Source organism: Carex rostrata, chromosome 22 (genome assembly GCF_964058835.1).
Source record: "Carex rostrata chromosome 22, lpCarRost1.2, whole genome shotgun sequence".
Lineage (NCBI taxonomy): Eukaryota > Viridiplantae > Streptophyta > Magnoliopsida > Poales > Cyperaceae > Carex > Carex rostrata.
The window spans coordinates 6168207-6240295 of record NC_135939.1 but is presented as its reverse complement, the minus strand read 5'-3'; the positions used below and the strand labels follow the sequence as shown (position 1 = coordinate 6240295).

Sequence of the window (72089 nt, the reverse complement as noted above, 5' to 3'; positions counted from 1 at the left end):
AAGTTAACCGGTTAATTTATAAATGTGCAGGACACGTTGTATAAATTACCGAAACAACAACCGCAAGAAAAATATATATAATTGTTCAGAATAATTATACGAATATTATTTGTATTCGGGCCGAGGGCATTCGGGTCTTTTCAGATTCGTCTTATCCGCATGACATGTCATCGATCCTATCCAGATGACACGTCATCGATACCGAAACAAACAACCGAAGAAAAATATATATAATTGTTCAGAATAATTATACGAATATTATTTGTATTCGGGCCGAGGGCATTCGGGTCTTTTCAGATTCGATCCTATCCGCATGACATGTCATCGATCCTATCCAGATGACACGTCATCGATCTTATCCACATGACATGTCATCCTTATCCATTCAATGGCATATCTTGTAAATAGGCATATGTTGAGGGGTATTTCGGTCTTTTGCGAACCTCCTCAAAAGCCTATAAATAGAGGGTTGCATGTAGAGAGAAAAATTGCTAATTCACTTGTATTGTTTCGTGCAGAATCGAATCGGTATTTTCTCTCTTTCTCGGTTTCTCTCCCAAATAGTGTTTCGGTTGAGAAAAGAAAGTTATACGTAGTTGACGTATAATCTTACGGGTTGTTGTGGAGTATATTTACAGGATCGATGAATAGTGTTTTACCGAATTTTGCGGCATGTTAGTTTTGCATATTGATGAAACCTAGCAACCGAAAATTCGTGTTTACGGGTTTTCATCTTTTCCCCGTAAATAGTGTTTTTGCAGAATTCCGCGGTTTACGGTATTTCTGGCAGAAGAAATAAACCGCTCTCCGGTTAGTCCTGGTGGATAACCGATAGAGGCATCAGACGTCTGATGCTCCGCTCCGAGTCGATTCCTTCCCTGGTGAGGCTCTACTCGCTCGGTCTGCATTCCAACTGTGATTTGGAAACAAGGTATAAATATGTTATATTAATCTATTTAATTTGTAAGTAGATTAAAGTTTTAGAAATCAATCATGGAGTAGATCTGTAAAAAAGATTAAATTGGGTTTTGATGTCAAAGGAATACTGAAGGTGGACCGCCTTGGAAAGTTTCCTGACATACCCCGTTTAATCCTGAGCTTAAGTTGGCCGTAGAAATTTTTGTTCTACGGTCATTCCGTACCTTAAGCCTAAAAGCGGTTTTTGGTTAGCACGCCGTAAACCCCAACAATTAATTCGTTCTGAAACAAATCAAATCAGATCGGTTCGAATCTTATTCAAATCAAACTCAAAATGAGTATAATTCAATTTGATTTGATTCGTTTGCAGCCCTAATTCTACGTACGTCGTGTCAATTAGGAGAAGACTTAACCCATAATTATCATCTAATTAAATTCCATTAGCATGTCGGATAGAATTAATTTAATTGTTCACACCAGCACTTAAACTTGTGAATACTTCATATTTTAAATGTTTTGAATTTTACTATCCGAAAATACTTTTATTGCTTATAAATTTTGCTGGTGTGAACAAATAAAAAAACAAGAACAACAACAAATTGATTAAAAAAAAATTCAATTTTTTTTTGCTAGGCTTTCAGAACACATACAATAACAAATTGATTCTGTTCTTAAATTTTTCTAGATAGACCGGTGTAAATTACCCTGCACCTTATCACCTTATTCCTCGTAAATATATATATAGAATTGGGTTACGGTGAGTTACGAAGTAAAGCGACTATTTTACTTCACGCTCATATTTTGTGATTTTAAAGTTCAAAATGTCGATCCGAACCGCCTCAACATGATCTCCATATTGAAATGTGCTTGGAGACCAAATTTTACATTTTTTGGATATTTTTTACTATTTATTAAGCCACTTTGAAAATCGCCGATCCAGCGGTCCAAATTTTTTTACTGTTTTTACAGTTCACCCGGATTTTCAGATTTTCAAAGTGGCTTAATAAATAGTAAAAAAATTCCAAAAAATGTAAAATTTAGTTTCCAAGCATATTTTAATATAGATTAAACATCTAATTAACGGTTTGGATCGGCTATTTGAACTTTGAAAATGAAGATATTGCGTGAAGTAAAAACGTGTTTTACTTCGCAACTCACCGTAGCCTTACTATATATATATATATAGATGAGCTACGGTGAGTTGCGAAGTAAAGCGACAATTTTACTTCACACTCATATTTTGCGATTTTAAAGTTCAAAACGTCGATCCGAACTGTTCATCTTGTTCTCCATATTGAAATGTGCTTGGAGACCAATACATTTTTTAGAATTTTTTTACTATTTATTAAACCACTTTGAAAATCGCAGATCCAGTGGTCCAGAAATTTTTACTGTTTTACTGTTCACACGAATTTTCAGATTTTCAAAGTGGCTTAATAAATAGTAAAAAAATTCTAAAAAATGTAAAATTTGGTCTCCAAGCACATTTCAATATGGAGATCACATTTAACGGTTCGGATCGACGTTTTGAACTTTGAAAATGAAGATATTGCTTAAAGTTGAAATATCGTAATATTTTACATGTGCATAGATAAAATGATGTAGATCATATCCAATGGTTTTATTTTGACTTTTAAGTTTCAAATTTTTAGTTATTAAAGTTTAAAAAAATAGAGGCATGATGGAGGCATTTGAACCCTCCTCTCTGAACAAAAGGTTGCAAGATAATTGGTCCAGTACATGAGCTCAAAAAATAAAATATATATATCTCCTTCACCTGCTTGTGATACTTTTTGATGATAATAATATATAAAAATATTATCACTGTGTACAATTTACCGACCCTATTATAACTGTGTACAATTTCAGCATTTTTTACTTTCTTTTCCGTTTTGCCCTTTTGGGCCTTCATTGCCTCCAGGCAATTATTTCTTTTCTTATGTCTTCACAGGGTTTCTTCTCAGAAACCCAACCACTGTAACCGATTATGGTTAATGTAAATGAGGGCTAGACCCCATTTAATTTCTCAAAAAAAAAACGTGCATGCTTTTTAAAAAATTTGTAGTTTTTTTTTCCGTCAAAACACATCATTCACGGTTTTTAAAGTAAAACCGTGTATGAAAATACTAATCCTACACATTTTATTATTATTAAAAACCGTGTATAACTCATATTTTTTTGGCTGGTTTTTTTCGCCAAAACACATCATACAAGGTTTTTTAAAAAAAAAAATCATCTCAGAAGCTGCGAAGTCGTGAGGGGGAATCGAACACTCGACATTTGGGTAACCAACAGTCTTAGGATTTTTTTCTAACCAATTGCATCATACACGGTTTCTAAAATAAAACCGTGTATGAAAACATTAATCCTACATGATTTTGTTATTATTAAAAACCATGTTTAATTCATTTTTTTTAAATCCAATGAAACTCTAGATCTGAATTCAAATTAAATACTAGATCTGAATACCCAAAACACTAAAGTAGATTTAGAAAAACCATAAATTTAAACACAACACAACACATACCAAAACCACTACATTTACCAATATAAATAACAATTAGAATTGCATTCACATATTATTAGTTACATGAATAACATTCTAACTAAAATAAATCAATAATAACAAGAAAAACCCTAAAATAAATAATTACCTGAACATTGCCTAAGAAAAACGTAGGGTAAAGGACAAAAAAAAAATATGAAAATTAGAAAAAACCCTAGATTACCTCGCGAGTTTTTTTTTTTTGAAAAGTGGTTATAAGTTGAAATTGGACACTCGAGCGCTGAGCTATGCTCGTTGGAATTTTCTTTGTCGAGATCGCCTTCTTAGTGGAGATATCGCCACTCTTACCTTATCCCTTGCCCTAGCCTTGCTTGTTTAGAAGATATGTCTGAGAGACATACATGTCCAGAAAAATAGATGCTTTAGAAATGAGAGATATGACTTAGAAAAAATAGATAAAGATGTATTATAACATGAAGCATGGATCGATGATGTGGTAAAGTTTGTATTTCTTGCATCACACACGGATTATGCAGTAAAACCGTGTATAATTTTTGAAGCATTCATATACGTCCGTCTGAAAATGCGCTCCAACTTTCATACATAGTTTTTAATAATGAACTGTGTACAATTGGGTCCAATTATACACGGTTTATTAATAAAGATCTGTGTTTGAATATTGTAGCACATTTATGCAAAGTTCATTATTAATAAACGATGTATGAATGTTGGAGAAATTTTTCGGAATAGTGTTTTCTTTATTTGGACACATATTTAATGGGAACTTTGAGCTAGCAAACATATATAATATGTCTTGTATGAGTTGCATTTTTGTAGTAGTGATACAAGGATATAGAGATTCCTTAAGGCCCGAATATAGATTAAGACTTCGAACAAAAGAGGTTAAATAAGGAATTTTTAATTATTACTAAGGAATCCGCGTTACGAAGGGATTAAGCGATTGAGGGAGCTAAAAGATGTGAAATGAAGCTTAAGGAGGCTTAATCCTCTATTATCGAACAGTTCCGCAGGCTTAGTGTAGTGACATGTGTTCTCATATTTACACGGTTATGTGAATGTTCAATTTTTGAAAATAGCATTTAATTAAAAGATGTTGAGTGTATTTGAAACCCTTTAATATAAAAAATTAATGAGCACATTTTTAGAAATTTATTTAAAATAATATAAGGAAATATATTGCTTAAGAATTTTATTCTAGTTCAGTTTCTTTAGACATCTTTAAAAAACCAAATTAATTATTCAGTTTTTTTTTTAAATAAAATGAAAGGCATGATTTTTTGTGACAGGACATGCAAGATGGGATGATACACCAAAGGAATGACAACATTAACCTGAAAATCTAGCCATCTAATTATTTAATGGGATGATACACTAGATCAAAGACTGATTCTTGTTTCCTTCTATAACATAGAAATACTACCACCATCCATTTATTTTTCAATATTATTTTCAATAATTTTATAAATAATTTTTTTTATCAATAATTTGAGAAAAAAAACTGAAAAGACTCATGAAAAGATGTTGCTATCTTCACGGTCTCAAATCTGGACGTCAAGCATATAAAATCGAACATCCAATCAAAACCCATCTGAAAGAGGAAGTAACCAATGGTTAGAATTGACATATCAAATCAATGAAATGCACTTGGGGGCACGTGTCATCTTATTAATGGACAAGAGATTTGTTTCCGTGAACCATCAATTCATGAGGGTATGCAATATATACCATATATCCAATAGGAGTCTAAAAGAATGGAGATTAATTATCTACATATGACCTGTCGTGCATAGGCATTATTGGAATGCATGATCTCTACATATAGGCTTTTCTCTCGCTTGTTTCTCTCTACACTTTCAAGTTTCAGCCAATGTGGGTCTGGATCTCTTTTTCTGCATGCTTCAATTTTGTTTCATGCACTAAACTCAAGGGCATGGTCATGATTTTTAGTCGGAGTGTGTAATTTTTTTTGCTTGGTTCATGTTATTTCTCACGTTTTATTTTAATACTTGAGTTTTCAATTTTAAGTTATGAATTGTACCCTCCTCTATTATCATTATTATTATAAGGAAATTGGAAAACAATAATTAAATCGAATTAATTCCACATTTTCGAGATGTTACAACTAGATATACAAGCCTCTAATTAACCATGCATTCAGTATGCTAACCATTTAAAATTTCTTCTATACATCCAATAATTGTATTCTACAACTGCATGTGGAATGATCTCTAACTTTTGTTCGTAATCATCATAATTTGTATTCTTCTATATATATCTATTGAATAATTATTTCAATCCCCACACTCCAGTACCCGCATTGTACCCCCATCTCTTAAACAGATTTTAGCATCCTATAAACTAACTTAACTAACTAGTTTAATTAAATTTATTCACAACACTGTGATCTTCCAAGTTTAATTAAATTCATGGGTATAAATACTTGGAAGATAATAAATTAATACTTGCAAATTAAGATATTAAAACTTGCATGTCTAACTTGATATAACTATATAGAGGGACCACTCAAACTACATGGGAGAAGAATCATACACATTTTTAGAGGTGGATTTTTTTTCAATATCTTCTACATTTCTCACGTTCTATGAGAAATTTTGCGAATCTAAAACCATGAACGTATTCTACGCAATTTTATCTTTCAAATGAGATCCATAATGACGTACTTTCGGATTCATCGCCACACAAGTATTTACACCTCATTGTGCAAGTATTTATACCTCATTGTGCAAGTATTTATACCTATACTTGTCAGTATTTTATCCCTAATCGTGGACCCCGCATCTCCGCATCACATTTCCCTAATCGTCCCTGCGTCAACCTTTCTCTAACAAAAATAGTTGACTACATAGGTATAAATACTTCCGTGCATAGGTATAAATACTTGTAATACTTGATATTAATATTTTTAAATGTCAGCAGTGTCATATGTGAAAAATACTGGTATAAATACTTGTGTGATGACGAGCTCGAAAGTATGTCATCATGGATCTCATTTGAAAGATAAAATTGCGTAGGAGACGTTCGTGGTTTTAGATTTACAAAATTCCTTATAGATCATGAGAAATGTGAATGAGATTGAACAAATAAAATCGGGGGGATAATGGGGGGATGAGAGTGCGGGTACTCATATCATGTCCCATATCTATTACTATAGAAATGTCGTAATCATCGAATTAACATCATATATATATACTAGTATCATACCCGTGCATTGCAACAGGGACATATTATAAGAAACAAATATATCAATGAAAATAAAAATTATCTAAAAATTAAAACACATGTTAATAGAAAATTTATATGATTATGTATTTTTAATTAACTTTAATCGTGATGTCTGATAACAATTTGATGATGTGATGATTTTTTATTTTTAAGTACCAATGATATCAAATAATAACTCGATTCGAATCTAATATCAAATATCATACAACAATTCAATATCAACATATAATATGATATCAAAAAACATAAATAAAAAGTGTTATCGTGTGTATGTATAGGATATATACACACACACATATTATAAGAAAAATATATATTCACACACACGTTCCAATTTATATTCTTCTTTGTTTCCAATTTAGAACACACACACACACATTGATATATTCTATATCGGAAATATATTCTAAATTGCCCACACTAATATGTATAGAAACAAAGAAAGAGAAATAAGGAAATAAAAAAAATGATTTCCATTGTGATCCGTATAGAAACAAAGAAGTAAGGAAACAATAAATAAGAAAATGAAAGGTGGAGTCTTCTCAATTGAAGAGGAGAAATATGAAAACAAAAACAAAGAAACAGATAAATATATCGCTAAATTTCAGAATTTATTCAATTTTAATTGTAACGTATCGTGTGGCAGCATATATGGTGGGTTTGTTTTTAACTAAATTTAGATTTCTATACATAAAACAGATGCATTTAATTAAAAGAAGAAAAAATATGTAATTGGAGAGCTGTATATATATATATATATATATATATATATATATATAGACACACTAGTATCATTCCCGTGCGTTGCAACGGAATATATTATAAGAGAAAAAAAACCTCATACAAAATGACATATTTTAATGAAAAATAGACTAATAAAAAATAATTATTCAACAATAAAAGAATATGCCAATGTATTCTCATACAAATAAAAGGTGCAAGAGATGCATGTAGATATTTGAATTCTGAAGAGGAGAAACAAGAAAACAAAGAAAAAAATCGCTAAAAGCCAGATAACTTGTTATCAAATATCATGATATGTATAGAAAAAAAAAATTGATAATATTTCTAGATTTTTCATGGCAATAGCTATAGAAACATAGAAGAGAAATAAGGAAAAATAATTATATCGCTAAATTGGAGAGGAAGAAAATAAGGAATGAATGAAATAAGGAAACATATTATATTGCTAAATTTCAGAGTTTATTTAATTTTAATTGTAATGCATCATGTTGCGGTACGTGTGGCGGGTATATTTTTAGTTAAATTTAGATTTCTACACATTATTCAGATGCATTTAATCAAAAAAGACAGATTATGTAATTGAATGGTTGAGATTAAATATGAAATTACAACTTTCAATCGTAACCGTTGGCGGATCGGACACCCAACGTGCTTAATAATAGAATGGATATATATATATATATATATATATATATATATATATAGAGAGAGAGAGAGAGAGAGAGAGAGAGAGAGAGGGGGGGGGTTGGCTATTCTACTTCCATAAGCATATGTGGGCATATGCTTATAATTCGTTTTTACATTTTCAATGTCCAAATGGTCGATCTGAAGCGTTTAACATGTTCTCCATGTTAATATGTGCTTGGAGACCAAATTTTATATTTTTTGAATTTTTTTTTTTACTATTTTTCAGAATTTTTCAAAACAATGATAAAAAATATTAAAAATAATAATAAAAAGATATGAAAAACCCTGTTTTGAAAAATTCTAAAAAAATAGTAAAAATAATTCAAAAAATGTAAAATTTGGTCTCCAAACACATATTAATATGGAGAACACGTTGAGAGCTTCAGTTCAACCATTTGAACATTGAAAACCCAAAAACGAGTTATAAGCATATGCTCTTATATGCTTATGAAAGTAGAATAGCTAAACCCTCCCCTCTCTCTATATATATAAAGTAATTAGTATTCTTCCTCCATTTGATTTATTTGAACCTTCATGGATAGTTAGCTCTATAATATTGTTTACTTGCAATTTTATTGAACAAGCTTCAAAAACCAATGTTCTATTTACTTGTATATATATTCAACAAGATTTCATCATATAACGCGAATAGATAAAATGAACATTTTGATTGATGCTAATTAATATTGCATAATATACTCGTGGCATTTTTTTTAAGAGAATCAAGATACTCAGTGACGTAATCATGACACGTTCAAGCATCACATGCTATGTCTTCACGTAAATCATGTTATTCTATGTTCATCATATAATTAAGATACTCTGTTCAAGCATCACATGCTATGTCTTTTGATCGAAACTCATGGCATTTTTTTAAGAGAATGTGGGAGTAATTTTTTTGTTGTCCGTATATGGCTTTCACACCTTGTCATGCATATATAACTTAAAAGCTGTGTTGTGGACACTACATGACCACACAGTTACATGGTCTGAAAAGCTAATGTCACACAGTTACATGATCATGACAACGAGCATCGCGTATGAATATGGGAGATATTTTGTATACTGTTACCAAACCATGTTAATATATATATTACTAATATACACGGTTAATAAAACCCAACCGTGTCAGATCTCAAAAAGAAAGATGCTGAAAATGGTAGTTTTTACACAGTTAAAGTAACCGTGTACAATAACTTGGGTAATATACAAGGTTTCTACAAATCATCAGTGTATTATTTTCTGAACCATACACAGTATGTTATTTAAAACCGTGTATGATTTGTATGTTTTTTTTAAACGATTTATAATGTACTAGCACTCATATTTGTTAGCCACTAAACATACAATTTATATTATACATCCATCATTTAATAAATATTCAACATCACAACATACAACATCAATCATATTCATTCAACATTCAACAAATAAAAACAATTATTATACATATGCATATGCATATGCATATACATATGCATATACATATACATATACATATACAGAGTGTGACTAATATGCATTCGGTAGTACTTCGACCTGTCGAAGTGCTACCGATCCAAATTTCAAATTTTAAAATCCAAAAAGTCGATATGAACCGTTAGATGTGATCTCTATATTGAAATGTGCTTGGAGACCAAATTTTACATTTTTCTGAATTTTTTTACTCTTTATTAAGCCACTTTGAAAATTGCTGATCCAACGGTGGCTTAACAAAACAGTAAAATTAGAAGCCACCGTTGGATCAGTAATTTTCAAAGTGGCTTAATATATAGTAAAAAAAAAATTCAAAAAATATAAAATTTGGCCTCCAAGCACATTTCAATATAGAGATCACATCTAACGATTCATATCAACTTTTTGGATTTTAAAATTTGGACCGGTAACACTTCGTCCGAAGTGCTACCAAATGCATATTAGTCACACTCTACATATACATATACACCTTACATTAACATGTTTTATATGGAATAAGTTTGTATGAAATGGGTCACAAACTGATTTTCTGAAAATTAAATTATTTTTAAACTCAAGCTTAAGGCAGTATAAAGATGGACATGTGACAGTGAACTTACATTGTTGTTTAAACTCTTTTGCAGATCACAACTTAACAAAAAAAATATGTAAGAGATTAAACAATAATGCATTGTCACGTACTAATTTTCATACACTATCAAAAACTTGAAATCAAAACATGATTTAATTTTTATAACACATTTTAACTTTCAAAACCAGTTTGCGACATAATTTTTGAAACTTATTCTTTAGTTATGTTTTACTTCACACGTTACGAAAACATGTTATTGCAACGTGCAAAATAAAACATAACTAAAGAAAATTGTTTCAAAAATTATGTCACAAACAGGGGGGTTTTTTTTGGGGCAAAAAAACACGACTTTTTTTGGAGTTATGCTCACTAAATATTTTTGATAAAAAAAAGGTACGTATTGTGATAGTTGTGGCCGATGATATGATTATGATGATATGTTTCCTTCTTCCTCCTTCCTCCTCCCTCCCCTTATCTCCTTTTTCCTATTTCCACTGTTGTGGATCCCTGTGAGGTGACTGTCCTAGTCTGGTCGACTCAGTTACTAGTCTGGTTTGATTCAGTGCCTCCTGGGTTGAGTGGTGATTGTTCAGGTTTGATTGATTCCGTTCTCTGTCCAGTTTGATTCAGTGCTTCCTCGGCTGAAGTGGTGATTGTTCTAGTCCGGTTGATTTAGTTCCTGGTCCAGTCTGATTCAGTGCCTCTCGGGTACGCTTTCTTCTATACAGGGTTGACACTGTGTAGTTACACTCGCTCTACTGCTACGTTTGCATATCAAGAGAAGAGAATGAACATGCCTATTGACTTGCTAACATGGCGCGAACTGAACATTTTGCAACTACTAATTTTATGTTTCCTCTTTTCTTTAATTTTTAGCAGTGAGAGATTTTACAAGTAATTCAATGTATATTATATTATCTTTGTGTAATAAGAATGCCTACGTTGTAACATGCTTGTAATTTACTATGATGTTTAATGAAATCATCTAAGGGCTTACGACAAAAAAAAAAAAAAAAAATCTACAAGCTGACACACATATGTGATGAGATGACGTGTTGCTTATTAGCATTTGTCACACATACGTGTTCTAAGGACAAAGCTAGCGTGTGTTGTGCTCATCAAAAAGATTTAGTGAGCATAACTCCAAAAAATTATCGGATTGGTTTCAAATGATGATGAATTCAAACGATTAAAACCAATTTAATTCGTGAGTGATGCATATACATGCAAAATTAAAAAAGTTTTGGATTATTTTAATACAAAGTCAAGCGGTAAAATGAATTTTTACAAGTTATTTTATATGTCATGCATGCATTCAATTTTTTTTTACCCCTTGATTTTGTATTATATGAATTCAAAAATTTCAAAATATTACATGTGCATGTATTACTCGTGAAGTAGATAAGTTTGGATTTGTAATTTGAAACCAATTCAATAGATTTTGAAGATATATTCACCAAATTCTCTTGGTGAGCACAACACACGCTAGTTTCACATGCATAGAAGAAGTGTACTCATATGCATATTCGAGTTCAAATTCGACTAAATGAAAATTTTGCTCTAATTTTTGTATTAATAATTCTACATGCTTGCTCGTACCTGATCGTGTTGTTGCATGTCCTCGTGTCTTGTTAAATGTCATGTTAATACATGTCATGGGACAATATCTACGAGGGTATTCGCGAGAGTATCGTTGCGGATACTCCTATCGATAATACTGACATACTTAGTAAAATAATACCGACATACTTAGTAAAAATACCTTTTTCTTGGTATACCTTCACAGATAGTTTCTTTTTATCTTCGCAGATAATGTTTCATTCTTGTAGATGCCGTGTTAATTTACCATGCATGTCCCATTTGTGCACATGACACACACAAACTCATGTGTCATGTTCATGTCGTGCCGAATGTATATGTATCGTGTTGGTGTCATTCATTATTTTGAGGGACGGAATCGGGGTACCTTTAGCTAACAGGGCTCTATATATATATATATATAGAGAGAGAGAGAGAGATAGTGCATGCGGTTATACAAAACGAACAAATTAATGAATTGATTATATATAAAAGGGTAGCGTTGCAGATGGCATTAGCAATTAATTACCAGTGTTAACGTCGACTACTGAGTACTGAGTCATTACTACAGAGACACAGTAGGTGTCAATCGTTCTGAAGTAGATTGGGGACTGGGGCTATTCAAATCCACCACACAGAACATGACACGTATCACATCGTACCCTTTTATCAAGCTCGATCTATAATTACTTGTACTTCTCTCCATCTCTCACTTTCACAGAGACAATGCTATTATTTTTTTTGACTTGGAGACAATGCTATTGCTGTTGTTATTGCTCACCAGTCACCACTACAAGATACTTTGCCCACCTTTTAATCCCACCTCCGGGGTCCGGCCTCTGCCCATTCTCACTGTCACTCGCCCTGACCTATATATATGTATTAGTATGTAATGAGTCAGTAAGACTTATATGGAGGTTTATTTCTATTATGTATAAAATTATAGTTGTCATAATATATAAATTATGAACCAGAGGCGGATGTAAGAAGCATTAATAGAGGTCAATTAACTCTCATTTTTTGTTGTTGTTGTATTAATGCATGATTTTGTATATAATTTAGAGTAAAATGTTATGTTATGATAAAATTGGTCCTTATTCTTTACAAAAATAAATAAATTACATGATTGACCCCCATAGTTTGAAAATATTTCTTCATCCCTATTATGAACGAAAGTTTGTAATTTAAAAGTGACCACCCTAGACAAACCTCACATATTCATGTGGTAACAATTTAGGCAAACCAAAAAATATTATCTAGACATATAACTAACGTCATATCTCATGAATATTAAATAAAAAAAATGAAAAAAAAATGGAAGTAAACAGTTACGACTTGCTGATAACGAAGCTAACTTGACAACATTGAGAGGGGAGTCAGACTTTCAAGTTATGAGAGTCAAATATTATGAATGAGGGTTAGTCATATAAAATTTTTATGGCGCGATTGCGGTTAATAATACTGTATCTATAGCATTTTATCCTATACTATATAAAAAATTGTATACAAGTACAAAAAATTCAAAATAAATGATAGTCAATTGACCTTCATTTCTTTAATGTAGCATCTGACATTGATCATCCACAAAAACACAATATAATTATAAAAATTTAATCATTTAGATACTATTCATATGAATAAAATATTTGTCTGTAAAACACATTGTTACAACGATCAATATTTAAAATTGTACAAGACATAAAAGTTAGTCTATAATTAACTTCAATAGGATCACTTGTACACTATCCCAAAACTAATTGACTACATTTCAACTTGTTACACATTTTGCCTCATAGTAAGGTTTTCAGAAAAACGTGGATTCTAACTTCCCACCACAAAACTCATGATTCCCCTGTGTATCCAATTAATTGCTTATCTCCACCAAGTACAGCAGCACTTGCCTCTTTTTCGATAACCCTAGGTTTCAAGGGAAATAATAAAATATTATAATTAATAAATATTTAGAGAAAAATAAGATGGGAAGAGGAAGGGTTGTGTTGAAGCGTATAGAGAACAAGATTAGTAGGCAAGTGACCTTTGCAAAGAGAAGGAACGGGTTGTTGAAGAAAGCGTATGAGCTGTCAGTTCTGTGCGATGCTGAGGTGGCACTCATCATCTTCTCCAACCGTGGCAAGCTCTTTGAATTTTGTAGTTCTTCCAGGTACTTATTTTTTGCCTCAAGTTTCTCTCTCATATATACCTCAATTATTCTTTTAGATCTAACAACTTTGAAGAACCTCGAGCAAGATATTTATATAAGCGCTTTCTTAGATCAAGCTAGATTATGCCAAGTATTTTATGTTTCATTTTTCTATTATATCTGCTACTTAGTTTGTATCATCCATGCATGTTATTCTGTATATATCTAACTGTCATTTTTTTTGGCTTCCTGTTGTTAAATTAATTGAAGTCTGATTAAAATAATCTCTTTTTTAGGTAATTTTTCTGAAATTGTACTTGATGTACTTTAATTTGAAACCAACCTTTTTTTTTTTCTTACAATTTTTTATTTTCTGAAGAAAAAAAGCTTGAGAAGTACTGAGACTAAGCTGACTATTTATTGAAGGTGGAATTTAAGGACCACTAATTTTATCAATTAATAAAATAAATGATTACTTCTACATGCTTGCCACTTAATTATCATTTGATAATTTCTCTTAAGATCAATGTGAAAGAGGAAGTATCAGAATTCAAAACCCTAGATATATATAGCAAGGCAAATTTCCAAAGCAACTAGAGCTCCTGTATTTGAGTCTGCTTCTCACTTTTCATGCATAACTAATGTAAACTTCATATTCAACATCAATTAACCAAGCAAAACCATAACAATGTCAACATAGGAGTCATGATAATATTATAAGATGATTGTAATAAGCACCAGCAATATATATGAAGGGTGAAACTATAAAATTTAGATATGTGCAGGGGCGGAGCTATTCATAAGATACGGGTCAATTGAGCCTCATTTTTTTTTCAAAAAAATTATATTAACATGTGTTTTTTTATATAATTTTGAATAAAATACTATAAATACTATAAAATTGACCCCCCATTTACAGTATAAAAGTTTATATAATTGACCCCCATTCATATTTGATCCCCATAATCTGAAGGTCTGGCTCCGCCCCTGAATAGGTGGACTAAAATTTGAAATACATAATACATGACCGAGTCCGAGGCTTGAACTCAAGTTTTCATAATAACAAAGTAAAATTCTAACCACTAGACTTAAGTACATGTGTGATAATTTATGAGGAGCCTGAAATATATAAAAACTTAAAAAAAAAAAAATTCAATTAAGTTTCAATATTCACGATTATTTATTTTTTTAATTATGGGTGGCTAAAGCTATACTATACATAGATCGGTCCCTGTATATATGATTAATAAAAGAATTATTACAAGCCTTCATTATTTTCTTCTCGACATCATATATATTGATTTGAAATTCCACATTTTAGTTATCTAATTTTGGGATCTAAATAGATCTACTTTATTCAATGCTTGAAACAAGCTTGGTGCAACAATAACATGTGCCTCTATCTCTTTCATTGTTCTTTCCTCTAATCAATTATGTATCAAACGAGGTTATTAATTTTGAATAAAATTGAGCTTTTTTAGTATTTATTTTTCCCCCTTGCAGTATTCTTAAGACATTGGAGAGGTACCAAAGATACACTTATGCAATATCAGGTGCTGCTGTTCCTAATGATGATAATCCAGTAAGAATTCAATTATCAATTGATGCATACTTCGGATATGGCATCTTTTTTCATTTGTTATACCTTCCGGAATTATATTTGAATAGCATAAATTAAAGCTTAATTTTATCGGGTTGGATAGGATCCAAATACTATTATATTTGAACATGTATTGATGTAGTGTTCTGATCTGAATTTTGATCCATATATTTATTATTTTCAAGATGAATCAGGTCAAGATTCAAATACAACATCTGATAGTAGACATTTCGGATCTTATATTTCGGATCCAGATAGATAGATGTCCATAATCTGTTTGTGAATTATCGGATCCGGTCCGAAGCCAGAGCGGGTACATATCACAAGCATTTGAGGAACCTTTTGTTCTTAAATATAATTATAATATTTAACAATCTCACATAATATATTATTATAATATAAATTAAAAGTTGGTCCAAAATTAAAATTATAGTTTTGCTCCGTAATCATAATATATTATACTCATGTAACAAAAAGTATGGTAATTCGAGTTTTAAGACTTTCTAATTAGGTTTGAAATTACTGTAAATATTTTTTTCTTAAAAAATGCTACACGTGGTTGCATTTTCATAGCTATTAATCTATGTTTTTATATTAATTAATTATAAATATTTGTATTAGTATTTGTCTCGGGTATTTATACATTTATCGGGTTGGTTCAGTTGTCGGCTGGATAATTAAATCAACTCATATCCTATCCATTACAATATCAATTTCGGTTTAGATCCGGATAAGATATTTTAGAATTAGTTTTGTAATTGTTTCCATAATTTAATCAGTTATATTTTTTAAATCATATCCTATCCAAACTAATCGGATCCGGTTCAGTACCAGATTGGAGACCGGATAATCGGGTAAAGTAGCACCACTAACATAAATAATGGACGGATGGATTAATTAAATTAAAGTAAAAGAAATTATATATCATAGAAGAGTGTTTTGCTTTTAAATTCAAGTTGCAATTATATATGGCATTTTTTGTGAAATTAAGTATGTTAGTTTTTTTTTTTTAATAATAATCTTGCTCCATATCCCAATTAGACATGAATGCATGCATTTGCTACAACATTTTTAGTCATGCATCTATTAAAATACCCTCTTTTTTTTTGGAAAACAGAACAACTATGAGGAGTATTTGAAATTGAAGGCACGAGTTGAAGTTCTACAAAGTTCACAAAGGTTCTAATTTTTTGCACTCATTTCCTACGTACATTTTACCAGGGGACCTACATGGTTCGAAGAGCAGCTGTCTTCACTAGATTTTAAATTTAGTGGAGATCGGGACGTTCCGATCGACTTTGCCCCCCCTGAAATATTTTTGTTCCCCTCTGAATATTTGATTTGTAATTTGAGTTAAATTTAGAGTTAAAATTAAATAAATTTCTTGAATTATGATTGGTAATTAGAATTATAGGTTAGAGAATTATAAATTATAAGTTAGAGTATTGAAAAGTATAAGTTAAAGTATTATTTTTTATCGAGTACCTAATTAGTTAATGGGTTTAAACCCAATTAACTATTTAAACCTGATTCAATATTTTTTACCCCCTAACAAAAATCCTAGATCCACCGCTGCATTTTAGAGAGTAGTTCCATAGATGACCAAGATTTCATTTGCATCAACCTTCAATTGAAAACACATGCAGGAATCTTCTTGGTGAAGATTTACATCAACTAAGTACAAATGAACTGGACCAACTGGAATGCCAAGTAGAGAAGTCATTGAAGCAGATAAGATCCAAAAAGGTCAGTTACATAATTAATTTGTTCTGACTTTGGTACATTTGATAGTATAATTATGACATTATGCCTTTAATTATTTAATCATTGAAGTGATGCAGCTTTGTTATTTTGTTCTTTTGTTCTTTTCAGGCACAATTATTAATTGATGAAATAGCTGATCATAAAAGAAGGGTATTAATTGCTGCAACCACATAATTTTGGTCTCAGCTTTTTTGTTAATTACATTTTCATGCTCATTGATGAACTTAATTACCTCATTTTTGATATGTAGGAACAATTTTTGGAAGAAGAAAATGAAAAATTGAAAAAGAAGGTAACTCCTTGAACAATTATAACTCAAATTTTGTTTATGCTTATGGTACATTAAACAAAACAATAAATCATTTTTTTAGATTCAAGGACTGGGAATAGAAAATGTGCAAACATGGGAAAATAGTTGTAGCACATCAAATGATCAACGCTCTCTACAACAAGATCAGTTTTCCCAATTACCTGTTGAATTTAGACCTTCTCTTCCAATCAGGTGACTCTTTTTATTTTTATTCTTTCTTCTTTTTCATGCTATTTTGATTAAGAGAGAATGAGAAGAAAAAAAAAATGAAGGAAAGCTTTCAAAATTTGCATTAAAGCATCAGTAATTAATTTTGACCATCTAATTATCAAAACAAGTAGATAATGCTTGCTTAGTTTTTAAGATTAGTTTCTATATTTTAGTACAAAATATTTACTAATATATATGGATTATAACAAAATCAAAACCTTAACAACTCATTATCAAATCTGTACCTTAATTTGCATCTACCCGTCATAAAATTAGAGGTTAATTAATATTCCAATTCAGTTATGGGTATTTAACCCTTCACCCTGATTGGTGGAAAACCAACCAAAATTAGCAAATTCAGTGTGATTTGATCCTAGTATTTGATTAATTAAGCTGAATGCAATTAAAAAAAAAAAGATTTGATTGAGCTAGTGTGAAATAAATTTGTATGACGTTGATCATCTTTTCTCTTTTGCAGATTCAATCCCGTAAATCTGAACGATGCTACTGGAATGCCATCAAGCAGTATTTCATATCCCCCGGGATGGATGGGAATATGAACTGAGACTGCTTCAAGTTGAACAAGCATTCGAACTCTTTTTAGCTATACTTGTACCTTTTTGTATGATTGTATCCCATTTTCAGGTCAGAGTAGAAGTTGCATATATACTTCTGGCCCTAATAAATAATTTAATCTTAATTAATTTCTTAACATAACATAATAATAAACAATACAATTAAGATTTATTATATACACTTGTAATGTAAAATTTTTTTGGGTCATGTATGTATTTGTGAGTTATTTGCAGATTGAATAATAGTTTCATCATTGTATAATTGTATTTGTGCTTTCCAGTGCATGTCATACCAGTGGTTATTTATAAATTCTGATTCACCAGGATGACTAAGTATCTTTGTAATTTACCAGTTCATATGATTTGTTCTTAATTAAAGCTGTCTATTTCTGGTGTAAATTAAGTCCCTCAAGTTTGGAGCATAAATTAGGGTTTTCATGCTTGCCAAACAATAGCAAAAATAAATAACTAAATAAATGAATAAAGAAACTGATTCCGACCTCCATTTGACGGTCGGAAGAATGTCCTGCGCTTTCTCTGACAGATATATAAGAATATATATCTACTTTCTCTTTTGCCTTTGCACTTCTTTAATGGACAGAAAACTAAAAAGGGGTATATAATTCATGGCTGAGGAGAAGCAAGGAGGATAGGATATGATATACCTATCTGGTTTATTCTTAAACTGTGAAAGAAAGACTGAAAGGGAGAAGAGAAGAATATATAAAGACAAAAAGAGAGAGATTTTATATTTTCTGAAAGTGGTCCAAGAAGGAATCCTCCTAAATTTAAGGAAACATATATATAACAGTTGTATGTATCTAATATAGCATCAGGTTCTGCTAATCTGCATCAGCTTGATTTTGTTATATTTTTAAGTATCAATTAAAGTATATATTCCCTTTTTTTCTAAACAATGACTTGAAATTAAAATATCTTGCATGGGGACCAGCTATACATTTTGTCTTAATTTATTTTTCAATGGTTTTTGCAACTTGCAACTGTGAAATTTTGTACCAAATAGTTGTAATAAATTAGGTTTGCATGTCAGGCTAAGATGTACTGACCTAGGAACCTCTCCAGAATTCTAGGCAAATTACAAAAGGTAGATCCTTGTCACAATCCTAATTTTAAATAACAATATCTCGTGAGCTATCATTATAGGTGCTAGGTGCGTGTAATATGGATTGTCAATTGTGAATGAAAGGCACAGGTCTTTCTTAGAGATCAGGAGCTGAGTCATTTGCACATGACTGTCAAAATTGAAAATGAAAGACAAGAAAGGAATAAATTAAATAAACAAAGAATAAGAATTTTGGAAAGAGAAGTTATTGAAAAGTCCAAAAAAAATGCACAGTATCATATGAGATAAGCATTTGCGAATGCAAGATTTTTGTTGAGAAATAGGAATTGGATTAAAATAGTTTATCGGATTTAAATTCATTAACTAATCGGATACTAGATAAAAAAAAACAATCTACATAATAAAAATTATAAAAATAGTATAGCCTTACATAATAAAAAATAACATAATAATACCAATTTACATAGTAAAAAACAACAAAGTTGGTCCGGATCCGTAAATTTGTATAAAAACAACAAAGTTTCTTATTAACAGTGTTTTTAGATTGATCTGACGGGCTTTCCAATTCCAGAGAGAGGAAAAATAATTTTCAGGGAGGGGCAAAGTTGTATCTGTCCCGTATTTTTCCACTAAATTTCAAAATTCAGGGAGGAGTAGCTATGCCCCTCTGGCTGTGTGTGAGTCTTCCCCTGGAGAGAAACAAAGTAGCCTGTTTATGGAATAATTAACAAGTAAGAATTCTCTAGAATTAGAGATGGAGTAGTAGTATAGTTGACTAGAAAAAAAATTAAAAAAATGTGGTTACTCAAAAATTGAGAGTTCGAACCCCTCTCAGCTGCGAAGCTTTCAAAAAAAAAAAAAAAATAAGAATCCTCTAGAATTTTCTTAATTTCTGAACAGATGGACCCCAAGGCATGCTGAAAAGAGACCATATCCTCCGAGGTAATAATATTTTTATTTAGATTCAGACCAATTCAGCCTGAATTGGATTGTACGGACCTCTTAATATTCGTACAAATTAGTTATGATCGGACATGATGAGGACCTAAATAGAAATATTTTGTTTCCTTATTATTAGCTGATATGAATTCTGCTGAATTAATGATACAAAAGATTGTTTAATTAGAAAGGCAAAATTTTTTAAGGTCAATTACCAATTGGCAACCAACAATTTTAATTAACAAAAATAAAGCCTTCAATAGCTACATAAGAGGTATAATAATTAGGAACGGTGTCAAGATAATTGATATGATGAGAAAAAAACTTAATTAGTGAGATATGTTTTTATAATTATTTTGAATATTAAGTATATGTTTATAATATTTTTTTTAGGTAAACATAAAAATAGAAGTATATATTGAGAAAAAAAAATTAGGGTAGACAAAAGTTTATCATTTTTTTAAGCTTAGAAAATTTTATATTTTATTTAAAAAAAATATAAGTAGAAGCATATTTTTGAATCTCTTTTGAGCTGGGGTGGGCACTTGTCTACCCTAACTCCACCTGACTTTGCCCTTAATTAAATATAATAATAAGTATGGATAATAATAATAAAAAAAAAGATATAAGAGGATAATTCAATAAAACCGACAATATCATTTTAGTGCTTGTAAAATCAACAAAAAAGAAGCTAGACACTTGTTGAATAATTTAATTAGAATCCATGATATATATCGCCTTGTCCCCAATAAATTGAACACTTACCAACTTATTGAATAAAATCCTCACATCATCTCCTTCAAAAGCTAGCGTCAAGTATCCAACGACTTAATAAAAATCAATTTGGCATGCTTGAAATATAATTAAGCACGAATTTTAAGGAAAATTTCTTCCAAAAAGTTGTTGAAAACAGGGGCGGATCTACATGCATGTCAGGGGTGCTAAATCACCCCTATTATTTAAAAATAAATAAATTATGTATATCAAAATTTAATTTAATTTTTAATTTTTTAAGTTTTTATATAATCTAGCATTCCTCATGAAATGTCAGATATGTACCTATATATAGTCCAGTGGTAAGAGCTTTATATAGTTTTCGTAAAGTAATATGTTTAATTTCTACTAACCACAATATTTTATCTTTTTTAAATATTATACATTTTATAAATTAGCCTTTATTTAAATTTTCTAGTTCCGCTCCTATTGACTGTTGCACCTATTAATTAATACCCCCAAAAATAAAAACGAAGAAGAACAAGTTACTTTTATTTTTTTTGGTAGAGCAGGAATTGTTGATGATTAATTTTTGTGTATGTATCTGTCACGTTGTCAGGTGTGTTTTATGTTGAAAGTTATGAAAAGGTCCATTGTGTCGGAAAACATTGTTTACCAGTTTTGGTGGGGCCAGACTGCCAGAGTAGGAAAACAGAGCAACTCTTTAATTGTTGCACCGACAAACCACGTTGCGTCCTTTTATATCTCTCCAATTATTTATTCAGTGTAGGGCCCAATGGGCTATAAAGAAGACAAACCAAACAGGCCCAGCACAATAATCTTATCCGTTCAACGTGGTGATCATCGAACGGCTGAGACTTGCGCGTGCACTGCTGCTTATAACTTATTGTCCTTGTGCATTTAGTAAAGAAAGGTTGTAAATGAAGGTGGGGTAGAAATTTAAGCAAAATTGTTTAGGCCATGGCCGACATGGCTTGTCATCACACTTACCTCGAACTTAGGAATCCATAGACGCAACATGGTATTGTTTACACTTTATTCTCCCGCTTGGATAGTCAATTGCTAACGGGTTACCCGTGACCCGTTCCGGGTTACCCGTTACGGGTAACGGGTAGGACGGGTAAAGGGGTACAACGGGTACGGGTAAAACCCGTAACGGGTAGACGGGTAAAACTCCCAAAACATATATCCGGTCCGTTTATTACCCGTACCCGTTGCGGGTTGACGGGTACGGGTACCGCGGGTACGGGTCCGGGTATCCGGGTACGGGTCCGGTCCGCCCGGTTTTTTTTTTTTTTTTTTCTGTTTTTTCCTTTTTTTTCTGTTTTTCTTTCCGTTTTTTTTTCCGTTTTTTTTTTCTGTTTTTCTTTCCGGTTTTTGTCTGTTTTTTTTGTCAGTTTTTTTTTTTTTTTTTTTTTTTTTTTTTTCTGTTTTGTTTTTCCGTTTTTTTTTTCTGTCTTTGTTTCTGTTTTTTTTTTCTGTTTTGTTTAATATTTTTTTTCTGTTTTTTTTACAGTGTCGTATAAATATTATTACGTGTTTATAATTCAATTTTTATAATATGAATAGTTCGATATCAAATAGAGTATATATATACATGAAATTATCAACTCGCGTCTTTATAATTTATAAATGAATAAAATTTGTACCTTATATATAAAAATTATTCGTACGAAAATTTGTATATTTATACGGCTAAGTACAAATCTATTTATTTATTTCTTTAAGCAAGTCATTTTATTTTATTTTCAAATTCTCATTATAATTAAAACAATAAAATATAAATAATAATATCTTAAATTAATTTATTACATTAAAAATAATTATGAATAATTTGAAAACAATAGATTAAAAAATAAAAGTTACCCTCCTCCTTTATTCCGGGCTTGGGACCGGCTATGTAAAATAACATAGGCGGAGTTCTAACTTTTTTTTTTGTTAGTAATTGTTCTTTAAAATGAATAATTTAAAAACTAATTGAAATGTTTAGAAATTATAATTTTTAAAATAACCATAAATATTAAAAGAGGTTAGAAAATTATACCGACACTACCTATCTAGTAGTTTGGATTCATATACCATTGTTCGTTTTCTTCCGCACCGTCTGAATCTGAATTAGGTTGAGGCTGAGGCTCGGTAACGCTTTCTTCAGTATCAGCTGCAGAAGATGATTCTTGAGCTTGATGTTGGTTGCGCTCGTCAGCATTAATCCAATCTTTCAAGCACACAAGTCTTTCAAAAACATGTGGACCCAATTTACTGCGTTTGTCGGAGAGGATCCTGTTCGCCGAACTAAAACAACTTTCTGAAGGGACGGTTGACACGGGTACGGCAAAGACGTCGCGGGCCATCATCGCCAGTGTTGGATAAGACCTTTGATTCCTCTTCCACCACGTCATGATGTCAACGTTTTCATTTTCGTTGCGCATATTCAAATAGCTCACTAACTCGTTTGTGGATGCGTGCGGTTCGCCATCTGATTGAAAATCTGCTAACAATCCACTACTGCTAGTGCTCCTGAAAGTGGAACTATTAAAAAATAAAAAAAAATTAGTGGACAAATAATGTAGATATTATAAATAATAAAGATTAAAAGCATAATGTATATTTATTCATACCTAGGACCAGCCCGGGACGAAGAGGGGTTCTGGTTGCCACTAATTCTTGAGTTGTATATGTTAAACATCTCAGCGAACTTCGCATCCACGTATGCCTCGACCCCGGTTGCGACTAAATGTAGATTATCTTTGTACGCTTCAACCATTTTTATCGTGTAATATTTCTTGTATGCCGGGTTGAGGCAACTTGCAATAATGGCCAAGAGGGGTACATCTTCCCAATATTTTAGAAATTTTAGTTTCATGGCCTCTACAATCGGTGTGAGAGATTTATCGTGAGTTTCTGCTTGTTCCAAATTACGATAAATCTTGGAAATTTGATAGATTTGCCCCAACAACTCAAATGCCGTCGGTGAATACGAGCAGGATAGTTTGACGGTTGCTTCAAAAAAGGTTCCTAGAAATGCTGAAAGCCTTTCTAGTTGGTCCCATTCCCTGCCGGTGGGTTCCAATTGCATTCCCTCAGGGGTGGATCCCCTCAAAAACTCCCCTATGACAGCTTTGTAAGGAAGGCATCGGTTCAACATCCTATAAGTTGAGTTCCAACGGGTATCTATATCCCAAGGTACTTTCAACTTGCTTACTCGATAGGTTACGCACAACTTCGCAAACTCTTGTCTTCTTTCATGGTTTGAAACAATGTGGTTGAGGGCATCCTTAAATTTAATTATCAATAATTTTATGGCTTCTGTTTTAAGTCCCGCCTTCACGACGAGGTTAAGTATATGACAAGCACACTTTTGGTGAAACATTTCACCATTCATAATCGGGTTTAGTGACCGTTTAAAAATTTCAATGGAAGCAATGTTGTTGCTAGCATTATCGAAAGATATAGAAAAAACCTTGTTAGCCATATCCCTCTTAAGGTTATACTCTTGTAAAACCTCAATAATAGATTTAAAAATTACATTTGCGGTGTGCGGAGAATCTAACACTCGAAAACTTAATATCCTCTTTTGTAATATCCACTGATCATCGATCCAATGCCCAGTAATACAAGAGTACCCAAGGCCATGTTTACCAGCAGTCCATATATCGGAGGTAATTGAGACCTTATTGGATTGATATGCAAATGTACCTTTGAGGTCATCTTTTATGGTTGTAAACTGTTTTTTTTATTTCACCAACCAACTTTCTATGATGCATCCTCTTGTACATTGGTTGAGCACACCCCCGAATGACCAACCGGGCAAAGGCTGTGCAACCACCCATACTGATTGGTTGTTCTTTGTGGGTTATGTACCGTGCCAATTCACTAAGCATTCTTTTTTCATCAAATTTTGGGTTGGTTAAAGTACCATCCGGGGTGATTTCAGTTTGAATTTGCGCGGTAGTATTCGGGTTATAGTTTTCACCCTTTCTAATATGCACATCAACATGTCTTTTAAAGCTACTCATACCACTAGCTTGTTTATAAACAAAATAAGGTTTCTTGCAATGGTCTACCTTACAATAAAGAGTTTTCATGTAACCGTCGTCATCTTTGGTCACATCATACCATTCAAACCAATATTGGTTGTATTCGGGAGGTCTTCTAGCCTTCTTTGCTGCTGGTTGTTGTGGGGGGCGGGGGACAATTGGCGGAGGAGGAGCGAGAGTTTCTTCTTGAATTTCAGTGACACTTGTCGAAGGAGTACCTGAAATAGGGGGGTTGAGTTGACTCGACGATGCAACAGAAGAAGTGCCTCCATATGCATACGGTGGTGGTAGTTGATGTGATTCTTGTGGAATGAATATGTTTGGATCATTTGAAGTATAATACGGTGCACCCGTTTGGGGGTTGAGTTGATAATTTGTTTGTAGCATTTGGTCTCTTCTTTGATAATTTTGGGGAGGTTGTGGATAATTAGGTGGCGGCATTTGAGAGGAACTATCAAAATAAGGTTGTGGTCCTTGTGGATAATCTTGTGGATAATTTGTAGTTGGTATTTCGGGGCCAAAAATATCGGCCGACATTCTCGCGATATCTTCTTGCACCGAATCACGATGAGATGACATTTTTAAAAAATGTAAACCTATTCACAAAAATAAGGTTTATTACTTACCATATTCAACAAATAAATCTATTTAAAAATAAAATATAACATATTCAAAAATAAATACAATTACTTACCATATTCAACAAATAAATCTAACCTAGTTATATAATGAATTTCAAATACAACTTCTTTTAAAAAAAAACAGAAAAAAAATATAATCTATTTAAAAATAAATATAACATATTCAAAAATAAATACAATTACTTACCATATTCAACAAATAAATCTAACCTAGTTATATAATGAATTTCAAATACAATTTCTTTTAAAAAAAAACCGAAAAAAATAAAATTAAAAAAATCTGGAAAAAACAGAAAAAAAACAGAAAAAAATATAATCTATTTAAAAATAAATATAACATATTCAAAAATAAATACAATTACTTACCATATTCAACAAATAAATCTAACCTAGTTATATAATGAATTTCAAATACAATTTCTTTTAAAAAAAAACCGAAAAAAATAAAATTAAAAAAATCTGGAAAAAACAGAAAAAAAAACAGAAAAAAATATAATCTATTTAAAAATAAATATAACATATTCAAAAATAAATACAATTACTTACCATATTCAACAAATAAATCTAACCTAGTTATATAATGAATTTCAAATACAACTTCTTTTAAAAAAAAACAGAAAAAAATAAAATTAAAAAAATCCGGAAAAAACAGAAAAAAATATACTATTTAAAAATAAATATAACATATTCAAAAATAAATACAATTACTTACCATATTCAACAAATAAATCTAACCTAGTTATATAATGAATTTCAAATACAACTTCTTTTAAAAAAAAACAGAAAAAAATAAAATTAAAAAAATCCGGAAAAAACAGAAAAAAATATACTATTTAAAAATAAATATAACATATTCAAAAATAAATACAATTACTTACCATATTCAACAAATAAATCTAACCTAGTTATAAAATGAATTTCAAATACAACTTATTTTAAAAAAAAACAGAAAAAAATAAAATTAAAAAAATCTGGAAAAAACAGAAAAAAAATATAATCTATTTAAAAATAAATAACACATATTCAAAAATAAATACAATTACTTACCATATTCAACAAATAAATCTAACCTAGTTATATAATGAATTTCAAATACAACTTCTTTTAAAAAAAACAGAAAAAAATAAAATTAAAAAAATCCGGAAAAAACAGAAAAAAAAAGAATTTGAAAAAACAAAAATAAAATCTAATCTATTTTAAAAAAAATCTAACATATTAAAAAATAAATACAATTACTTAACATATTCAAAAAATATAACTTATTCAAAATAAATCTATCATTTTCAAAAATAAATCTAACATATTCAAAATATTTCACATATTCACAAAAATGAATCTAACATATTTTTTTAACCTATAAAAAATAAATCCGAATTTCAAAAATAAAATCTAACATATTCAAAATAAATCTAATTATTTCACAAGTTCACATAATCACATCTAATAAATCTAACATAAATTAAATAAATGTAACAAATCTAACATAAACTAAATCTAACATTCAATTTAAATTATACATTTATCTACAACAATAAATCTAATATGAAATTTTAAATTACTCTACAAAAATCAATTAATCTAACATAAAATAAATCTAACATATTCAAAATATTTCACATATTCACAAAAATGAATCTAACATATTTTTTTTAACCTATTAAAAATAAATCCGAATTTCAAAAATAAAATCTAACATATTCAAAATAAATCTAATTATTTCACAAGTTCACATAATCACATCTAATAAATCTAACATAAATTAAATAAATGTAACATTCAATAAATCTAACAAATCTAACATAAATTAAATAAATGTAACAAATCTAACATAAACTAAATCTAACATTCAATTTAAATTATACATTTATCTACAACAATAAATTACTCTACAAAAATTAATTAATCTAATATGAAATTTTAAATTACTCTACAAAAATAAATTAATCTAACATAAAATAAATCTAACCTTTAAATTTCGCGGAGAAATCTTGCGGGAGGTGCACAACTTTGTAATTTCGATACCTTCGTAATTTCGTCACGGGTTTAGCGAACCTCTAATTCCGTTTGCGTATTTGTAAAATGAATTAAATTACAACCATATGTTTTTCAAACAATAAATTTAAAAATTTAGAATAATGAAAAATGAGAATTTGAGATTGAGTTTGAGAGATTGAAAATTTGAGTGTGGAGAGGAAGAGGATTAGAGGGGTGTATTTAAAGAAAAAAATTGGAGAGGGAATAAAATTTGAAATTAAAAAAAAAAAAAAAAAAAAAAAAAAAAACCACCGGTTGAGGTGACCCGGGTGGGTCCGGCCGGGTTTGATTTGACCTGGCCCGGGCCCCGTCTTGAACCGGCGGAAAATTCAAAAAAATTTGAATTTTGCGGTACGGATCGGGTACGGGTAACGGATAACGGGTACGGGTAACGGGTACGGGCAATCGGGTAAAGGGGTACGGGTAAAGGGGTACGGGTACGGGTAGGCGGGTATAGGGGTACGGGTAGGCGGGTACGGGTTGGCGGGTAGACGGGTACGGGTACAATGGGTTTATTTCAAAATAGGGGTGTCCGGTCCGTTTATTACCCGTACCCGTCTACCCGTCTACCCGTTTGTACCCGGGCAACGGGTACGGGTACCACGGGTAACGGGTACGGGCCGGGCAAAACGGGCTCCACCCGTTAGGGGTTTAGCAAACCTCTACGCTTGGATCTCAATTCCTTTTTTTGGGGTTTTTTTATTTTTTATTATTATACATGGTATGGTAGCGCTAATTTTCAGTGATAAAATATCTCTTTTACAAATCCCACATAATCCTTTTATTTATTAGTTGAGGTAAAAGGAGCTAGCCTGTAATCAGCCCATGGGAGCTAGGTAGGTGTGTAAACGATCGCATACCGATAGTTAAAAATCTAACTGTATTTTTGTCCGCTATAATTTTTTGAATACAGATATAGATACGAATCAGATAATTTAAATAATTTTCGGAATTCAGATTCGGACAAAATCGGATAATATCTGATCCGTTTGCACCTCTAGAGCTAGGTAGTCATAATCAGCGTTGTAAAATATGTCTGTTTAGGTCAATTAGTCGTTGGCGGTAACCAAATTGTTACAGATTTTTCTGATTAATTGACTAATTATTTTTAATTGTGACCGATTATTTCTGATTGCTCCCGATCACTTGATGGTACTATTTCCGTCCAATAACCGCATACTATTATTTACGACACTTGTCGTAATAGTTTTAGGGGGAATTTTATTTATATTTGTCTAAAGTTTTAAAATTACGTATTCTCTTTTCTAAAATTTATAATATTGTATTGACCCTTCCATTTTTTTTTAAATCACAGATTTAAGAAATTCACTGACTTCTCTATTAATATTCATGTAAAATCTAGAAAGTAACCATTTTATTCTTTATAAAGAAAACAAAAAGTATGTAAAATGTCCAAGAGAAATACTCTTCTAATTTAATCGTTCTGAGATCAAATTATTTATTTTCTTAATTTTAACATACACACCAATATATATGTAAATGAATCATTTATCCTCTTTGAAACCAATCACTTCTCATATATACTATATATATATATATTTTTTAATAAATAGTAAATGGATACTTTATAAATTTAAAATGTCTTTTGAGAAAAGTCAATAAATTGACAAATTTGTAAGTTTTTGTAATCTAGAAGAATACATATGTATGATACTAGAAATTTAGAGGGGCGCGGAATACGCTAAATTTTGTAATCTAGAAGAACATTTTGTACTTGAAGTTTTTTTTTCAAATGAGATCCTTATTGAACTAATTTTCTGAGATTAGTTGTTAAGTTTACATATTTGAAATTAACACTTTACAGAGTTGTGTAGCAAAGTTTACAAACTTGAAATATTTTATTTAATTATTAGTTGGGTGTAACAACTAGATTACTTGTTAGATTTACATACTTGAAAATCCATACATTATAGAGTTGTGTAGTAAGGTTACAGACTTGAAAGCTTGGATATAAATAATTTGATACAACAACTAGTGCCCGAAGATAAAATAATTCATACATTATTTGTTAGGTTTACAGACTTAAAAACAACACTTTACAGAGTTATATAGCAAGGTTTACAGACTTGAAAATTTGGATGCAGCAGCTAGCGCCAAATTTAAAAGAAATTTAAATTACTTATTTTGTTTACATACTTAAAATTAGTACTTTACAGACAGGAGCGGACCCAGAGTAGAACAGGGGGGTGGCAGCCATCCCCTGTTCGAGTTTTAGTGGTGATCTATCGGTACTAATCGACTTGGCCTCTCTCTGGAAACTTTTTTGCCCTCCTCTGAATGTTTGATTTATAATTCGAGTTAAATTTAGTGTTAAAATCAAAATAATTTTTTTGAATTATGATTGATAAATAGAATTATAAGATAAAGCATAAAAAATTATAAGTCAAAACATTATTTTTTTATCGAGTATCCAATTAGTTAATAGATTTAAATCCGATTCGATATTTTTTTGCCTCCCGATAAAAATCCTGAGTCCGCCCCAGCAGACCCGGTGAGCAAAGTTTACACGTACCGGTGAGCTAGCTAGGTTAAAATCGGGGATTTAAAGACGTTCTAGAACATAATCTAGCACTAGCGACATTCTAGAATGTCAAAAGTGAATAGTTGGTATATTTGATTAGAAATTCATCAAACCAATAAGTATTTTGATGATTATTGCTCGACACGTGCTCGAGTATTACAATAATTCATATTTGGCCATTGCACCATTATTTAATGTAAACTTTCTTATGCAATTTTTTTTTTTTTTGACAAAACTTTATTAAAAATATTTAGAAATTTACCAGGGAATCATAGATTGGAAGCTACATATAATATTTTTAACAACTTTTAGTAACTTCCCCTTTTAGTATAACACTACTACAGAATTTCAAATCTACACCGCTCAAACAACACCGGATTTGACAAAACCGGTGTTGTATGTATCTTAGCAGCGGTTAAACTTACAACCGGTGCTAAATGTCTAACATACAACACCGGTTTATTTCTAAAAGCCGGTGCTGAATATTTAGCACCGGTTTTTAGAAATAAACCGGTGTTGTACGTTAGACATTTAGCACCGGTTTTTTAAATAACCGGTGTTGTATATTTAGCATTGGTTTTTGAAAATAAACCGGTTTTTTCGACTAGCGCTCTCTCACTCGAATCCATATCTTCTGAGGTAACAAAATAGTTATGCTTTATATTTGGACCGTCCGATTGCATTTCGGGTCAATCCATCCTTTTCATAAAACACACAGGTCCTTTAATATTTGTGCATATTTTATTTAAACGGACTGGATACAAACAAAAATAACATGTTACCTTAGGTGATATGAATTGCTCCGCACCCTCATTCTAAATTTCTTTCAAGTTCAAGGTTTTCCCGCACCATCATTCAAAAATTTCTGAAATTTCTTGGCGGCTCCGCTAAACCCTTGCTACTCCTTTGCCGCACCTGCCGATCTGAGCCTCTCTAGACAAAATTTTCTGAATTGCTCCTCTAAACCCTTGCTACTCGTTTCCTGCACCAAGATGGAGCCGCCGCATCGGCCGTAGAGAGACTCGATCCGAGCCAGCGCCCGAGAGAGACATTGTTGCTTGGACCAACCATTATGCGGCTACACTTAACATGTGGTGCCTAAACAAGTTCTCGAGCCCTTTCTTGTCAGAAATTCAACAAGTTACATGGTAAGTGCTCTTCCCTCTTGTATGAGCTTCTTTAGGTGCTTTGCATTTAGGCCATAAGTTTTAGCCTTTGGTAGATCGCGGTGACACTTAACACTTTTTTTGGTACCACATTTGTGAACGTGAATGTGCTATTTGGGAATCTTTGACCGTGCACACAAGTTGCTTGATGAAATGTCCCAAAGAGACTATTTGGGAATCTAATTCGAAAAAGAGGAAGAGGAACAAGAAGAAGAAGAAGAATATTTTGAGATATGAAAATAAGGTACTAGTTAAATTTAATTTGATGCAATTCTCTTTAAGTTCATTAAGTTTAACATCTAAATTAACAATTTAATATAATTTCATGCAGTGCTTAAGTTCGTCGCCGTATTCGATGGAAGATCTTAAACAATTTCAGGCAATATGGACTAATTTCTTTGTGGAAAAATATTTGTAATTGATTATGAAGTTATTTTAGCTTGTTTTAGTTAATATAATGTGAGAGATGATATTATCTTCTTGTTTTTGTTGAAACTATCAAATTTAGTTAAGATGATACTTTTAAATCATGTGTTGTTTCATTTGTATAATGTTTTGTCCATTCTATATTTTATACATGTGAATATTTAATTTATGGCTAGCAAATTCGGAGGCTAGCCTAATGTAAAACCAAATTCCAAACAATAAAAAAAAATTAGCGATAAAAACTGGTTCTAAAAAAAAATTACTGGACAATTCAATTGATATATAACACCGGTTATTTAACAAAACCGGTGTTGAATACAGCTTATAACACCGGTTTTTATGAAGAAACCGGTTTAGCTTATAACATTTAGCACCGGTTTTTATGTAAAAACCGGTGTTGTTTCATTACATTTAGCACCGTTTTTTACGTAAAAACCGGTGTTATTGCATTACATTTAGCACCGGTTTTAAACCGGTGCTAATCAATCGATGGAATCAGCACCGGCCCGATCAGCACCGGTTTGAAAACCGGTTTTAAATGTAAAAAAAAACCGGTGCAGATTTGAAATTCTGTAGTAGTGTAAAAAGTCGAATGTTTTCTGTTTAAAAACTTATAAACAAGGTTTTAATTAGCTTCAATGCAGATACATGAATAAAATTTGAAGCTTCATGCATTGTGTAAAATTGTAAATAAAATAGGATTTTATTTGTCAATGAAATCACCCGTACTACGGTACTACGTAGGTTACAGATAAAGAAGAGAAAGCTAATGTTTTTATCGAGTCTAACTGTGGTAACATTTTGATCAAAACAGATTTACCATACTATACCATGAAATATATGTTAAAAATGACACAATAAATGGGTCCTTGCGCAATGAGCGGCCTCAATTCGAGTTCAGATCCACTAAAGTAACCAAATCTTTGGGTTTTCATTCAGACCATCTGATTCGAATCCGTGATAATCTATCCGAAGTGGAGCGCACACATCCCGAGAAATGAATTCGAATCACGAAGCAATCTTGAGCGACGGATTCAAATCGGATGGTCTCGATCCAAAACCCAAAAATTGAGTTAATTTAGGGGATCCAGACCCCCCTCAATTCTATTTAATCTAGATCCGAAGAATTAGTCATTGTCTAATAGTAGATAATTCTTTATGTGAGAAAAGTTACAAGTTTCAAACTCAAATAAAAAAATAATTTATAAATATTAAATAGTTAGATGACTTAATTTCCAACCTTTATTCAAAAAATTATAAATAATTTCTTATATGTTATAAATAAATTTAAATTTATTAATAACTTCATATTAATATTATATAACTTCATGTTATAATAAAATATTTATTTAATAACTTATGGTTATTAAATTGCTGGACTGCACAATTGTAAAATTTAATTTGAAATAACATCAAGTTATATTTTCATGTAGTAACCTATAACAACTTCTTTATTATATTATTTTTTTATGAAAATTTCTAATAAAACTTCAGGTTATTATTCATCCAGTGGCCTATAATAACTACTGATTATTATGTTAATTTTATACTAAAATTTCTAAAGGAAATTAAGGTTCTAAACAATTCTAATAATAACTTCTGGTTATTATTCTATTCAGGTAATACGAACTTCAGGTTTTTGATAAACTTTTAGTTTCAATAATATTCAGGTTCTTATTCTATTATTCACTTCAAGGAATGATTCTTATAAACTAAAATAAATATAACAAAAAAATTAAATGAAAGATATATTAATCAATTATACAAATTACTTACAGAATAACTTTGCAACTTCTTCCGAGCAAGTCATGCTGATAACGTGATGTAAATTGAAGAAAAGAAAAGTAAACAAGATATTGAGAATATATAAAGATTGCTATCTTTTATTTAATATTTTTTTCTTGTGTGTCTAATACAATCTTACAATCATCTATTTATACGTAGAAAATATAAATAACAAGCCATCTAATTTAATTCCATTCATAAATGTGGGAAGATGAAACATACTTCGTTAAAGAGAAGTTTTGATGCAATTAGTGAAAAGTTTCAAATAAACATCCATAATTTAAATTTATTTATAACATCCCCTTAAATGTTCATTGTTCATTATACGCTATTAATATGATACTTCAGAATTAATATTAACATAGTAGTTTTGGACCATTTATACTACCTCAGTAATTATATATTCAACATTTAAGATGCCACTGAATGTCATTCTCCCTCCATGGAAGTAGTGTTGTATCTAGTTTACCTCTCAACTCTTAACTAATTAGTGACTTAGTAATAACAACGTTATCATACTTTTGGAACTTAATTAGCAATATCTAGGATTAATTTGAATGATTTGTTAATGTGTTTATATTCTATTGTGAAACAATAAGATCAGAGGTTGCCCTGATTGAACTGGTGCATGTAATTATACTGTTTCAGAAATGAAATAGGCCTTTAACCTCTTTTTTTTTTTTTAAAATTATTGAACATTTAATGAACGACCCAATAGATACATCAAACTAATTATTACAGGGTTCTGCTCGCCTCAAATATTCTGTTGGTATGACTCGCATTCACAGATGCACTGTCGCAACTTCAAATTCAAGCTTAATTATTTAAGCAAATTTTGTGCTTGGTCAACTGGTTAATAAATCTCTTTCCTTTTGTTAAAAAATTAATATGTCTTTGCCAAGATTCTAATACGCTTGACAACAGAATCTAGATCGGTAGATTCTACTAGGAATTAAAGTAGCTTTAGAATCTCCTAAGTCCTAACAAATGCTTATTTAGGCGGGCCCCACTGAATTCCAAAAGAAGCATTCTGCTCCCAAATAAAAAAAATAAAAAAAATTAACCACAGCAGCTAGCATCCTCTCACGATAGAATACGTGGCAAGTTCTGCATCGCCCATCCATTATCACGAGAAAAAAAAATGTGGGAGAATTTCATATATACCACTCAAAAACTGTAAAATTACGTATTTACCATCTAAATTTCTGTAATTACATATTTACCATCTAAAAATCTAATAACTCACATATTTACTCAATTAATAAAAAAAATGAGATTAATTAAGTTTAACGTTATATCAAAAAAGTTTATTTAGTCTCTTCCTCTTCTCTACCCCTTCCTTTTCTACGAATATATTTATCTCTCGCTTTTTTTGACGTAACTTTCCCTTTCCTGTTGAAACTCTCTCCTCATCTCATTTCTCCCGCTGAAACTCGAAGAGAAGATGGCAACAGACTCAAACATTACGATTTCAGCTCCAGCTTAATCGTTTAAAAAAAATGTAACCACTCCACCTTTTTCCAGCATAACAACTCTAACTGAATTTGATGTTTGATATCGCAACCCGTTATCAAAGTAGTAACTGAGTTTGAGAATCTGCGTTTTGTTGCTGGCTCAGTTTGGATTATCTGTTTCTAATCTATTATATTGTATTATCTGGTTAAGTTAATTATTGATTAATTATAGTTTTAAGAATATTAAACATAATTAATCTGAATTTTGGGTATATTTGATATATACTAAAATTATATTGGGTAAATTTGTAAGTTATTAGATTTTTATATGATAAATACGTAATTATAGAAATTTGGATGATAAATAAGTAATTTCACATGTTTTTGAGGGGTATATATGAAATTCTCCCAAATGTAAAAAGATAAAGAGAGAGATGGTTGCCAACCAGACCCCTCCTTAGAGGACCGACTTTGTTGAGAGCAATACGAGATGAGAGGACGCTGTCATTTTCATCCAGGTCACCTTTCGTTGTTCCCTTTCAAATAATTTAGATATATAGATTTTATTTTACCTCTTTCGTTTTGTACCTGATGGGGGACCGCGTCTGAATCACCTCTTTCTCTTTGGATCTCTGGATCTCCTTCCCTTTTTCTCCCAATTTGGTGATTTTCATTCCTAACCATAACCTATCTATTTATTTCCTGTGAACCATGTTCTACAAAAGTTTTCTTTTTTTTCTAGTAGTGGCAGTAGTAGCGTACGTATTATTAGGTTTTTTGGGGCATGAGTGGTCAGGGTAGGGTGGGTACGTATTTGCTTTTAATGTACTTTTTGAAAGAAAGAAAAAAGCAGATTTTTTTTGTTCTGGTCCATTTGATTTATTTTTACCATAAATTATTTAAATGGAGCAGCCAGGTCCACCTACTATAATATTTGTCTCACTTACATCTCTTTATTAAAAAATAATTAAATATATAATTATTGAGTGAAGATATACGGTAATAAGCATATTACACAACAGTTCGTGCTATGTATTTATAATTATGTTTTTAAAGTCTAAGTAGTCGAATCGAATCATTAAATATGATTTTTATATAAAAATGTACTCAGTGGCGTAGTCAGAATTTTTATTAGGAACAAGCAAAAAATAAATTATTAAAAAGTTATTATTTTTTATTTAATTATTACTTTTTAATAAAAAAATTTAAATTGTGAGCACACCCTTTCTTAAAAATAATTTTTTTTCTAAACAATTTGGTAAAAAAACGTCAAGTTAATTTTTTTTTTTTTACTATACTTGGTGATTAAGATAATTTTTTTGATAGTTTAAAAATAAATGGATTCATTGTATGTTAAAATTGTCAAATAGCAAGGCACAATGGTATGGATTGAATTTTAAGGCTCAAATAATTTATAGATGCTCCTGGTTCTCTATGAATCAAGAATTATTTAAATTTCTATACTTAATGGGTCAATACATCAAGTCCATTTAGAAAAAAAGTATCCAATAACCTTTCTTTTTTAAAGAGTCTTCGTGTACTTTCTTTCCAATTCAACAAAACTTTTTTTTGTTAAATTCAAAGTTGACACGAAAAAGACCAAATCAAGCCACAACTAGAAAAAAAATCGCGGCAGGGGTAGGCAATGATCTAATTTTATACGGATTTATAGGTAATTATCAAAATCTAGGGGTAGGCGGTTGCCTACCCTTGGTTCATGCTGGCTCTACCACTAAATGTACTTCTAGATCAATTGTGTGTGTGTGTGTATATAGAGGTTGGCTACTCTACTTCCATAAGCATATGCTTATAAGTCATTTTTGCATTTTTAATGTTCAAATAGTTTATCTCAAGCAGTCAAATATGATCTCCATACTAGAATGTTTTTGGAGACTGAATTTTATTTTTTTTTACTATTTTTTCAGATTTTTTTTTACTATTTTTAATATTAAAAAATTCAAAAAAATAGTAAAAAAATTCCAAAATATACAAAATTTAACGGTTGTCTACTTTTTTATTTTATAATTTAGTTTAGCATTTTGGTATTTAGATCTAGGATATGTTATAAAAAAAATAGACAACCATTAAGATTTATTAAGCATTGGTTATCAATGCTTTTATAATAAAACATTGATGCACTTGTGTTGGGATTAACCAGGATATAAGACATAGGTGCGTCATTCATGTTTTTGCAATAAGACATCGATGTATTTTTCTAAATTTTAAATGGTCATAAATGTTGGTAGAAAACTCCAATTTGATTGTTTGACTACATTTTGGAATAGTCGCGAAGAGACGCCTGGTGTCCCAAACTAAAGCCTTAGGACCTAGGAAAAATCATAATTGCAAACAAACATCGTTTAGGACTTTAAAACTTCAGTTGATGTTGTTTCTGATTTTGTGGCATGCTAATTATTCATTAGAAAATTTTATTTGACAATAATAAACATTCTAAACTTAAGTATCAATATTAAAAAAAATGAGGAGCATTATTTTTTTAAACTTGCAGAATTAATACAATATTCCTGTTTTATTCTGTCATTTAATCATAATTAATGATATTCATTCATCATTAAGAAAAATATATTGATGAATAATTTTACTTCTCAATTAACCCTCAATACATATGATACTTGCTTGAGAATTTAAAAAAAAAAATGGTTGGAGCATTTAAAAAAAATTGAGGATTTTTGTGTAATTGTTTACTTAAGACGATATGAATAAAAATTTCGGCGTGTCAAATTAATGTCATGCAAGACAAATAAAAACCTGTGAGAATTACGTCACAACTATCTGCAAAACGAATATTATAAATCCAATTCCGCGAGTTAGATGAGATCTTGTTATGTGGAAGATTTAGTAAAAGACAATAATATATACTTGATATTGATCTTCAGACAATTGACAGCTATTTATTTAACAGGTCCGTACGCACTGTATTTTTATGAATAAGACTTCTCTCTTCTGTCTTATTTTGTCGTTATTTTGGACATTTTGATATATATAATTAAAGACTTGCTGCGTTAATTGAATTTTTTTAGAAACTATAGATAAAAAAATAGATTTATTAAACTAACTTGATTGTTTTGTTTTTTACAAAAATCATAATAACCGAAATGTCATTTGTCCCATTTTTTTTTGGGACCGAAATAGCAATTCGGTCCGAGTCGTTTTTACATATTTCGAGACTGAATTGTCATTTCAGTCCCAAAATAAAAATATTTTGGACTGAAATGACATTTTAGTTCTTATGGTTTCATGTTGGTTTCGTAATTTTTTTTTAATTATGGTTTATAAAAAAAATTCGGTAATTTGTTATGAGTGAGGCTATTTTACTTTGAAATGTGCAGAATATTGTTTCGTGCATTGGATTTATATTTCTATTTTTTTAAGTTTAAATAGGCATTTCAAACCGCTCAACATTATTTTCTTATGAAAATATACTAGGATACCAAGTTTTATATTTTTTGGAATTTTTTTATTTTTTTGAAACAATTAGAAAATTATTTGATCTAAAAATTATGGACAAGTAGTGATTTTCTACATACAAAAAAAATAGTAAAAAAATTTCCAAAAATATAAAATTTGTTCTCCAAATATATTTTCATATGATAAGAATGTTGAGCAGTTCAGATCAACTATTTAGATTTCGAAGACAAATATATAAATCCAATACACAAAACAATCTGCGCATTGTAAAGTACGAGATAAACGTTAAATCTAAAATTTCTAAGCCCCGGTTGAAATAATAGTAATTAATGTAAAAAAAAAAAACGGTGCAACTTTCTTATAGCATCAATATATATTTATTTTTTTTCCAGTGGAATTTGCATGCAAATCAACTTTAATGTTACAAACGGGTCAATGATCGATTCCAACTTACTGTCTTATGATAATTGAACTTTCAATGTATCATGGCTCAAAGTGGAAAAATTCATTTTGTCAACAATCGATGGTCCCATGCATAAAAAGAAAGAAGAATGTTGATGCTGAATTTTTTTGTTAATATGTCTATTTTATTTTATTTTTTGCTTTTTATGCATGCTTATTTTCCTTATTTGAACATTAATTAACTATATATATATCAATAATTGTTATCATCTTGAAAGGAATATATTGACGTACAATATTTCATTAACAAATTATAAACTGCGTGACAAGTGACAAGTGAGAACGGAAAAAAAATGTTTATCACATATATAAACAATAAAATTAAGAATATGTTAGTAGAATGAATACAAATGAACAATATATGGTTCAAAATCCATGCAAGTGGAAAATCATTTGGTAGGCAATTAAGTGCCTACTAAAATTAAGGGAAACAAGTCGTCCATCCCAAGGCTGTCTACCCAATGTCTGCCCAGTTCAAATTAATTAATTAGGTAAGCTGCTTGATAACTTGATCCCGTTAGGGTGTGCTTAATCAGAGGTGAAATAACTCATTAAAGGAAAGGAAGGAGACAGTGAGAGAGGAGGAGAATTCTTCGAACAGTAAAACCTACATTTTGATTTGAGAGTGACAGATTTCGTCAAAATCTACGTGACGCTCTTCTTCGAACAGTACTCGTTCCCTTCCGTTTCCCTCGGCTCCCTCTCTTATTCTCCCCTTCTGAAGCAGATGAGCTTATCTGATCAACCCTAATTTTGTAGGCATCCCTTCTGTTCTCCTCCGTTCTCTCATTTCCTCCCTCCACGTCCCTCCATCTGGAACACAATCTTAGAGTAGATTCAAGCTGTCCAACGTAAATTTGTACAAATCTTAAAATGGACCCACTTATTTCCATTTTATATTAAGCACATAGGTGTTCTGATCTGCTATATAACGACTGTGATTAAAAGATGAATTTTCGGATTATATATATATAGAGATAGGCTAATATCAAAACGTTTGCACCAACCCCTCCCGTGCAACCAAGTCATTTTCCGATTTTCAAAGTCCAAACAACCGATCCGAACCGTTAGATGTTTAATCCATATTGAAATGTGCTTGGAGACCAAATTTTACATTTTTTGGAATTTTTTTGCTATTTATTAAGATGGTTTGAAATCGCTGTTTTCCAGTGGTGCAGAATTTTAATAAAAACAGCGATTTTCAAACCATCTTAATAAATAGAAAAAAAATTCCAAAAAATGTAAAATTTGGTCTCCAAGCACATTTCAATATGGATTAAACATCTAACGGTTCGGATCGGTCGTTTGGACTTCGCAAATCGGAAAATGACTTGGTTGCACGGGAGGGGTTGGTGCAAACGTTTTGATATTAGCCTATCTATATATATATATATATATATATATATAGAGACAGAGAGAGAGAGAGAGAGAGAGAGATGAGCTACGGTGAGCCATGGAGTAAAACGCGTTTGTACTCCATGCCGTATTTTCATTTTGAAAATCCAAACGACCGATCCGAACTGTTAGATGTTTAATCCATATTGAAATGTGCTTGGAGACCAAATTTTACATTTTTTGGAATTTTTTTATTATTTATTAAGCATGTTTGAAAATTGTTGTTTAGCTGTGAACAGTAAAATGATACCTCGCATATTTAGCCTATATTTGACTTGATTTCGTACCAAATTCACGTTCTAAATTGTCAAAATCATGTGCATTTCATTGATATATCCTTAGAATTTGGTACTGCTGAGAGTTTGTTTGTTTTCTGCAGGATTGGAGCAAAATACACGAAGAAACGACGTTTTTGGACTCCCTGGTACGACCCTTACCAGGCTTGGTACGGCCCTTGCCAGACTTGGTACGGCCCTTACCAGACTTGGTACGGCCTACCCTTACTAGGCTTGGTACGGCCCTTACCAGATTTGGTACGGCCCTTACCAGACTTGGTACGGCCCTTACCAGATTTGGTACGGCCCTTACCAGACTTAGCTGATCCAGCCTCTTTCCCATCTTGTACGGCCTGGCCGTACCACCTTGGTACGGGCCGTACATAGATGCCGCATGACAGAATTCAAATCTTGGCAGAGGCTATTTAAAGCGAGGGATCTCTCCATTTTCGGGGATTCCATTCCATTCCAGATTGAGAGCTCAGAGAAAGAGAGAAAGAGAGCAAAGGAGCAAGGAGAGAAGAAGAAGGAAGAGGAAGAGGCGAGAATCGACGGATCAACCTCTTCTCAACTCCCGATCTTCGATCTAGTTCTATCATGCCTCTCTTTATCTCTTTATTTGTATTTCTGGACAGATCTATGACTTGTGAGTAGTTGATCATTGTTTCTAGGGTTTGATGATGGATTTTCTTGATTTGTTTTGCTTTTCTTGATTTGGATCTTGTATGAACTCTTTTGATTGAATTGATTGTGTATTTGCTTGTCTTGATTGATTTGTCTCTCTGTGATTGCATATGGTGTGCCTATAGTGGTAGATCAACCCTAACAAGGTCATGTGACCATTGCCTTCTCTCAACCAAACCAATCCCTTTAGGTAGACTTGTTCGAATTGAAGCCGAAAGGTTGAATTCTCCTCTAATTGACAGATTAGAGGATACCTTAGATCTCCAATCAATTAACTAGAGGATCTGGACCAAAACACGAGAGTTGAGGTTTAGAAACCCTAGAAGGTGAAGAATTGACTCCAAAACCTAGATCTTGAACCAACAAACGAGAGTTGAGGTTTAGGAACCTTAGGTATGGTCAATTGAACCTTTCTCAAGAGTTTTATACGAGGTACCAGCAAGAAATGCATCAACTCGAACTTGTAAGCTCTGTTCTGGTACATCAGTACGGGTCTTACAAGAGTGGTGCGGCCTACCCGTACCAAGCCCCACACGGCTTGGTCGGACCAGGTTGGTGCGGCCTAGCCGTACCAACTTGGTAAGACCCGTACCACTAGAGGCAAATCAGAGATGAAGTCTGAAACCCTTGAAACATCTTTTATCCTAAATCAAAACACAGTTTATACTTTTCCTTGCACAGTTACTATTCTATTGCATTGTTTGATTGTTTGAATTGATCCTTTAGGAAGATTAAATACCAAAACTCCTTTCTCACTTCTAGTCTTTAGTCGAGATAAGTAGACTCTAGAAAAAGAATCCGTCCCTGTGGATCGATACCCGATTATACTCCTCGATAGGGTTGTGCACTTGCAACCCTAATCGGAAGGTGTAACCGCGGTTTTAAAAGGTACGCTCCCAAGCGTACCGAAACTTGCGTTGCGCTTTCACGCGAACATAAAACAATAAAAAAATTTGGACCATTGGATCAGCGATTTTCAAAATTACTTAATAAATAGTAAAAAAATTCCAAAAAATGTAAAATTTGGTCTCCAAGCACATTTCAATATGGATTAAACATCTAACGGTTCGAATCGGTCGTTTGAATTTTCAAAATGAAAATATAGTCTCATGGAACACCAACGCGTTTTACTCCATGGCTCACCGTAGCTCATCTCATATATATATATATATATATATAGTGACTAATATGCATTCAGTAGCATATGGGCCGATATGCATACGGTCCAAATATGAAATTTCAAAATCCAAAAAGTCGATTTGAACATCTTGTTCTCCATATTAATATGTGCTTGGAAACCAAATTTTACATTTTTCTGAATTTGTTTACTATTTATTAAGCCACTTTGAAAATTGTTGATCCAACGGTGGCTGCTGATTTTACTGTTTTGTTAAGCCTCCGTTGGATCAACAATTTTCAAAGTGGCTTAATAAATAGTAAACAAATTCAGAAAAATGTAAAATTTGGTCTTCAAGTACATATTAATATGGAGAACAAGATGAACGGTTCAGATCGACTTTTTGGATTATGAAATTTCAAATTTGGACCGTATCCATATCGGCTCATATACTACCGAATGCATATTAGTCACTCTCTCTCTCTCTCTCTTTTTGAAAATCTTCGCAAAAGCTGCGAAGTCGTGAGGGGGAATCGAACTCTCGACCTTTGGGTACAACAACTCTAGGACTTTTTCCTAGCCAATTGTGATACCTCCCCTTTCTCCTCTCTCTCTCTCTCTCTCTCTCTATATATATATATATATATATATATATATAGGACTTGGCTACGGTGCTATGGGTAGCTAAGAGGCCTCCCGTGCTACGGCTCAATATTCGACTTTTCAAAATTCTAACGGTCGATCCGAACCGTTCATCTTGTTCTCCATATTAATATGTGCTTGGAGACCAAATTTTTTACTATTTTTTTAGATTTATTGAAAATCGCTATTTTTCAGACAAATCTGGACCATAAAAAACAGCGATATTCAATAAATCTAAAAAAATAGTAAAAAATTTCCAAAAAATGTAAAATTTGGTCTCCAAACACATATTAATATGGAGAACAAGATGAACTGTTCGGATCGACCGTTAGGATTTTGAAAAGTCGAATATTGAGCCGTAGCACGGGAGACCTCTTAGCTACCCATAGCATATTAGCCAAATCCTATATATATATTAACTCTCAAATCAAACTGTTTGTCTTTTTTTTTATTCTATGCATCTTTTTTTATGTTTTTCTACATATAGAAATCTAAACTTAAATTTATTTAGATACGTATGTGCTACATATATGTAGATGTCATGATTTTTCAATCTTTGTGATTTTTTTTCTAAACCACCTTATTTGATTGTTAGATATTTAAAATATTTAATGAACTTAATCAAAGAAACAAAATCAAACAGTAAGTTTGAATTGTTGATCAAGATGTCCTGGTCCGTTAACTGCTGCGATTAAAAGATGAAATTTCGAATTGAACATCAATGCTCCGATCAAATTGGTATGTCTTTGTTTAATTCTATGCATCATTTTGATATTTTTTTTTTACGTGTGGAAGCCTAAAATTTATTTTAGTACATACTCGCCAATGCCTCTCAAGTACTCTCTATTTCACAGAATCTATGCTTCCTTCCCTTTTTTCATATTTATTGTTCTTAGATTCACCAACAAAAAAAACTATAATTCAACACTAGCAAATATAATTTGATTCTTCCTACAATACACAAACATTTGGACCAATATTAATTCTCTATAGGACCATTTGTAAATTATCTTTTCAAACAAAACTAATTCGAATAAAAAATGCTAATACACACGATATTTTATCAAACGTGAAGAATATTCTTTAAAAGAGCGTAGAAACAAAGTAACACATATACAATTTGAACTTTAGTTTTCAAATATTAAAAGCGTTTGGAACTAAAATAAAACAAGAATTATAAAAAAAAAAAAAAAAAAGATGGTCTTGTCCTCTAGAAGAACTCAAATAATTTATTTTTAGTTGTTGAATGCAAATATTATTTCTGATAGTACTTTTCAACTTCTAATCCCATCTTTTTATATAATATGTTATTTTGCATAAGAATTTTTGGATTAATTAATAATTAATTGGTCATTTAAATGAACTTATTAGTAGGTTCTTAATTAAATACTGTTGCTAGTACGGCATATGATTAGTTTAAATATCTCTTTTATTATACTAACTAACCTTTTATTTATAATTTGAATTTATGATCAATCTATTTTAATATCATTTATGAATATTGTTGAATAATTATTCTTTTCATTGATCTATTTTTTTATGAGAAAAATATGTCATTTTATACGAGATTTTTTTTTCTCTTATAATATGTTATCGTTGCAATGCACAGGCATGATATTAATATTCTAAATAAGCTTCAAATTCTTCATGGCTCGGTTGTGACTGTTTTATTCCGTCTGATCCACCGATGGACATCTTCACGAGTCACTGTAAATCAGGGTTCTAAATAGCGCTATAGTGTTTTCATACCACAAAAGCTATGGTGCTATCGGCGCTATAGTAGCGCAATATGACAATAGCGTCATTTTTTCGGTCATTCCGCTATGACACGATAAACACTATTTAAACCTTTGCAGTAAATAACTCACTAAATGTTAGTCATAACTATGTTTGCCAAAGTCTATCTAATAACCACACTGACCAGCATATGCGTGAATAATATCACTGTTTAAAACTTGACTTAAAATTATACCAAGGAAATTGTGTCGTTAATGCTAATTAAGCTATATGGAGACGACTTGGATGATGTGAGTAGCTACAGTGATGATTTTGTGTAGGTAGTTTGCTTATGGTGCAAAACTACTTTAATCTGTGGTGTTTGTTTTTGTAATAGGTTCTAATAATTGTTAGCTAGCTAGCTTTAGAACATTGGATGTTGTTTTTGTAATACTTAAGAGGTAAAACATGAAAATTAGATTTGGTTTCAGTGGTTTGGTACCAAGTTCCCTTTGATATATGGTTTGGTTGAATAAATGAAATTGGTGGGCTTACAACCCACTTTTGTCAAAATATACACACACACACTAAGCTATATATTTATAGATAATACATATGTACTAACCAAACACAGTTAGATGTTAGTTAAAACGTCATATTTATTAATACTATAGAATAATATATATGATTCCGACAGGACTAATAGACAACAAACTTGAATTATTTTTTTTGTCATGATTGTCTAACTAGAAGCATGTGAGGTTTGTACAACACATCAGTCTTTTTTTTTTCTTTTCTTTTTTATCTGAAAGTTGTATGATTGACAAATTTATTAATCGAATTAACAATTAGCTACTTATTATTCTTAGTGTTTAGTTAGATATTGACATCTAAGTGCATATATATTTATATAGAAATATAGAGATGTCCAGGACAGTGGTTGAACATGCATGACTTAGATGGACACTCAAGTGAACTCCAAAATAAATTGTTAAATGTTCAAAAAACTTGGTGGGTGACATGTTGATATTTTTATTTCCTGCAAATTTGATATAGAATCTATCTAAATTGTAGAGAAGATGTATGAACTTTCAAACTTTGAGTTGTGCTGAAGTGCTATATATATAAATATATCCATAGCAAGAAAAAAATTGTACTACCTTATGTTAAATATCTAATGCTTGCTTCAAAGTTTGAACGGTTGATATAATGAGTCACTCAACAATTTGATGTACATCTTGAAATCAGTTGAGCTAAAATATAATGTTTCAGCCGAAAAATTCCCTGTTCGGTTTAGAAACACCAAAAAAATATTTTATTCGCGAATAAAACGTGAATTATGAATCTTGACAATTACATCTTAGGAAATCGAGATTTCCATGAAAAGTTCTAGCATTTTTTTTACTTTATTTTGCAAATTAAGCAATTTAACACCATTCTTTGTAACTTTATTATTTTTTATAACTATTTGATGGATTATGTTGTTGTCCATATAATATAATATATTATGTTTATTGTTATTTTAATAGAAGCAACGGCGTAAAAAAAGTAAAGAAGATGAAAAGCAGCAATATGAAAAAAGGTAATGCCCATCGTAGAATGGAAAAAACGTGCCGTGCCGCGATTAATATGTTGTGATTAGTTATATGCCATGAATCAAATTAATTGTTCACATATTGTGCTGTATCGTAATCAAAATATCAAGAGATGGTAACGGCACACGAATGATTACGTCACGTGAGTGGTACATAAACGTAGTCACTAAACGTGTCGTGATCAAACGTGATTCGCGTAATAATTTGATTATAATTTAAATTAGTATATTCAATATTCACCATTTGATGAAGACATAACGGTCCTAATTACACGTGACTCGCGTGACCACGTGTCGTGTCATATCAAATTTTCTAAAGATGATCACAACACGCGAATAGTAACGACAGGAGACACGCAAATCACAGCACGTAACCAACATGCATGCCGTGCCGTTCCGTGACGGAGCCGGCTCCGATGTGCTATTTTTCCCACTCAAGCCCAGTGGTTAGTCTTCAAGGACCGCACTCTCCATCAAAATGGTGGGGGTATGATGTCTGAAGGCAGAACATCACGTTGAAGGTTACCTGATCGTCTGATACAACCAGATTATTTCTTCAAAAAAAAAAAAAACAACCAGATTTGGTAGAGAAAAACAGGGAAAAAGAAGTAGGGGGGCTACTTCTCCACGGACGGAAATGGACGCATCAGGCATGCATTTGCCTGTTGGGTATTGCCAGCACCCAAAAAGAGTACCTCTCCACTTTCCTCTTCAGAGACGCTACCATACGAGTGGCACATCTCCGTAAAAAACCTCCATTCCAGAGGCTAGATTACGCATATATGGAAATAAAAATTAAAGAAGAAATATTTTCCCGCGCCGTCACAAAAAGTTATGCGCCAATATTAGAGAGATCCGCCAATCGGAGGGGCAACAATAAATGGAATCAATTCGGTTTTTATGCCTTTATTAGTCTTCGTCCGTACGAGGTGGTATTGGGAATGAGAAAGAGAGAGAGAAATAGGGAAAGACAGGTAGCGATCCCTAGTTCCTGGTCCCCACACAAACACATACCCCCATGCTAATGGCAGGTTTTGGGTCCCATTCTCTATCAGCCAATGAGAACTCGACAGAGTAAGCTACTGAAACCACTCTGGTTTTATAAAACCGCTCTCAATTTCCGATCGACTCTTTAAAGCCATCAACCGCTCGCCCTCTTCATCTCCAACATCACAACACAACACACACACAGACACAGCTAGCTATTCTATTTCTATTTCTATCTCTACCTACATGTCTATATGCCTTGCTAGCTTTTTCTCTCTCTCGTTTTGAATTTACTTTCCATTTTAAGAGATGGGAAGGGGTAGAGTGGTGCTGAAGCGGATAGAGAATAAGATAAACCGACAGGTGACTTTTTCCAAGAGGCGATCGGGGTTGCTAAAGAAAGCGCACGAGATTTCTGTGCTCTGCGATGCTGAGGTGGCGCTTATCATCTTCTCCAACAAGGGGAAGCTTTATGAGTTCGCCACCGACAATAGGTATGTGCTTTTGTCGTTTCATTGCTTTGAATTGTATGAATAGGTGATGTTTCATACTGTTTCATGACTTTTTTTTTCTTTTCTTTTTTTTCGTGTTGTGATCACTTGCTGACTTGCGATATGAACGAGTGTACAAAATGGGGGCTAAATTAAAGGGATAGTGGGAAGTATGAAACAAATCTTTCTATTTCTAGTGATCTGAATAGAGAATGAATGATGCGCGCGTCACTTTTTTATTGTACAGGTTTCATTTTCTTGCTTTAATTGGAAATTTTGTGAGGACGTTATCTTTACTGAACTATGCTAGTTTTTTTAAAACTGAGAGAACGTAACCATAATTGTTTTCTTTTTCTTTATTGAAGGCGTAAAGTGACCCTGGCACTCTTCCGTACACCCATCCGTACATCCAGCTAAATATTAATTAAAGAATTATTTCTTCTTTGTTTGTTTCCTGTTGTATAATTGGGATCAGATCTAATAGTCCCGGGGTAGCATATATAATTTATTTAGGGTTTGGGTTTTCATTTCCCCCAAATTGTCATTAGTTGCTTGTTTATGTAAAACTATTTTTTTTTAAGGTGTAAAACTACGAGTTGGAGTTCTTGTAGAGTTGTAGTAATCCATATATAAAACTTTCTTTTGCTTTTGTGCAATCCGTTCTCCTTTTGATGTTAACTGGGACTGGGAACTTACTGCCGACTTTTTCATACTTGGCTTCTCTTGCTTTGTCTTTTGCATTAAGCAGCTACTTTAGAATCATTCTATAGTTACCTTTTTTATATGAAGTTTCTCAGCTAATCATCCCATCCCCCACCACCACCCATTATTTAAAGAGTTGCATGGTTGGAGTAGAGCTAAGATTTGTTCTTATTGTTGGTTGATCTCTATATAGCTGTAAACTGGAGTATCTTCCTATTTAGTTTCTTGTGGATCATAAGTCAGTCCTTGGTGCTGGGCTTGTCGTAAGATTTGTGCATTGATTTTATGTTACAGAGGATAAGGTAAAGATTCATATTTCATATTTTCATATTTTCATATTTTCATTCTTGATATCAACTCACAAGTACAAAAAAAAGTGTGTTCTTATTCTACGAAAACCTCTAAATATGGTAAATATATTAAAGGTTCAGGAGGGGATCTGTGGTTATTGCAAGAGCTGTATGGATCAGTCCTATAAGTCATTGTTTAAGGAGGTTCTCCCAATTTAAACTGGGAGGTTTCTAGTTTAAAGAAGTTAATTAGGTTATGATTAAAGCTGTATTTATTTTGATTAATATATAATTAATGATATCTTTTTTTATTCTGTTCTTGTCCTTAAGAATTAATATATATATATATATATATATATACTAAATAGACTTTGTACACAGTTTGGAACTGTTATATGCTACATGCCAGGAAAAATATTTTTAACATAAATGTCAATCTTAGTTAGCTCTTTTAGTCAAATTCAGCATGTATTTCTTTGTGAACAATAATAGCCGTACAATGATATGTACATTCGTGTGTACCCTAATTTACTATTTTTAATATCCATGAGCTTGACCAGCTGACTCTAGTTCTCCATATTTATGTCATATTTTGATAGCTTAAAGCACAACAAAACTTTTCCTTTTTATTCAAGTTCCCATTCCCCACAGGCTCCCCCCCCCCCCCCCCCCCCCCCCCCCCCACCCACACACACACACAGCGCACCCTATCCCTGCACATGTGGCATTCAAACCCTAGTTCTCCGGTAGTCTGCATCACTGGGGAGCACATCAAAACTTGGAAGCATCAGAACTGAAAGAGCTTGTTGTATGCTTTATAAATGCTCAAACTTGAAGCTCATTCATCCAGTAATAATGTCATGACATATATTCCCTTGATCATACTAATGGTTGCATTCATCGTTATAATAATGGATTCATAGTTTGCTTTCAAAGGTTGTCGCCTTTTGATATTACGGGTTCTTTCATTAATAAAATACTCTTAACAAAATGTTGAACTGAAGTATTAGTCCCCATGGCTGCATATATAGGTTCATTAGGCCCTTGCCAAGCATGGGTCGTACCTTAGTTAAGTTTTTTTTTTTCCCCTTGTCCAGAGAATACCACCATGTACACACAAAAAAAGGCACGGCAGAATCCTTTGTTTGCATTTAGGTGAAACACAGCAGCATGACTTAATTCACAAAACATTGAAATAATAAACTAAAAGTTTGTCAAAGAATGTGAATTAGAGTTCTCTCACTTATTGAGCTTCCAAGACATCTTTGGACTATCATTTTTAGCAGCTTGGTCAACCAGGAACAATAAAAAAAAAGTTTCTCATTCAGCTTGTTATTCTAATATAAAATATTGTGATTCTTTCTTCCAAGTTTATTATGATACTTCAAAAGATTGAACGAATCATATACTAAATCTTTTGCGTATTTCCATATATTAGTTATCGACTATTAAGGAAAGAAAACCACTTAGCAAGTACTATCGATACTTTGGGTTTTCTTTTCATTAATATAGTAAAGCAGATTATGGATAAGTTATTTCAATATCAAAAACATTTGGGCACTTTTATTTTTAAAATGAAGCCACTACCAGAAGTTATATGACACATTTCGGAAGAACTATCGAGGAAGTAAGGTTTGTAAGCTGGGGTGGAACTAAATTTAGATTGGGGATGCTAAAACTTAAAATGCTTAATATAGATAAATGCATAAAGTGTCATTACTGGGATTTGAACCCGCCTCCTGGTTACCATAATATCATATTATTATAGACTGTTCACTACTGAGATAAATTAATCGAGGATTTTAGGGCACAACTTATAAAAACGAAAATGAATGCTAATTTTTGAGTTATGGTTATTTTGGTGAAAGTCATGTGTCTCATATTTTGTAATGTTTCAACACAGTATCTCTTGCTTTGTTATTTTGCAATTTTGAATATATAAATTATAAGAGTAGAATATTGCAATATGCTTTCTGATTTGCAAATTTTTATTGTTGCTTGAACATTATTGTTAGCACAATTGTCAATATATTCCATCTTTTTAAGAAATTACAAAATAAAATTGTCATATAATTATATTATTTTTATGATTAATTTTATTAAGTTATACTTTTTGAAAGAAGAATCCTGGTTACCATAATATCATATAATTATAGACTATTCACTACTGAGATAAATTAATATAGGATTTTAGGGCACAACTTATAAAAACGAAAATGAATGCTAATTTTTGAATTATGTTTATTTTGGTGAAAGTCATGTGTCACATATTTTGTAATGTTTCAACACAGTATCTCTTGCTTTGTTATTTTGTAATTTTGAATATATATATATATACTATAATTATAAGAGTAGAATATTGCAATATACTTTCTGATTTGAATTTTTATTATTTTTGGTTGAACATTATTGTTAGTACAATTGTCAATATATTCCATCTCTTTTAAGAAACTTCATCAATAAAGTAATATATGTTTTGAAGTTCAGGTGGTAAACACCCCCTCGACGAATAATATTTATTTAAAAAAGGAAGGTTTACAACATAAGAGTATTTGGTGTCCATCTATACACATAATACAATATTGAATCTCCAGCTGAACTCTTTTAACCATATTTTTGTGTGTGAGCAATAACAAGCACACAGATAATTATTCAAATGCCACTGAAGTGCCAGAACATGGATGAACTCATCACATGAAGTATTATGTGATGTCTACAAAGTGAGGCCTTGACAGGAGCCATGTCATTCCTAGCAAGTATCAAGGCATCACCTAAAATGTTCCTGGGTGTTCACTGACAAGTGCAATGACATATTCTAATAGAAACCATGCATGGTAGCAAAGGTTTTGGTACAGTCCATGCATGATTTTGCAAACAAAATAATAATAGTTCACAGCAATTCCCATAAAATATATCCAGGAATAACATTTTTATCTAAACTTTGTAAATCACAACATACTAATGGTCTAAACTTTGTAAAAATTCATTTGATTTTCTAGTTTTGCCCCTGGTAAAATTATACTTCATGAAAATTCAACTCCACAACAATTGTCTATTTGATTATTACTTTTTAATTTCACACTTCAGGTTGCTATAAAAATTACACTTTGCAAATCTTTTTGTACAGAACTGATGCAATTGGTGTGCATCAACCACTTGCTATTCAATTAGTTGGTCAATGTCAGTTCTTTTATTTTAAATTGACAACATTATCAACGGGTCATCTGTTGCATTGCTGACTCTTCTATATAGACTGCTCATATGGCAACAAAGTAATGAATATATGTCGATTACCTATGCCTAAAGTTTTCCTTGTCTTATGTCTTTTAGGTACAAAATTTTGGACTGTGTTATTTCTGTAAGCCACATTGAATAAGATTATATGGGTTAAAAGATAGATTTATTCAAAGAGAAACTGAAAGAAAACCAACATCAGCATTGGTCCATCGGTGTTTCTCCTTGTCTTGTCTTAGATTTTTTTTCTTATTTTCTTTTTTTATAGGTTAGCAGTCGAATTGATTCCTAATCAAATTTATGAAAAACAAAAACATAAGGTATTAACAGTGTCTTCGTCTGCTAACCAAATTTTATGAAAAAAAAAAATAAGGCATTTACAGTGTCAGTATTGCAAAGATTGATGAAATATAGAGAGGAAGCACAATCACTGCATAGACAAATTAAAATAAAATAAAATTATACAGGACCAACTCGTCACTCTAGGGCCGGTCTCTAAAGAGGTGCGTTTCGATAATTCTGCTTCTTGCCTAATGTCATCAAGTAGTCTTTGGAGACAGGGTCATGATATATGATGTGTTTAGAGTGAGGCTATGGTACTATGCATAGCGCACATTGGTTAGTGCTTTGGATCAATATCTCTCTGGTTACAAAGTCCACATAGTCAATCTGGATCGTTCAATATGATCTCTATTTGAAAATGTACTTGCAAACTACATTTACATTTTTTAGAATTTTTTTATTATTATTTTAGTTAGGTCGAAAATTATTATTTTTGAATGAAGTGAATTCCTGCCTATAAAAAAATAGTTAAAAATTTCTACAAAAAATGTAAAGTTTGATCAACAAGTACATTTTTATATGGTGGCCATGTTAAACGGTTGAGATCGATTATTTGGACTTCGTAAATGAAAATATTGATCCAAAGTATGGACCAATATGCGCTATGTATAATACCATAGCCTCACTCATATTTCTTTCCTTCTGTATTAGCAATGTTTAGTTTAATAATTAACAGTTCACAACTATCATCTGATATTCATTTTGGTGCAAGTAGAAATGACCACGAGGATTAATTCCTTTATCTGAAACAGCATTGACAAAATACTGGATCGTTATGAGCGGTACTCTTATGCTGAGAAGGTACTTGTTTCCGCTGAACAAGATCCTCAGGTACCAATCAAATACTCCTTTTTAAAATTCTGACTTGTTCTTGAAAATTAAAAATTAAATATGAATGGGTACAGGTATATTGTTTTCCAATCATAATTAAGGAAACAATAATTAAAAATCTCTTTATGAAATTACAAAGCTGTTCTTGGTCATTCTATTTTCTTATGCTTTCTTTGTATTAAATGTGACTCTTCAACTTTTAAAAAGGAAAAAGTAGTTGAATCCCATGGGGAGAGATTGAAACGGTAGGGCCTGCCTTTACCAAAAATGGCTGTTCTAAAACTTTAGACATTAAAACAGCATTGAATATGAATTCTCATTTCAGTAATGTTTGCTTTGTAGGCTAATTGGTGCCATGAATACAGGAAACTAAAAGCAAAGGTCGAGGCCATACAAAAATGCCAAAGGTAATAAATTATGAGACATTAAATGACATTCTCGTGCTGAAACTGAGGACTGGTTTCGGCCACACTTTGGCTCATCTTTGTGCATGTATTGTAGGCACCTATTGGGAGAAGATCTTGATTCACTACAAGTGAAAGAACTCCAGCAACTGGAGCTTCAACTGGAGGGCTCCTTGAAGCATATTAGATCTAAAAAGGTAATTTTTAGTATTGTTAATACATAACATTTTAGTGTTAGTTTTTTAGAAGTTTCTTTTGTGGGTGATTATGCAAAAGTTTGGGGCACAGAGTGGCAGTCATTTTTATGCCGTTACTCATTATGAATGATAAAATGCTGGAAAAAAACAAGACATACATATTTATAGTATAAAAAAAACAATGAATATGCTGCCTGAGAGGTTTGAACCAATCTTTTTTTTTCAATCAAAATGTGTCTGAATATAGCATATATAGAATGCAAAAGTATGTGAAAAAGAAAATAATGGCACAATGTTGGAATTCAACTAACAATACATTATTAAGAGTATAAAGAATAAAAGAAATGGATTAGATAAAGCAAGCAAAACAATGCTTGAAGCAAGAGAATAAAAAGAGATGCATATAACTATCAATTAGTGGCAAATATATAGCAATTATTCTTAAAAAATTGTAATGAAAAATGAGTCCCAAATTTATAAATACTAATTTAAAGAAAGCAATTTATATATATTGACTGCTGAAAATGAGAAACATCACATAATAAGAAAAGAAAAAAAATAGAATAAGCTATAGAAAAATCAGAGAATCAGTATGATTAAGATAAAGCAATATATTGCACTCTCCCTAATTGACATATATATTATTTTCCCTTTTGTAGTTGGTAGTTGTTATTCTCGATTGTTAAAAGAGTTTCCTGAACAACAGAATAAACTGATTCTAAAATATCCACATCAGTTATTAGAAAAAAGAAAAGGACTGACATTACGAGTTTTAAATCACTAAAGTCATCTAGCAGAAAAAAGAAAAGGTAAATTGTATTATCCTTACTACAATAACATATTATATGAGAAAAAAAAAACTATATAATAAAGAAGGAAGCACATAAGGATTAAAGAATCAGAAATAAATTGGCAAGAAAAGGCCTGATGCCGCCTAGAGAGAGAGATGTAAAGGTAACGAAGGGACATGAGATGCAGCTAATATATGAAAATGATTGTGGCAGAAAATTGAACTCTGCCATGCATTACTCTGATGTAATTATCCTAATTATAAATTTTCATTATCCAATTGAATCCCATCTTGGATCTGATCTACCCTTTGTTTTAATACTGGCATCTTCAGTTTGATATTATTTCATTCTTGATATGGCAAATAATTTCCTAAAAGAGGCCATATGAGTGCAATTATCTAAATATTGTAATTTGATTACTTTCCATAAAATTTTCTGACCATTTAGACATTATTTTGTGCAGAGCCAACTGATGCTCGATTCAATTTCTGACCTCCAGCGTAAGGTATACTCCTAATTAATGCTCCTTGGAAAAATAAGATCAACCAATGCAGGGTTATTATAATAATTTAAAGGGTTGTTCTTTGATCCTGCTTTATAACCAGTTAACCCATATCCTATGCATCATACATTGCACTGTGGCTCACACAAGTTGTTTGTGAGATCTGCTTTGTTATTTATTTGGTTCTTGATCAATTCCCTCTCCCACTCAATTTATAATGTGCTCATGGTGGTCTCTGGTACTTTTTTTTACATCACATCTTTAAATTGTCATTTCGGTGAAATTTCAGTGCGTGGATGTGTATATGCAATGTATAGGCGTAGAAGTTTTTCTTAAGTGTGTCTTTCTACATTAATTACTTAGCTGACATACTGTTTAAAATGTACAGGAGAGACTATTACAGGAAGAAAACAAGATGCTACAGAAGGAAGTAAGTTTTTGTTTGTTTCAAAATTAATGCATTAATAAGATATGAAGGAATTAAAAAGAGAAAAGTAGAAATGGTATTATCATCTTAGAAGGAAATTTATAGATAGAATCATTGGTTAGAGTAATGTCATGCAGCTAGAAGATAAGCAGAAGGTGTTGACCCAACAGGGGCACTGGGAACAACAACAACAACAACAACACCAGCATCAGATGCAACCTCAGATTCAGCCTCACCAACAACACCACCATCAGACGCAGCCTCAGGTTCAGCCTCACCAACAACACCAAAGCAATTCCACAACACCTGGCTTTCTCCTTCGGGACACTCTTCCTTTAAATATTAGGTACATTGTGTACACATTACCCAATTGAGCTTTTTTCGCTTTATACATATCTACAAAACAAACACTTCGGTTTTCTTTTTGTTCTTTTTTCTTTATTTTTACACCTCCCAATAACTTGTGCACGGTCGACATATAATTACTTACTTACTTTTAAAGAATCCTTGTTACAAAAGAAGGAATTACATTATTTCAGGTTCTGATTATGTACCGATCGATGATCAAAGCATCTGTTACTTGACCAGATTCACATCATTGTTTTTCTAACATCAAACTTGTCAGGTGTTACTTAAATCCAAAATTGTCAGCTGCAGGTTATGGTTTGCAAATCACGCTAAATTTTCATTGTTCTGTAGTAGTACTTATTATCAGTTCAATATTTACTGAATCCGCATTGTGTGTTTTATGTTTTCAGTTGAAAAGATTGACCTTTCATTTTAAAATAGTTTAGAAAAGTAAACAAAATTTTCTATGAATCTAATGCAGTGCCTACCAAGGCACAACAATAGGAGAGGTTGGAGCAGCCCAAGCCCAAGTTAGAGTGGGCCTTCCTCCTTGGATGGTGCGCCACCCCCATCTTAGTGGCTAAATGAGACGCGCATTGCACAAGCAACAATCGATTCGCTTTCGGCCTGCTATCGAGTCGTGTACTAGTTTGTTGTATGCTATAATTGCTTGACGGCCTTTTTTTTTTTTTTTTTTTTTCTCTCTTTTACCACAATTAAGTATTTATGTAAGGACTACTGCTCGAAATGGCAGTTATGCTTCTTTTATTAAGTATATCTCTGCTCGTAACTTAAATCTTTGTAACACCTTATTATTATATGTTCACACTCTCCATCCAAGAAACACAGTAATAATCTGTAATGATAGTAATTTGGATGGGTACGGGTAAAAAGCTCGCACCCAATTCATACGGAAAATTGAAGAAAAAACAAATGTATAACAAAAAAAGTATTCAATTTTAAATCGTTGTTTTAAGAACAGATATCCTTTAGAAAAAGTAAACAAAGATCACGCAGGGGTGTCAATCGTTGTTTTAAGAACAGATATCCATTATAATAACGAAAAAAAATCTTTATCTTTATCTGTCTTTTCGAATACGATACGGATTGGATATGGATTAAAAAGTGTAGACACCTTAATTTACATTTTCAATATAATATTTTTCAAAACAAAAAAAGAAAAAAATAATTTTTCAAACTATAACACTCACCAAAACTTATACGGTTTATTGTATCATGTATCATCTTTATACAAATATATATCTATATATAAAATTTTATTCTTAAAAATTATCTTATATGATAATGGTTAAGATAACAAAAAAGAAAAAAAATATTATTCATACTCATACCCAATAAGCTAACAAAAAAATTCTTACCCTTACCCGTAAAAACCTTACCCATATTTTACACGGATACGGATACGATACACAATACACAAATCGGGTAAACGAATAAAATGGTGTTATTGACACCCCAAATCATGCGCTCGTGACTAAATTAGCAGTGATTGCAATTGTTAGGTATATTTTAAGAGTGCGTATCCTCTGAGATATCTCAACTTTTGCGTGACCAACGTGTCCGGTGCCTATTCTGGGGTTATGTATGAGGTCAGTATTATGTGTACTTTGGGATTCATGCAAAACGTATTTAAACGGTTGGGATTTTCCATAAAGTCACGCAAAGTTTGAGATATCTCAGAGGATACTAATTCATATTTTAAGGCCTTTCCTTTGGTTAACAGAGCTTTTCTTCCAGTGTAGTAAGAAAAAGAAAAAAAAAGAGTTGCACAGCTCCAGAGGTTATCATAGAAAATATTCAATGATTTATACTTACATAACACCCCTTGTGATAGACAACAAGCCCCCAGTAATGAACAAAACGCTACCCATAACTAACAAAATGAACCAGCAAAAAGTTAGTCCTGCTAAAACTTCTAATTAATGTGCCAAGCCTTCTGGTTTCCTATGGAAAAGCTAATGGACTATAATTTTCTATCCAAATAATATATATATATATATCACTAACACAATAAGACAAGACAAGACAGCAATAACTAGGCAGCTCATAGGAGTTTCTCCTTAAAACGAGATATGAACTTAAATGTCTCTTCAGCTTTAACCTGCTGATGTACATCGCTGCTCTGAACTCTGTCTGGGTGAAATCTCAACAGTGCTTGTTTATATGCCGATTTTACCTGACATAATGTAAGATATAATATTAGCAGCTCCTCAACTACCTGTTCTCAGTATGCAAATCCAATAGTTGTCAAACCAACCAAATACCTGGTTAGGCGTGGGGGATAAGCCACCTCCAACGGAAATGCCCAAGCTACGCAAAATGGAAGCCATGTCAGTGTACCTTTTCTCTATCCTTTCCAGATCCTTCCTCACTTCTGCACGAAGCCCTTCCTTCAGACTCAGTGTTTCTTCATTCTGCAGCAGTAAGTTGAAATTATTGAACAAAAGGTTTCACAAACATAATGGCGGCATCACCAGAGAAAGCGACAGAGAAAATAGATACCTTCTTCTGATTCTGGCGCACCTCCTCTAGGCGTTGCTTTTGCCTCTTCTCCACGTCAAGTATACGCAAGGTTTCTGCCCTTTTCCTCTTCTTCAACTTCTGCACCTCTTCTGCCTGACATAACATTTAAAAAATGATTCAATGATGAAGGGAGTCGCAATGTAACAAAAAGAAATTAAAAACATATTAAAAAATATTAACAAAATAATCATATTCCACGTTTATTATTTGCCATGTGAAGAACCAAACAAAGCCAATCACACCGAAATTTTTTCCTTGAGTAATGTACAACTAATCTTTATATAAATATGTTTACACATCTAGGCAGTCCAAGTAAATGAATAGTCAAAAGCAATCAAGAGATGAAATATTCTCACATATTAATTCAAGCCTCGCATATTAATTTGGACAGAGCAAACTTTTTAACATTAGAGTTTTCTCAATCATTAATACTTCCATATTAGTTTAACCCAATCGTCATTAACATTACTGTATTCAACAACCATATAAATTGTAGGTGCTTGACAACCCAAGACGAAAAACAAAAGTTCTTAGGAGTTCAATAATAAATAGTTCCCCAAATGCACGTTTCATGTCAGTAATTTGTTAAACCCATGTCCAAGGACTATACCAACCTGAATGCGTAGCTGTTCTTGTCTGGATGCCTGCTCTAACTCAGCAGCGCGTTGGTATTCGGCAGACTTCTTGTGCTTTTCTCGTTCTCCAAGTAAACATTCGTCATGCTCAGGCTCAGTGTTAGCCTCATGCACACAGAGCAAAGCATTCTCCTCTCCAATCTTCTCACAATGATTGTTCGCCTCAGAAGCCATAACACTATTCTGCATGAGAGAAGATTCAACATCTCTGCTTGGCTTGCACTTTTCCTTCACCTTCTCATCATTCATCCTATTTGCAATACCAACAGAAGCTTCTTTGACATTTTCTTCTTCAACATTCATCTTCTCCAGAGACCTACCACAATTATTTGCTTCCTCGGAAATATTCTCTTTCATCTCCTCAGGAGACCTAACACCATTTTCTGGTTCCTTAGCAATCTCCTCTTCCACCACCATTTTCTCTGGAGCTCTAACACCATTATCAGAAAATACACTCTTTCCTTTTCTATAAGAGCAGCCTTTAAAACTAAAATAGGGAAAAACTCTCTCCCTAATTTCCTCCTGAAACATGCCAGGAACAAAGCTCCCATACTGTTTCCCTTTAGATGAGACTTTCTCTTTAGATGGGTTTTCACTTGAATCAGCATTTGGCGCACTACAAGCACCACCATCTCCATGCAAACCAAACTTATTTCTCGAACTGGAACAGTCACCAAAGCAATCATTAAATCTATCCTCAAACGACTTAGTCGAACGATGCTCCACATTATCACAAGGGGTGGTTTCAACTTTGTCTGGTGGCATTGTTTTCCTAGAGTGGGCCCGCTCCCACTCTTGGCGAATGCTTCCAGAAGAGTCATCTAAAATCTCACAATCAGAACCCTCACCTTCTGAAAACCCAACTCCTGAACTATCTTTCGATCCAGATGAACCAGTTGCAAAAGATTCAGTCTCTGATGTGAAATCTAGACCGTATCTATTTCTAGGACGACCGTACCGACATCCAGATGTTTCGGCATGGGAATCAGTACCGCTCTCGTCATCATCATCGTCGTCATCTATACTAATTACACAATTGGGGGAACTAGTTGCTTCTTTTCTGACAAATTTTGAGCCCTGATGAGAGGACCCTGGTGCATCGATGATTTCAACATCAGCATCTCCACTATCCAAATCAATTATTTCCACGTCCCCAAAATTATCCCTGGATTGACATCCTCCAAGATTTCCACTCTTAGACTGCATGTTCTGTTGTAATTTACCCCTTGACATTTTCAAAAGTTCCTTGTTTATGCATCTAAAGATGAATCACCACTAGGCAGAGCAGTAAGAAAAAGAATGCAGCCTTATCAGATAAAACCTTCCAAAATGAAATTAGAAACTAAAGAGAGATTAAACTATGAAAAACTAGTTAAATAAAGGAAGAAATCGGACTCAATTTCAAAGAGGCTAAACCCTGACTCTCAAACGAAGCTCCTTCATTACCAAAAAAGAAGGCAAAAAAAAAGTCAATGGAACAGTAATCGTTCAGCGGAGAACCCAATTTCGGAATTTGAAATTGAATCGGAAAAGGGGGAAAAAATTAGGGTTTGGGATAGACTATGCCGAAAAGAAAATACCGAGTTGAGAAGGGGTTATCAATCCAGAGAGATCGGAAATAGGAAGAAGAAGATTGGTCTTCTCTCAGAAGCTCTCCGCCTTATAAATCCGATGCTGACGCCGTCTGCGAGCTCGCGGGGATGAGAGAGAGAGAGAAAGCGCTACTAGCGGAAACTGTCGAAGCGCATTATAGCGACTAGCGAGACGGGCACCAATAGCTTCCTGGACCCGGCTCACAGAACCAGGTCCACACGACCACACGTCGTGTTGGAGTCCCAATTTCCTGGAATTCACATCCTCCTTTTACAATTATTGAATCTGGACCGTTAGTTTTAACTTGGCACGAATCTCAAAACCCAATAATACTGCTCCCACGCTAGATCGAATCCCAAAGCATCTGGGAATTAATCTTAAACCGTAAAGTGAAGGAAATCTTTTACGGTAATGGAGAGGATACTTGTTCAATTTCCTGTTATATTCGGAAATGAACAGGAAAAAATAATTCAGTAAAATTTGTTTTTGTTATTTTTAATATAATATAAGTATAATTTTAAATATAAGAGGGTTCAAATGTCTCTATTTTTTGTGTTTTTATTTTTAGAAGCGTTAATAAATTAAAGTTAAATTATAAATGTGAAAATAAAACTGTTAGATGTGATCTATATTAGTTTCTCTATGTGCTCATAAAAAAAGATTACATTTTGATGTGAATCAATAATTTGAAAAATCAACGTCTAAAAATTATCCATATTAGCACGTTTTTACAAGCTCTGGATGACAACCAAAACAAAGTTGAAATATCATAATTTGTTTTATGGCATAGATAAAATTATGTAGATCATATTCAACGGTTTTATTTTGACTTTTAAGTTTTAAATTTTGAGTTATTAAAGCTCTTAAAAATGAAGACATGATGGAGGCAAAAAAAAAATAGAGACATTTGAACCCTTAGATTGTTGTCTTATAATATAAATAAAAGAGTGATGCATTTTTACTTTATTCTATTTTTTAAAATATAAATACCTTCTATTTTTATTTTAAAATGATTGTGCTGTTATTTTTATAATTTTTTTTAAAAGGCAAAAGCCCATTTTATTAAGGATATGTTTGGATGTGTCAAGAATAGAGGCTATTCTAGAATAATGATTATTCAGAATAGCAATGTGCATCCAAATAACATTTTTTTCTATTCAGAATAGTTAGAATAGCTGCTATTTTGTATTTCTTGTAAATGTTAGAATAATTACTATTCAAAAATGTGAAGAGAGAGAGAAAAAATAATTATTTCTCAGATTTTCGTCAACACACTCCCGAAATGACAAAATTGACACTACTTTTATGTTATCTCCACATTGTGACAATTCGTTTAAGACCCCACTTGCTTATATTTTCTCTTAATTAGTATCTAGTTAACACTATTATTTATCAGTTACAACTATTCACTATTCCAAATGTACAATCCAAATAACATTTTTACTAATCCGAATAGCACAATTTTCACACTAATTTAAAAATTTGTATTTTTTTCTCTATTCTTATTTATTATTCTCAAATTTCGCTATTCTAGCTCTAATCCAAATGTACCCTAAATCAATTGTGCTATTATTAAATAAATATTTGATGCATTACCAAAAAAAGGTTGGATCTGTTTCCTTTTATGGAGACGACAATTGAGGGATACGATTTTTGTGACTTTTATCCATATAATGCAAAATTGAGCGGTACAAAATTTGCAATATTTTTTTTTCATATTAGACATTCCTTATTGTCATTCAATTAATTTCTCTATTACAAATATAAATGGTCAGAAGACATTTGAATATTTATTCGCAAAAATTACAGAACCTCATTACAAAAATTACTTTTAAATACTAAATACATTTTTTCTAGAGAAAAAAATATACGTGTGCAGCCTCGTATTAATTCAAATTAAAACAAATTGAGAGATTTTTTTTAGTAATTTATATTTCATTTAGATTACTAAAAGATCATGGCTGAAATAGAGAAGGAAACACGTGACATGCTGTGATGTGATCAATTTTTTTTTCTTGTGACGAGACCAAAATGGTAGCTGACAGTCATATCACGCGAATGATCACGTCACGTGTGGTCACACCATGACCACATGTAGCGTGACATGACATGACTTAAATTAGTCACGCCAATTTTTTTTTATTTTAATTTAAATTGTTGAAAATTCAGAAAAAAAAATATATCAAAAAATATGAAAAAATATAAAAATTGTAAAATAAATAAATAATATTGTAATTTTTTAGGAAAGACAATTGAATAACTGACATTATTTTTAAAAAATTTAATAATAAATATTTATTGAACTAAACTAGAAAAAATTAAAATCAATACTACATGAATATCGATATTACTGAACCTATATTAAAAGATAAATCTGAATAGTCTATGCGTATTAAAAAATCTAAAAATTAATTAGAAAAAGTTGAATATTATATGTTTCATACCGTGACGTAACATGTAATTTTCACTCGAAAGCAGTCACGTCATGCGATACATGAGTCACATCAAGCAATCGACACGCGTGACGTGACGTGACGTGACGTAACCACACACATTCCGTGACATGATATGACATTCTGTGACGTGACTAATTACACGGTGACAAATTTTCTTCTCTAGCTAGAATGATTCTTCTCATTCGACTAAAATATAAGAGATACGAAGGTAACAATAAGTCAAACTTTGCAAGTTCCAATATGTGCCTTTAAAATTGTAAGAATACAATACATCTGATTTTGGAACTTTTTCCGTTTTGAGAGGAATCACCGACTAATTTTAAAAGCTAATAAAACGTTTTCTATTTTTGTAAGTATTTTATTTCAAATTATAATAGATAATTCTATTTTTATGGATATAATATATTGTATTCTAATGCTATTATATTTTTTTTTAAGAATGAAGATAAAGTAACTTGTGTTTAATTTGTATTGTAATCATGATTATGTAATTATGATTATGCGGGTTAAAGGAATAAAATTGTATTCCTTATTTATGATTTCCAATATACAAGATTAACCATTTGCATTGCTAATATGAGAAATGTTTCCTTTATTACTAATGTAATGTAATTTAAAACAAAGATAGGAAGAAGTTCATTTAGGGCAGGCTGGTGTAAAGAAACAAAATTATCTGAGATCTAAATAAAGAAATTATAATTCATGAATATTGGATTTTTTTTTTTTTTGGGTCTAGAATTACACCTTGTTCGGATGGAGAGTAGAGAAAGAGAGAGAATAGAAAAAAAAATAAAACTTTTCGTCGAACCATGTTTGAAGGATACAGGAGGTGAAATGTTTAACCTTGTATTATTGTAACTAATAGAATCAGTTTCTCTTTCAATTTGAAGTGTAACGGATAGAAAGAAATTTTGTAGCAAATATTTTTTTAGAAAAAATAATACAAATATCAAATCATATATCTTACCTATATAATTCTCATACAATTTTTTTTGTCAAAATCCTACAATAGCCACTGAATTTCTCATTAATCTTCTAAATTTTAATCAACCAAACAAAAAAATAAGACAAAAAGAAAACTTAAATTTATTTTTCTTCATTAATCATCCAAACACGAAAAACTTAAATACGTTAATCTTCATTTCTATTTCATTCCATTCCTTTCTATTATTCACCTCCCCTTCCTTCCTCTGAATACGTATCCTCTCAGGTATTGCAGAGGATCACCCTCACTTTATGATTTGAGATTAAATCTTAACCGATTTGAGATTTAGGTCACCGTAGGAGGCAATATTTTTGGGCTTTGAGATTCATGAAAAGTTAAAAAGAACGGTCCAGATCTAGTAATTGTAAAAGATTCCCTTATCAGGTATTGGAGAGGATGTGAATTCTCCTTTCCTCTACTCTCCATCCAAACAAGGTGTTTAGGTTGGGAGGCGCAAGTCACAACCAAATAAATTTGATCAAATTAGTGTCCTTTATTTCATTTTTCATGGGGTTGACTTTTTGTTACTAGTACTTGTTGGATTAAAATAAAATGAAAATATGTGAAAATGATATTTTGAATAATGAATGTATGTTGATCTTTTACATAGAGAATGGATCGATAGTGTTTGAAAACATATCAAATTGGACCTAAAACAGACATGATATGACTAAAATAAGAATTGCAGAAGTGGAAGAGGGAAGGACTGGGTGTATCCTTCCTAATTGTACCAGATCCGAATAATCACTCTTGCTTGTGTGCTGGCGGGTCAAAGAACAGACGAAACGGGTCACATTCTAGATCATGCGTACATGGATGAGTGGGGTTATGGCCTAATGTTTCCTGTGCAGTTCATTTGATTTGTCGATTCCAGAAACAAGTAGAATTCATATTTTATATTATTAGAGAGATTCTTATTTGTTATATATTATATATTTAATTTTACAAATTTTTTTTTTTCCGTTCCGGAAAATTAAATCCACATATTAAAAAACTCGAGCCATTTAACATTTAGATTGTGGATAGAGGGATAGGCTCAACAAACCGTAATTATCTCCAGACGGTAATCTAAAAAAGACGCACTTCGAAAATTCAACAAACATAAAATCAACCGCTTCAATTTAAGAGACTTCCGCTGTAAGATATATTATTATCTTGCAACAGTACGACATTATATTGGATAGTTAGTCACTATGATTTAGGAGGAGGGTTCAAATGCCTCTATTTTTTGTGCCTCCATCATGCCTCTATTTTTTAAAACTTTAATAAGTCAAGATTTAAAACTTAAAAGTCAAAATAAAACCGTTAGATGTGATCTATGTTATTTTCTCTATCTGCTCATAAAAAATTATCACATTTCAATTTTGTTTTTATGTGAATCAATAAGTTCAAAAATCAACGTCTAGAAATCATTCAAATTAGTGCATTTTTTACAAGCACTTGATGACAATCAAAATAAAATTGAAATGTCATAATTTTTTACATGTGCATAGATAAAATGATGTAGATCATATCCAACGGTTTTATTTTGATTTTTAAGTTTTAAATTTTGAATTATTAAAGTTTTAAAAATGAAGGTATGGTGGAGACACAAAAAATAGAGACATTTGAACCCTCCTCATGATTTAGACCTATTCCAAATCAGATTAGTCTATTTTTGTTTTCTCATCATACAGATTGCTATTTTTAAAAAAAGTACAAGTATCTACCTAGTTCAAGTATCAAATAGCAATTTAGTTGAACTTGATCTGACTTGTAATGAAGCAGCCCAAAGTAGAGAGAAGCATAGTAACAAATGAAAAATTTGGGTTCGATTCGGCGGAGTTAAAAATTCATGATTCGGGTATAATTCGGGAATAGTTCGGAATCATACATTTGAATTCGGACCAAAAATCTTTGTATGAACCGGAATTCTGATAAAAAAATTCAGATCCAAACTCAAAATTTGAGTTACTTTAGAGATCCAAATTCCAAACTAGTGTCAACCATGGGCTGCCACGTGAATGGTCTAGGGTCATTTGAGTTTAAACTTTGGATCAGTACCGCACTACCGCTTCATTTTATAGTTTAAACCAAAAAATTTAATGGAAACCACGTGTCACCTCTACAGTGGACAAGAGCTTGGCCCTACCATGTGCATTGAGCTGAGAAAGTGAGGAGTGGGAAATAGCTGTCGCCTCCGACGCAGACAATGAGACAACCAGTGACGAATTTTTGTGAAGAAAACGCGAGTAAAACGGTAAATTTGTCAAATTCGCGAATAATTCGCGTATTAACCGTTTAATTCGCGAATTGATTCGCTGATAGCTAAAAAACATTTAATTCGCGAATTAAACGTGAATCCTGTTACTATGGAGAGAAGCTCTTCCTTTCCTCTCGCCTAACCCTTGTAACCGTCATTGAATCCACCCCACTTTTATCTCTCTTTTTTATTTTCCAATTTTCCATCAACAGTGGATCCTTTTTATCCAAACCGTCAAACTTCAAACCTAATAATAACTCAAAATGAATAAGAAAATTAAGTGTAAAATAATGTTGATGTCTTTGCTTTCCTGGCGAGACATAATGAAAGATGATAAGAAAAATACAAAAAAATCTGATTGAGAATCAGTATTTGATCTAGTGACAAGGGTAATATTTTTCGTATGAGAAGTTGCAGGTTCGAAATCTGAAAAAAATAAATCTTTGTAAATATTAAATAGTTGGAATACTTGATCTCTAATCTTTACTTAGAAAAAAAAAATCTAATCAAATATGTGGACAATATCTTGAGATTTTTTTTGTGACTTTGTATATTTATGCATTAGCTAATTAGATTGTGTCCTAAAAGTAACACAAATTTTGAATTTGATCAAAATTCGTCTCAATCTGATCCAGGGTGATATGCAGTAGGGGTGTCAACGAGCTGGCTCGATCCGAGCTAGGTCCTAATTTAGCTTGTTAATTCTTGACCGAGCTATAGTTGAGCAAGCTAGATCTAGGACATCCGAGCTAAAACCTTAGCTTGAACTCGTGACAAGCCAGCCTGAGTTAGCTCGCGAGTTGACGAGCTGGCTCGCTAGGTCTTGTTTTAAGAAGAAAATAAATTCTACTAACTTTTTGGATCGAGTTAGCCAAGTTAACTCGCGAGCAAGCTAGACCCCAGCTTGAACTCGTTAATTTTGAACCGAGTTAGTGGCGAGCTGGCTCATTAACAGCTTGGTTCAGTAACAAGTGAGTTGTTAGCGAGTGAGTCAGGTGCGAGTCACGATCGAGCCACGAGCCACGAGTTTTTTTGCCACCTCTAGTATGCAGAAGGTCCCTTTATATTTGTGTTGAACGGTTTGAATTCAAAATCAAAATTTATATTACTTTAGAGGATCCTTCAAAAAAAAGTTAGCATTTCCGAAGGGCCAGGATCATTGCTTCCGGTCATGCTACATATTTTTTGTTTTTTGCTTTCTGACCATTCTTTCCGTCTATTTCTCCAGCGTCTCAATTCAATCTCCGTTTTTCTTTGAATTACTTCTACCCACGATCTCTTAGTATAAACTTGTTTCGTGTGATATTTTCATTAGAATAATATCAATTTACTAGTATTGTTTCCGTTCGTTGGAACTTGTAAAAGAAACATATTATAAGAGAATACAAAAGTATTCTCATACAAAATGATATATTTTTATAAAAAATAAAATAGACCAATGAGAAAAATAATTATTCAACAATAAAAAAATAGACCAACATATTATCATATAAATGTAAAACTCATTCTTTGATGACATACCTATGATCTTTTCTCTTACCGGTACATTTAAACATTTTTTTTTGTTATGTTGCCTAATAGGTAAAAAGGAAAAAAAAATCATCAAATAAGTTGTATTATTTATTGTAGTATTATGACTATTGTTATTATTATAAGGGTTATCCTCCTCTCTCTATAATTTGCAGTGTTATCAGAACCGGACCGGACCGTTGGTTAAACCGAAAAAAACCGGACCCGGTCTCCTTTCCGGTTTGGTCCGTTAAAAAGATCGTTTATGCTGTAGACCCGGTGAAAATTGGTTCAACCGGCCGGATTTTATTAGAAATCAATGAACCAGTTTGATGAAAACCCCGGTTCAAAGCATATCGACACGAGTCTCCAAAATATTCTCCTCTCTCTCGATCGATCTGATCCCATCACTGACCTTAGAGCAATTAACAGGGTCGTCCTTCTCTCTCATCCCTAAGCACGGATCTTCATCTCCTTTCCTTTCCTTGCAGAAAATTGGAGTTGTACACCTCTAATCCCTTCGAAGCAAAATCAAAATTAAAACTTGCGAAACTTGATTGGTCTCGTTTTTGAAAACTCACCTTGGTTAGTAAAGTTAGAAATCTCGGTCGGTACTTCCTGCTGATTTGGCTGTACTCTATTAATGATATATGTCCCACCACTTTTAGTAAAACCCTAGGGGTGCGTTTGGATTGGATTAGAATAGCACTGATAAGGCCATGTTCTGCGGCCCATGTAGCTTCAATTTGGGCCATGAACAAGGCCGGGATTAGGACCTCGTTCTGCAAGGCCAACCCGGGATGCAATGCAAAGTCCACGATTGAGGCCCATAATAAGCCGGCCCAATAAACGGCTTAGACAGCCTACGCCTCGGGGGATAAAAGCCCCAAAGTCTCCCTTGAGTCAATAACCACTTATAACTGGTAGCCGCGTCGGTTATTGACCTCGCCTTCCTAACAGCCACGATCACACGATCATAAGTGACCACATTCACATAACCCTATAACTCATTCACGTTCTGTCTTACCCTGGCAGGGGGAAGGCGGTACGTAGAAAATACTATATAAAGCCATCCCTTTCACAGGAAAAGGGCGAAGGCAGAGATACACCATTACTCTCTGACACCCATAGTCTTTTACACACTTGCCTTCTTATATTCATACTCCGAGATATCAGATAGGACAGAGTACGATATCTCCGGGGTCCATTCCCTTATCTTCGAGGTAATCTATTGACCTCCGAGTTCAGGATCCGAGATCGTCCCTCGATCTCTTTGAGTTGACCATTTCTCAGCCTGTGATCTATAGCGGGACGAGCCCAGTTCCACCCTATTCCAGCATACGACCTGCTACCTCATATAGCCCGTATCAACCACCGTGGGGCCTTCCTTACCAAAGAGCGACATGGCTACCAACACGCGCAAACCACCCACCAACACCGACGACCTTAACCGGCTTTCTGATTTCATTTCGAAGATGCTAGAGTCCTCTCAAGGTGATACTGCCTCCCTCCCCAGAAGCGCCGAAGACCCAGCAGGGGATAGGGACCCTTTCGCGGGGCTCGGGGTTGTCGCCCCTGTCCATAATCCGGATCGACCGAAAGATGGAGTGACCCACCCTGTGGGTCATTCTCAAGAAGCCAACCTTACCCACCGTTCGAGAAGGGTGAAAGTGAAACCCACACCTCGCAAGACGGCCGATACACCCGAGGGGAACATGCCGCCTTGGCTTCCCCCTCATCCTTACTTGCCTTGGTATCCCTCCCTACCATTACCCTTACATGACCCCTCCCGCGGATCCTACCCTGCAGCCGGGCCCAATAGCGACCCCTCATCCTTTTGCTTCGCGACCACCTTCACAACCCTGTCACCCTACGACCGACATCCTCCGTAACGACCGAAGGGACAATGACCCTGCCAGGAGGCTACCGGCGAAGACGGGGCGCAACCTCCTATCAGATTTTGATTAAGAACAGTCGGGGGACGAGGATGGGCATGAAGCCCGGACCACGGAAGGCGGCGGAGGAGACAGCGATAACGACAGTGACGATGAAGAAGACGAAGACTGGAGCGAAGATAGGTCCGAGGAAAGCGAAAAGGAATGTTACAACACCGGAGGGGACACCTCGGACACAGGCAGCACGGCACCTAAGGGAGGACCAACCCTAACCCGACGTACTAACCGAGGACCTTCCGTTACTTTTCGCAATAACCACCGTCGACTCACTTCGCCCCAAGCTCAATCAACAGCTGTTGACATGGCGACCATCCGGGATTTAGTAAAGAAGGGAGTCGCTCGGGAGTTGGCTGGGATGGAAGTCGGAAGGAGCACGGAGTGCAATAAACCTTTCGGCGTTAACAAGGGACCACTTTCTAAGCATATTTACCAGGCATCTATGGCGGACTTCAAGTATCCTGCTACATTGCCAAATTTCCGAGGAAGTGGAGATACGCAGGACCCTCATAATTTCGTGCATAGCTTTCAGGAACGGCTTCGCCTCGTTGGAGCCACTAACCCGATCATGTGCAGAGTCTTCACCACGTGCTTATCGGGTGAAGCATGGGATTGGTACATGGGATTACCCCGTGGATCCATCAGAAAGTTCAAACATCTCGCCAAGCGCTTTCTAGAGCGATACACCATCATCAAACCCCCTCAGGTAACATGTGAGATGCTCTTGGATATTGTACAAGAACCCGGGGAGAGAATCAGGACATTTGTCAATCGCTTCATACAGAAATCGCGAAGGATCCAAAACCTGAATGAAGAGTTTGTCGTGGCCGCGATTAAGAAAGGGCTTCGTAAGGGTGGCCCCGGCACCCTAAGGTACGACGCGTGCCGCAAGAATGTCAAGACCCTCAGGGAATTCGCAGCTTTCGCGGAAGAGTACATCCGGGCTGAAGAAGATGAAGACGGTTCCGAGCGGCCGAGGTCTCGATCCCCCCGAAAGATAGTCGCACTTGATAGGCCGAAGAAAGAAAGACCAAGCAGCCAGAACCCCCCCCCCCGGAGATTGCCGCGAGAACGAGATGAAGGACGGAGGGATTTGGGCGATGAAAGGTACCGTCCGCATTTCACCCGCTATGCCCCCTTCGTTAGGAAGAGAAACAAAATGTTCCACATTGTGAGGGAAAGTTTTGAGCTGCCGCCCCCGTTGCCCCCATTTCCACGGGCGACTGCCTCCAGCTCAAGGATGTGCTGGAAAAACTGGCACGCGAAGGGAAATTAACCGAGTTTATCAATCCTGACTTCTATAAGAAATACATGTGGCAGTATAACGGCCGGGCACGGGATTTTAAGAAGAATATACCCTACCAACGAGAGACTGCAGATAGAAGGCCAGAAGGAGTTAATAGGGACAACGGCAATGAGAGACCTCGTCAGCCCGCGAGACCACCGAGTCCGGTAATAAACATGATTAGTGGGGGAAGCATACACATCGTGCGTAAGCGTTTACCTCGAGACAAGGTCAAGCAGTTCCCGACCATATTAGTCTCGGATGTACCTCCCGACAGAAAGAGACCTCGGGCTAATGAAGAAATTTCCTTTTTCAGAAAAGGACCAAGGGAATATAATGGGGCTGCATGACGACCCGATCGTCCTCAGTTTGAAAATCGGCTCACACCGGGTTCGACGAATCATGGTCGATACCGGTAGTTCCGCAGATATCTTGTATTTTCCCGCCTTCAAAGAAATGGACTTAAGACCCGAGATGCTCCAAAATGTCACAACACCGTTGATCGGTTTTACGGGAGATACTTTGCGACCAAAAGGCATGATACGGCTTAAAGTCGCCTTTGGTACCCGGCCAAGGATTGTTGAAACAATGGTAGATTTTCTAGTCGTCGACACCCCCTCGGCTTACAATGCGATACTCGGTCGCGGAACATTAAACCGGATAGGTGCGATTGTATCTTCTCCCCACCTAAAGATCAAGTTCTACACAGATCAGGGCGTCGGGGAAGAATGCGGGCAACAGCGTATAGCTCGAGAATGTTACTTTACCTCTATTTCCCAACACAAGGGAGCAATACACCAAGTAGACAAGAGGTCCGCGGTAAACCCATCGTCAAGTGAACC

General features: G+C 32.9%; 3 protein-coding genes across 3 annotated transcripts; 2 read left to right on the top strand and 1 right to left on the bottom strand.

Moving 5' to 3' along the window:
- The first annotated feature begins 13626 nt into the window (after window positions 1-13626).
- LOC144574285 (MADS-box transcription factor 34-like) lies at window positions 13627-18605 on the top strand. The gene is made up of 8 exons (XM_078324217.1): window positions 13627-13905; window positions 15388-15466; window positions 16602-16663; window positions 17131-17230; window positions 17357-17398; window positions 17499-17540; window positions 17620-17750; window positions 18247-18605. The coding sequence occupies exons 1-8, from the start codon at window positions 13721-13723 to the stop codon at window positions 18326-18328; spliced, it is 723 nt and encodes a 240-aa protein (XP_078180343.1). The 5' UTR covers window positions 13627-13720; the 3' UTR covers window positions 18329-18605.
- A 29043-nt stretch (window positions 18606-47648) lies between these two features.
- On the top strand, window positions 47649-56879 carry LOC144574284 (protein VERNALIZATION 1-like). The gene is made up of 8 exons (XM_078324216.1): window positions 47649-47981; window positions 53299-53377; window positions 53720-53784; window positions 53879-53978; window positions 55233-55274; window positions 55660-55701; window positions 55836-56044; window positions 56528-56879. The coding sequence occupies exons 1-8, from the start codon at window positions 47797-47799 to the stop codon at window positions 56628-56630; spliced, it is 825 nt and encodes a 274-aa protein (XP_078180342.1). The 5' UTR covers window positions 47649-47796; the 3' UTR covers window positions 56631-56879.
- Window positions 56880-57811: 932 nt separating this feature from the next.
- LOC144574094 (uncharacterized) lies at window positions 57812-60964 on the bottom strand. The gene is made up of 4 exons (XM_078323955.1): window positions 59205-60964; window positions 58570-58683; window positions 58332-58481; window positions 57812-58243 (listed from the first exon to the last, which is right to left on the bottom strand). The coding sequence occupies exons 1-4, from the start codon at window positions 60456-60458 to the stop codon at window positions 58112-58114; spliced, it is 1650 nt and encodes a 549-aa protein (XP_078180081.1). The 5' UTR covers window positions 60459-60964; the 3' UTR covers window positions 57812-58111.
- Window positions 60965-72089: the final 11125 nt, after the last annotated feature.

What these genes read in the sequence shown, in the direction of transcription:
- LOC144574285 (XM_078324217.1), top strand. Translation starts at nt 13,721, where the DNA reads ATGGGAAGAGGAAGGGTTGTGTTGAAGCGTATAGAGAACAAGATTAGT. An exon ending in GTTCTACAAAGTTCACAAAG is followed by an intron (nt 16,664 to 17,130) that starts GTTCTAATTTTT and finishes AAACACATGCAG; the next exon opens with GAATCTTCTTGGTGAAGATT. An exon ending in AGACCTTCTCTTCCAATCAG is followed by an intron (nt 17,751 to 18,246) that starts GTGACTCTTTTT and finishes TCTCTTTTGCAG; the next exon opens with ATTCAATCCCGTAAATCTGA.
- LOC144574094 (XM_078323955.1), bottom strand. Translation starts at nt 60,458, where the DNA reads ATGTCAAGGGGTAAATTACAACAGAACATGCAGTCTAAGAGTGGAAAT. An exon ending in TGCGCCAGAATCAGAAGAAG is followed by an intron (nt 58,482 to 58,569) that starts GTATCTATTTTC and finishes TTACTGCTGCAG; the next exon opens with AATGAAGAAACACTGAGTCT. An exon ending in TATCCCCCACGCCTAACCAG is followed by an intron (nt 58,244 to 58,331) that starts GTATTTGGTTGG and finishes ACATTATGTCAG; the next exon opens with GTAAAATCGGCATATAAACA.
- LOC144574284 (XM_078324216.1), top strand. Translation starts at nt 47,797, where the DNA reads ATGGGAAGGGGTAGAGTGGTGCTGAAGCGGATAGAGAATAAGATAAAC. An exon ending in CCGCTGAACAAGATCCTCAG is followed by an intron (nt 53,378 to 53,719) that starts GTACCAATCAAA and finishes TTTGCTTTGTAG; the next exon opens with GCTAATTGGTGCCATGAATA. An exon ending in TTTCTGACCTCCAGCGTAAG is followed by an intron (nt 55,275 to 55,659) that starts GTATACTCCTAA and finishes TAAAATGTACAG; the next exon opens with GAGAGACTATTACAGGAAGA.